Raw genomic sequence first — 72,089 nt, 5'->3', positions numbered from 1 at the left:
ATTCGAAGGCGATGCTTACTGTCCTCTCACCCCTATCGCTCGAAGCTTGACGGTGGAGCCGCCGCACGCTCTCAGAAGTGTTTTATGTTAAAAGTGCGCGTGTTTCATGCGAAAGTACGTTTCATGTTAAATTGTATCTTCTGCCAAACCATTATTAAAGCAATTTATTTATTAAATTATTTTTATTTTTACAAACATTAAATTTTTTTTTAACTAATTTTATATGTTTTATAATAACATTAATTGATAATAAATAGAACTTTCGTTTCTGGAGCGGATACATTAGTAACGAAGTTACAGAGTTGCAGTGCTGTGTGAGGTAGAGTATGAGAGAGAGGAGTGGATAGGTGTGGTGATGTGCGAGGTGAGAAAGAGAGAAGGATAAGAGAGCGCGGCGAATGAGGGGAGGAGAAGGGAAATAGAAGGACGGAAGAGTGCAAGCGGAGATAGCGCGGAGAGGTTAGGCGACAGGCCGGGGTAGAAGGGAAGAGGGGTAAGAGATAGGGTGGAGTCGATTCTGATCATTTCCTAGTCGTGGTATGGATCAAAGGGGAGGAAGGAGGGATCAAAAAGAGAAAGGATGGAGAGGGAATCGGGAGGAGATGAAGTTGGACAGAGGAAGGGAAAGGGATTTTTAGAGAAAGGATGGAGAGGATATAGGGGGAGAAGGGGGAAAAAAAGGAGATGAGTTGGGAGAAATTGAAGAAGGAGATACAAGGGATAATGAGAGAGGGGGAAAGGCTAGAAAAAGGGGGAAAGGAGAAAAGGGGTTGGTGGAATAGGGAGCTTAAGAAAAAGGTGAGGATGGAGCTTAGAAGATGGAAGAAAGGGACGGGGAGAGAGAGAGAGACAGATATAAAGAATGCAGAAGGGAGTAAGGGAGGCTCTGTGAGAGAAAGAGGAAGGAAGAGAGCGAGAGATAATTGGAGGTGGCAAAGCAGACGAGGACAGAGGGACAGGAAGGTGATGAATAGAGAAAGGAGAAAGGGGAGGAGAGTAAATGAAGAGATAGAGCTGGAGGAGTGAGTAGGATATTAAAAGTTTATTAGGGGGGGGGGGTAGAAGGTAGAGTAGTGAGAGGAGAAAGGGGGGATAGGAGGGAAGGGGACAACGAGCAGGACATCACGAGGGGGAGGTGGTGAGGGTGGTGGGAAAGCTAAAAGAACGCAAAAGCTGAAAAAGCGCAAGGCAATAGGAGGGGATGACATTCCGGAAGAGGTATGGAAGTTCGTTGGAGAAAGGCTGATGGATTGGGTATGGGAGCAGTGTAATAAGATACGGGAAGGGTTGGAGGATTGGAGCGATGGGATAGTGATGCCGATAAAGAAAAAAGGGGAAGGGAAGAGAGTGGAGGACTACAGGGGGGGTGACCTTGGTCCCGGTCATGTACAAGATATACGCCGCGATATTAGGGGAGAGGCTGAAGAGGGAGGTCGAAGAGAAGAATCTGGTGCCACAGAATCAAACGAGCTTCAGGAAAGGGATGGAAGCGATAGATAATGTCTATGCACTTAATTACCTGATGAACAGGCAATTGGATAAAGATAAAAGGGAAATGGTAGCGTTTTTCATAGACCTGAAAGCCGCGTTTGATTCTGTGGACAGGGAGATATTAAGTAAGAAGATGAGAAAGAGAGGGGTAAGGAAGGGTTTAGTGAGAAAGTGCAAGGACATCTTCAGGGAGACAAGGAATAGAGTGAGGATGGGAAGGGAAATAAGCGGCGCGTTCTGGACGACAAGAGGGGTGAAGCAGGGTTGCCCACTGAGTTCAGGATTATTTAATTTATTGATCGCGGATGTGGAGAAACATATGAAGAAGGGAGGGTGGGGAGGGGTAAGATTAATGGGAGGGAAGGTGTATACGCTAGCTTATGTGGATGATTTAATGCTGCTGTCGGAGGAGGAGGAGAGGATGAGGTCGATGATGGCGAGGCTGGAAGGGTATCTAAGAGAAAAGGGCTTGTCGATGAATGTGGAAAAATCGAAAATCTTGAGGTTCAGGAAGAGGAAGGAGAAGAAAGAGAGTAAAATGGTACTGGAAAGGAAGGACGGTGGAGGTGGTAAAGACCTTTAGATATTTGGGGTACATGTTCCAGAGAAACGGAGGGCAAGAAGAGCAAATAAAAGATATGATAAAAAAGGGGACTGCGGTGGTGGGACAGGTGTGGGAGATAGAAAAGAGGAGATTCGGAGGGGATTGGGGAAAAGGCTGTGGCTGTTTGATGCGTTGGTGTGGACAGTGGTCAGTGGACAGTATCATATGGGGTAGAGATTTGGAAGGAGTTGAAGAGAGAGGGAAGGGATAGAAAAGTTACAGGAGAGGTTTTTGAGGTGGTTATTGGAGGTGGGGTGGAAGACGCCAGGTTATATGATAAGAGAAGTGTTGCAAAAGGATAAATTAAGAGTGAGGGCAGGAGGACATGGGGATTTGAAGAGAGGTTGGTGGGAGAGAAGGGAAGCGAGGTGGCAAGAAAATGTTGGGAGGAAATGAGGGGAAGGGAAGTAAAGGAGGCGGATCTGACAGAATGGGAAAGGGAGAGAAGAGAATTTTTTCAGGAAAGAGTTGGACGATGGAGTTGGACGAAAAGGAGGGAGCGAAGGAGGAGGGGCTAGATTTTAATAAATTGGAGGAGAGGGATAGGATGCTGCAAAGGGAGGAGAGATGGCGGAAGATCGGGGCCTAATATAATAAATTATATGGGAGGGTTAAGAGAAGCGGCATACCGGGGTACTTAAAAAAGGGGTGGGCGGAAAATCGGTAGAATGGCAAAGTTTAAGCTGGGAGAATGGCAAAGTTTAGGCTGGAAGAGGGAGTGAGAGAGGGAATTTACTGGAAAAAGGAGGAGGACAGGGTATGTAGAGTGTGTGACGTGAAAGAGAAGTCGTGGGAGCATGTTTGGGAGGAGTGTGGCAGGTGGGGAGCTAACAGGATGATGGAGGAAGTTTTAGGGGAGGGGGAGAAGGGAAAGAGAATGGTTTAGAGGAAAGGAGAAGAGGGGAGAGGAAGATAGAGAGGAGAAGAGGGGAGAGGAAGATAGAGAGGAGGGAGAGGGAGGGAGGAGAGAGAGAGAGCACTTGATAAAAGAATGATATAGATAAAAGAGACTTAAGGACGATGAATAGTTGGGAGCTTGCGACGGAAGCGGAGATCCATGGCGAATGCGCGCGCGCGCGCGCGCGTGTGATGTGTGTGTGTGTGTGTGTGTGTGTGTGTGTGTGTGGGTGGGAAAGGCGAGCAGTTACGTTTAGGTTAAGTTAGATTAAGGTTTAGATTAAGAAGATATGTAAGGAAACATGAATAAAACATCATCATCATCATAATGATAATAAATAGGCTTACAATAAAATTATTACATAATAATTAGAATAATTAAAGTTTTAACAATAACAGGTTTTCGCATCACCCGTAAGGTATTATTGACATACTTTTTCCTTAGTAATTTTCTTATTTAATAGTTTTCTATTTTATTTAAAAAAATCAAATATATGACAACAAGAAATGAAAAATAAGAAAGTGAAGGTGTAACTTTTGTTTCTTCAGATATTAGATGAGAAATTAATTTCATTTTCATTGTATGCAGAATTTAAATAATTTTAGTAGAAGTAATTTTAGTAAAGACGATATATCAATAGAAATTTTGGAAGAATTAGTTTGCATCAGCAGAGAGTAATGCATCGTTCAAAAAAGAAGATTTTCTTTTCTTGTAAATTTCATTTTAAAAAAAGAGTATTTGCATAAAAATATATATCCTTTATAGACATAAACAAATTCAAAGCAATTTTTAAGACGTTTAAAATAATTTCTAAAAAGATGCATTCAAAATTTTGAAGAACTTGATGTATTTTCATTATATCTTCTAGCATCTGACATATAATGTGTGACATATTTCGAATATTACTTATTAATATTATTATATAATTATTATAATTCTCTGAAAAATGTTTATATAGAATAATTATTGGATTCGTTCTCAAACGTAATAGCTCTTTATTTTAATTTTTTTCGTCTGACAAAAAGCAACTAATGTACATACACACACAGTTTCGTTCGTTTTCTATATTGACTGCGCCACTGTCCACCTCTTGTGGAACCTTTATGTGCGAAAAGGGGAATTAATCGCGGAAATCATTATCGATGCGTACAATATTTTAAGAAGAAAAAGTTGATAATTACATGGAAGATAAATGAATTTTTTACAAATACATATTTTTTTATACTTTGTTAAAAGATTGCACATATCTTTGTTCACTGTGAATTTTTCAAATAAATCTAATAATAGGATTATAATGATAACAACAAGAAATAATAGAAGAAATAACATTTACAAACATATTATTACATTTTACTCTATTATAATAAGCATTAACATACTTAACACTATTATATGCAGTATTACAAAAGGTAGCACTATCATATGTAACATTATTATTATTATTAACTGCAAATAACATTTTTTGTTTTTATAATATGGATCTTCATTCCTCCTGCGGCTTTATTGTAGACTCCTGCTGCGAGTTGATATGCAATTGTTTTATCATCTTCGTTGTTTCTTAACGATCTGTCTCTGATGTACACATTAAAGATCTTGTGCGTGATTATAGATCCATATTATAAAGACAGAAAGTGCTATATAATAATGATAGTGTTCAATATGATAGTGCTATAAGTGATAGTGTTATGTGATAGTGTTGTGTAATAAAGTTAAAGGTAAATAGTATATTAATAAGTTAAATATATATTAATTTTTATTTGTTTTTATTTAGTTTCAGTTTTATTTGTTGTTCCCATTATTTCTTTGAGCCTTAAATAAAAATGGAACAAAGATATGTTCAATATTTGATAAGGCTTGCGAACAAATTTTTTTTTAAATATTAATAATAAAGCCATCTGTCTTCTATATGATTTTCAATCATCTTCTGTAAAAAAATACATTCTTGAGAGACATTATAATAATAAACATTCAGAATATTCGAAATATGTGGACAAGGAAAAATCTGATTTAATCGAGGGATTAAAGTTAGTTCATTAAGAAGGTTGTAGTTCGATTTCTCATATCGATGACAATGCTACACCTTCAAAAAAAGTTTTAACAATGTCGTATACTATTTCTCATCTTATTGCTAAACAATCCAAGCCGTTTCGTGAAGGTGAATTTATAAAGGAATGCCTCATCGCAGCAGTCGTTTGGAAATTTATTGATTCTTGAAGAAGCTGGTAGCATTCCATTAAGTGATAAAACGATAAAATCAAAGATAGATGATATCGCAAATTCTTTAGAAAATAAATTAAAATCTTTATTAGAATCTTGTTCTTTTTTTTCATTATGTTTGGATGAGAGCACCGACAATTGACATGTGAGTCAATTGAGTATTTTTATTCGAATCGTACAAAACGATTTCTCATATGTTGAGGAGTTCTTAGATTTCGTCTCATTACATAAAACGACAACGAATCTTGATATCTTCAATGCTGTTAATGAAACTCTCAAAAAATTTGATATTAGTTTCTCAAAATGTTCGGCTATGTTCGGCAAAATGTTCGTAACTGATGGCGCAAAAGCAATAATAGGTTCGAAAAATGGATTCTTCGGGCAAATAAAACAGCAAGATTTTAAATTCCCTGTAATTCATTGCATTATTCATCAAGAAGCGTTATGTGGAAAAGTTGTTATGTGTGAAATTATGTACCGCAATGCAAACTGTTACACAAATTATTAACACAATTAAAGGTGGTCACAAATTCCTTTCTTATCGGAAGTTTCAACTCTTTCTCAAAGAGTATAACGCAACTTACACAGATGTACTTTTATATTGTGAGGTTCGATGACTTAAGTGCAGAAAAATGTTTAGAAAAGTTCTTTGGAATAAGAAAAGAAATCTTTCTTTTCTTGCAAGACATATCTCTTACAAAATGTGAAGAATTTAAATTCTTTTTCGAAGATTTAGACTCGCTCTGTGAACTTACTTTGATAACAGACATGACGAATCATTTAAATACTTTAAATTTAAAATTGCAAACAACCAATCAAATTATCTCGTAATTGGTTAATCATGTCGATTCTTTTCGCAGAAAATTAATATTATTCAAAAATCAGTTAGACAATAATATTCTTCATTTTTTTCCTTTCTGCCAGATTCTCTTTGAAGAACATGGGAAAAATTGTAATTTTAAAAAACAAATTGATTCTCTAATAAATCAATTTGATAAGCGTTTCAGCGATTTCAAAACGCTAAGAAAAGATTTGATATTATTTGAAAATCCTCTCACTAAAATCGAGGAACAAAGTTTAAATCTTCGAGAAGAATTTTGCGATTTGCAAAATGTGCTCTTTCTTTGAAAACATGATTAGAAAAGGGAGTTGAATTCTTCAAGATTTTAAATGCATCGTGTTATTCACGTCTTAAAAATTTTGGTCTTCGTATTTTCTTTATGTTTGGGTTCATATATTTATGTGAATGTTCTTTCTCTAAAATGAAATTTATAAAAACTGAAAAATGTTCTTCTTTGAGCAACGCATCATTATTCTCGTTGATGCGAACTAGTTCTTCTAAAATTTCTATGGATATATCATCTCTAGTAGAATCGTGTAAACGATCCAGAAAATCAAATTAGTATTTTTATATGAATTATCCTTTCTTTCGTTTTTCTTATTTTTTATATCATATTTTACAATATAGAATTTTATTTTCCTGCCAAGCCATATATTGATTTCTTATTATTTAGTGGAATAGGCTTACCGGGGAAACCACTTAAAAAAAAAACGCGTCAATAATATCTAATGGGTGATGCAGAAAGCTATTATTAAAACTTTAATTATTCTAATTATTATGTAATAATATATTACTATTATAAACACATTTATTATCATTAAATATTATAAAACACATAAAATATGTTAAAAAAAAATTTAACGTTTGTAAAAATAAAAATAATAAAGAAATTGCTTTAATAATAGTTTGACGGAAGATACAATTCGGGTGCATTTTTAATATAAGACATTCCTGAGGCACAAGGCCACGGCTCGGTCGTCGAATCTCGAGCGGTAGTGGGGAAACAGTAGGCGTTGCCTTCAAAATCCGGCCGAAAAGGGCAACTAATTCCGAATACTGATTTAGATCATTGATTAAAAATAGAACATTATATATATATATATATATATATATATATATATATATTGAAAAAATATCTGATTTACTAATATTACGTATTTTTCTGAAGATATGTGTATGTGTGTGTGTGTGTGTGTGTGTGTGTGTGTATGTGTGTGTGTGTAAGAAAAATATGCAGATGCTTTTAAAAAAAATTGTGCACTTACACGTTGCAAATTATATAATCTTTTTGAAACAATTGTCTTCTTTATAATTTATTTATCTTATTACTCTATGCATAAAAATATTAATACGATACTTATCATGTAAATACTTTAATTATTTTATATTTTATATCAAAATATTGGGTTGTCGGAAAAGTCATGACGCATTTTTATAACAGATGCTAGTTCATTTTTGGAAGTACTAGAGTCATTCGCATCTATGTTATTGCTGTATCATTTGAGTTCTAACTTTATTCTAAAAAAAAATTGAGCGATTTGGTTGAGTCTTGGAGATTTTATAACAAATTGAAGATGGAAGACCAAACTGTGCATTTTCGCTATATATTACTGTTTTACTTTCGTAAAGGGAAAAACGCGCGTCAAGCTTGTGAAAAGTTGCGTAAAGTTTACGATGACAATGCTCTACAAGAACGTCAGTGCCAAAGATGGTTCACGAATTTACGTTCTGGTGATTTTGACCTCAATGACGCTCCTCGATCAAGGAAGCCCACCGAGGTTGATGACGACAAAATAAAGGCATTGATTGAGTCAAATTCACATTACACGACACGAGAGATTGCAGAAACATTGAACATCCATCATTCAAGCGTTCACGACCACCTGAAGAAGCTGGTAATAGCTGGTAGAAGCTGGATACGTAAGCAAACTCGATATTTGGGTTCCTCATGAACTCAAAGAAGTTCATTTGACGGCGCATATAAACATCTGCGATATGCTCATTAAAAGGAAAACGTGAGGAAAACGATCCTTTTTTGAAGCGATTGATAACTGGTGATGAGAAGTGAATTGTTTACAATAATGTGGTGCGCAAACGGTTTTGGTCTCGACGTGATGATTCGCCTCAAACAACATCAAAAGCGAACATTCATTAGAGGAAGGTTATGCTCTCAGTGTGGTGGGATTTTAAAGATATTATGTTTTTCGAGCTCTTACTAAGGAACCAAATAATCAATTTGAAAATATTGTCGGCAATTGGACACAGTTTGAACGAATCATCCAGAAATGTCTAGAGCTAATTAATCGTAAAGGAATTGTATTCCATCACGACAACGCGAGACCATACACAAGTTTGACCACCCGTCAAAAATTATTGGAGCTTGGATGGGATGTGTTGCCACACTCACCATACTCGCCTGACTTTGGGCCGTCAGACTTTCACTTGTTTCGCTCTCTTTAAAACTTCTTGCATGATATAACTATTACGTCCGGGGGATTTCATGAATTCTTCTCTTTCGGAGAAAGATAACAGCTGCTAATCGGGAAATGCCTCGAACGATCTAGAAAGATCCTAAACAAATATACAAAAATTCCTCTCGAGACATGTCTCGCCATCAAAAAAATAATTCTTTGTGAAAGACAGCTTTGTCGGCGCCGAAAGATTTATAACATACTAATAAAATTCAAAATATTAACAAAATCAAATTCTTGACGGATGAGAAACGCGTCGGATCATTCGAAGACGACACTCCCCAAACTGGTGGGGAAACTAAGGAAACGCCAATCAAGAAGAAGCAATTAGCGGCCGTTAGCAAGCACACCAATAAATAATTGAGGGTGTGGAATGGTGGATGAAATTTTCACTAATTAATTCCGTCATTCACTAGGAAATCCGAAAACATAAAAACGACCACAGAACACCGCTCCTCTCCTTCCCCTATACTCGCAATTTTTCTACTTAAACTATCATTCGACAGCCAATGCGAAAATTCATCACGCCCTCAGATATTCCCATCCTTCCGGAAACCCTTTATAAACCGCGATTTGGAGCGGATCGCTCTCTCTTCTCTTCCACACCTTGCTCCCTTCACAGACGGGACCATTCGAAACTGTTGCCGAAATATATTTCCAGTTAGAATCTGTGCGCGAAACTTCATTTCCGTGATTCACGATCCAGCCAAGCTATCATAGCTCTCGTCTATCACCTGCGCCCCGCCACAACAAAAGTAAGTCCGTCTTTATCATTCTTTTCCGCGGTTGACTGGTTGTTTGGTTCGCAATCTTAACTTAATTATTTCCTTAAATCACTCCCCACATTCCAAATTGGCAAGCTGCCGTCTAACTCGGTGAAGCTGCCTCCTCCGACTCCTCAACATTCCAAATTGGCAAGCCGCCGATTGACTCGGTGAAATTGCTCTACCACGATTCCTCAATTCTTTCACTTTTCAAACTCACTCACTCTCTCTAACTCTTACATTTATCATAGTGAACCAAACGAAAATAACGGCCATCCCGAACAAACAAATAAAGCGGGCATTGCGACATCGTCGAGAGAAACAAAACAAGCGGATTCGTTGCGAAACTGAACACGCCGGGGAACTCGCGGAGCGGTGATCAAAATAGAACTAAGACTTACGAATATTTCATTACAAGATTACATCACCGCCCTCCGCTCCGCGGCAGAATTCGAAAATCAGTGCACCCCAGAGAACTTCGACGTGGAGAATTTTACCATCTCGTCCGCCAATTTCCTCGATCTCCCACACATCCACCACCGGGAGTTTTCTATATAAAAAGAAAATTTAAGCCCGACAACCAGTTTTGGGAACAAATCTCGAAACATCAACCTCACGACACCATCTCTATGTATATTGCCCGTAATCCTCTTTTCTATCTTATTCCTGTTAAAGCTTTCCGCAGCGCTCACCTTAATCCTCCGCCACACCTTCAACGATCCCATTGACATGCTTGCTATAACCAACTTTTTGCCCCTATTAAAGCAATTGGGGATTTAGTGACAACCGGATTCTCAACTATATAAAGTTTTTTTTTTTTTATGTAAATGAAAGTTTTGTAAACGAAAGTTTTCCATGTAACGAAAAATATTCAAATGTACACTTTAACATTTGTGTTCGCTTGCTTTCATAGGAACGTAGAGTTAAAATGTTTATATTTCCTTTTCTTTTATTATTAAATCATTAACCCGAATTGCGTTTCAATTTATTTATTTTAAAAAAATCTTGATCCCGAACCATTCTCGACTCCCTGAAGATCGCATGAAGTCCATCTCTGGTTAAAGAGATTCGATTCTTTGACCTAAAAACAGACCACTGACCGCGCTAGCACTGGTAAAGGTTATAGCGTCACCGACGTTGACCCGTTCTCTATACTCTTAGGGTGCGTTCGACTCGCGAATCGACCCCACAACGTCGATCTGGGCAAAAACAGTTCCGTGCGTCCATCCGAGTTCCCCCTCCTGACCAAAAGTACTATCTCTCCTCTCGAACCTCGGACATAACCTCGTAACATAACATTTAATTTAAATGGGACTATAAATCAGCACCTTGTTCAGTTTTTCGCCAATAAAAACAGGTCCTTCTATGAATGAGGAATTATGAAACTCACTGAAAGATAACAAGAGGTTATCGAACGGGCAATATATCATTGATTGATCTTTGTTCTTTATATAAATAAATGACCTTTGAAAAACATAGAAAGAATACGTCATGACTTTTCCGACAACCCAATAACATACAAGAAAAATTGCAACTGTAAAATAAAGTTAATAAAATTTTTAGATTTTAACTTTAAATTAATTTTTAAACTGTTGATATGATTGATTAATTAATTATAATTTCAAAATAATGAAAATTACAATCAATAGTTTTAAATTAATTAAAAATTAAATTAAATATGAAACATTTTTGTAATATGTGGACATGCATATGTATAAACATATATAAATAAAAATATGTAGTTATGTTATACGACACAGAAGCTGGCAGCAACATTGTTGCAATATTGCAATCTTGCATATTACAATGTAATTTTGCAGAAACATTTTTAAAATATAGATATGAAACATAATTTTATTATAATAATGTTGCAGCAATATTTTAAAAACGTAAAAATAAACTATTATAATTACACTTTTGTGTAATTTTTATGTGCGTATATTTTAATCCATTAAATCATTGAATATAAATCTATTTTATATATTATTAATCAATTTTATAGATTATTAATTGAACTTATATTAAAAATTATTTGTTAAATGTAATACAAAGTATAATTTATATAGCTAATAAAATTATCTATATGTGAAACACGTTTTATATATATAAAACACATACAAGTATAATATATATATATATATATATATATATATATATATATATATATATCACATAAAAGTTAATATTAAAACTTAGATGTAAATTAAGTTTTAATATTAACTTTTAATGTGATACAAAGGCACATTAAAAATTACGTTATTTAAATCTCAAATAATCCGTGGAACATGTACGCAAATGGCAGACATTAAAAAAACAATTATATAAATATAAATTCGTAATTGTTCTGTTAATAATTTATATACATTAATTTAATAATACTATAATAACTGGTATTTTTAATTGGAACAATCAGTAAGATATGTGTACAAATGCCAAACATTAAAAAAATTACATAAACAGTTATGTTTCATAAACAGTTATGAAATTTATTATTATATTTGGCTGGTATATTTTATCTTTTCATTTGCATAAAATAAAATCTACAAGCATTAAATAAATCGTGTGTACTAACTTGAAAATTATTGTAAGAGCCGTAATATTAAAATCATACATTTCTTCGGTGCAAGGGAGTCGACGCTTTACAATGTTTATATCAATGTATTACAAATATATGAAATAAAATCACCGGGTCTTATAACGCAACAGATCTATACAAAAAAGTAAAAGTATATTTGGCTTTACGTACATTTGCTCAAAATAAAATTTCCATGCGTCGACCAAATCGTATACTAACTTACAATTATCGCAAGAGTTTTTTACAATATTTATATCAATATAACTAAAATATGAATTAAAATCACAGTATATTATAACGTAACAGAACTATACGAGTGAAGGAGTGAAAATATCACATACATTTGCACATAGTAAAATTTCCGTAAGTTAAATAAATCATTGTGCTAACTTACAATTACTGTAGGAACTGTAATTTCTGTGTTCGTGTTCTTTAGCAAGTTACAAACTTATTTTAAAATATGAGAAATAAGAAGTGAAACACAAATAAATAAAATTGTTATTAATCCTTATGTAACTAAGTAGAATCGCATGAATAAATCGTATAGTATATCATTCTAGCAATATTCAGGTACATTTACATTGATTTGATATCACATTGAAAATAAATTATCTCTGTCTGTGAGAACGTTACCAAATTATATAGTCATTAAATTATCTTTTAAAATAACATTGCATAAACATCTTATTCGCTATCAGAAAGTAATTTTTTTCTGAAGTAACATAAAGTGTTTTCGTATTTATAATTCTTAATAATCTGTTTTTATATAAAGATCTTGTTTCCAAACAAATGAAGGTTTTCTAATTTTTACACTGTTTTCATATATTTCTTTACATATTTTGAATAAAATTTCTAAGAAAAAATGGTGTTTGTAAATATGAAACGTCAATTGAATATTCCAATTGATTCATTAGTATTCAATATGTTAAAAATATTGTATCTCCCTTATCGTTATTCCTTACGTCTATAGCAAGATGTGGACAGTAGGCAAAAAAATATGTCACAGTATGTCACGGTACAATATGTTTGCCGGTACACTTTTTTGCTGTATGCTACCTCCTCAATCGTACTATTATTTGCAATTACAACGCGAGCACTGAAGTTACAACAAGAGCATTATTATGACGAAAACATTAATTACTATGACAAGAGCATTTCATAGTTTTCCAAGCAGATATTATGGTTTTCTGATTCTTACACAGTTTTCATATATTTCTTTATATATGGGACAATTGATTTCGAAGCGTTCGATATATTCAGAACAACAAGCGAGATGACAACAAAATATGAAGGCATGTGTGCGCTTGTTGCTAAGACACAGTGTCTGCGGAAGATGTTTCTTTCTCTTGTGCTCCAAATCCCAGTTTACCTTATGGAACGAAATGTTTTCCGTAGAATTATTGTCATCATTTAAATATGAGTAATTATCTTCGGATATATCATATATATCATATATATTTCGAATATATCGATTCCTCTTCGGTTATTTTATATATCGATTCATCTTCAGGCACTTCATATATGGATTTATCTGTAAGGAAAAAGAGAGAGAGTGTTAATATTGTATCAAAATGTTAAATTTTATTTGAATATCTTTTTTCAAATGAAGCTAAATACCTAATAGCACTTATGTCTAAAATATCTTTAATACTGCTTTTAAATATGGAAAACCTGGCTAATTACCTTGTATCTTATTACAATTATTCTCTGTATCGGCAATATTTGTTTGAATGTTCTATGTTATCGTTTGTGTATTTGGTGAATTGGTTCTGTCATTATCTGGAAACAAATAATTATTCTTAGACCTTTTGTTTACGTAGATAGTACTATGGAAAGTATGAAAAACGTATACAAACATTATATTAAGTGTACAAAAAAGTTCTGAGCTTTTTTTTGTAAAATTCAATCTTTATTCAAAAACAAACAAAAAAATATTAATCAGCGAAATATTCCCCGCTTGCATCAACGACCTTTTGCCATCTTTCGAGTAGCTTGCGGATTCCTTGACGATAGAAGCTCATCGGCTTCGAAACGATAAAGTCATCAATGCATTTTCGTATCTCTTCAAATCTCACGAAATGTGTATCAGCCAAATGATGCTGCAGCGACCGGAATAGGTAATAATCGGCGCCATGTCTGGGCTATACGCCGCGTGCGAGAGAAGTTCCCAGCCTAACGCAAAGATATGGTCCTGAGTCGCTTTCGCAACATGTGGTCGAGCATTGTCATGAAGCACTTTACGACATCCTTGGCCAGTAAATGGCCTCTTTTCTTCTAATGCATCGCTCAAATTAGTCAATTGTTGTTGGTAGCGGTCTGCCGTGATTGTTTCACCTGGTTGTAACAACTCGTAATACTACACATCTTTCCAATCTCACTAGATACAGAGCAAAACCTTCTTAGCATGAATATTGGGCTTTGGCATCGATGTCGAAGATTGACCAGAGTCAATCCATGATTTTTCACATTTAGGGTTATCATAAAGAATCCACTTTTCACCTGTAATGATTTTGTGCAGAAAATCTTTTTTCCGGAACTTTGAAAGCAAAGTGAGTGCAGTGTTACGTCGATGATTTTTGTTGTCTTCGGAGAATCCATCTGCCTTCCTTCTGAACCTTTCCTATCGTATGTAAACGTAACGAAAATGGTTTGCTGCGTAACGCCAAGCTGTTCTGCAAGCTCCTTTTCAGTTTGCGCAGATTTTATATCCAGCAGTGCTTGCAATTCGTCCGTTTCAATCTTTTGAGTGCAGCACGCGGTTCATCTTCAAGACTGAAATCTCCTTGGCGAAATTTTTGATACCATCTTTTACATGTAGTATGACTTACAGCGTTCTCTCCATATCTCTCTCCATGCAGCACAAATCATTACAGTGGCTTCAGCAAAATTTTTCTTCAGATGAAACGCGAAGTGGATGGAAAATCGAATATGCTCTTTTGTTATTGCCATCGTGAACATTATTGATTTTTGAGGTTATGTGCATCAAACGCCAAACCGTATGGCATTTTAGAAGGCCAAATGTCAACGCTTAAAACCGCAAAAGGGCGGGAAGATATATAAAATTTAAATTGTTATTTCGGTTGAAATCTAAAGCTCAGAACTTTTTTGTATACCTAATAATAAAAAGTGAGGGTTTCTATTTAAAGAAACAAAGTTGACCTCTATATAATCTTGGCAATGCAATTCAAAGTGAAGTTGATGAGATCAGTAACAATATCATATCGAAAAACTCGATAATGCCATCGCCAGCTCATGGTACTTTTGGCATTTCATTAAAACTAAAGATTTGCTTCTGGCATTATAAAACTTCCCAACGCACATTTAACGCTTCTGATTACGCGTGATTAATACCAGCCAACACACGATTAACGCTTCTGGCACGATAATAATATCATCCAGTGCACGATTGATGCCTCTGGAATTTTATTAACAATAGGCAGCGCATGAATGCCTCTGATTCGTTATTATTATCCATCAGCACACGCTTAATGCCTCTGGCACGATAATAATATCCAATGCATGATTAATATCTCTGGAATTTTATTAATCTTAACCTTAACCCTTTATAATATCCAATGCATGATGATTAATATCTCTGGAATTTTATTAATCTTAACCTTAACCCTATATAACGGGTGCCTCTGGCACGTTATTAATACTCATCAGCGAACGAATATTTATTGTCCTGTTCTGTAATTTTACAAATTTTAGAATGACAGCAATAGTGTTTCTAGAAATCGCTATATACAGGAAGGTAGCAACGCGAGGCACACACACACACACACACGCACACGCGCACGCGCGCGCGCGCGCACACACACACACACACACACACACACATCACACATACACATCACACACACACACATCACACATCACATACACACAAAAGATAAGGCATGTGTGCTCTCAGCTCCTTGGTTATTTTCAGAAGACGGTAGAAAAGAATAGAAATATTGTCCTACTCTCTCGTGCTCGATGCGTCATCAGAGGAGAATAGGGATGCTTTCCATTTAGTGACAAGTGGATACAAATATCATTTTGTTCTTGTTAATCATTAAAAGCCAAAAAAGATAGAACTATACTTGTGTCGACTTGTGTCACTAAATGGAAAGCAGTATCTAATTGGAGGTTTCGATAACTTTTTAGTTCCTTTAATATTAGGAACACCTGATATAACTTTTCCATGAATAAATAATATAAGATTTTGATTACTTCCATCATCAATCTTTTTATTAATTTTAAGAAATTTATTATTGGGAGAGGTGTTGGTACAGGATGAACAATTTATCCTCCTCTTGCCTCAAATATTTTCCACAGCGGACCTTCAATTGATACATCCATTTTCTTCTTACATTGGTATATCCTCTATCCTAGGTGCTATTAATTTCATTACAACAATTTTAAATATACGTCACATAAATTTCACAATAGATAAAATTCCTCTACTAGTATGATTTATTCTTATTACAGCAGTATTATTATTACTATCCCTCCCAGTCTTTGCTGGAGCTATTACTATATTATTAACTGATCGAAATTTAATACAACATCCTTCAAGGGGTGGAGATCTTATTTTATATCAACACCTGTTCTGATTTTTTGGTCATCCTGAAGTTTATATTCTTATTCTTTCAGGATTTGGATTAATTTCACATATCATCATAAACGAAAGAGGAAAAAAAGCCAAACATTTGGCTCTCTAGGAATAATTTATACCATAATTGCAATTGGATTTCTAGGATTTATTGTCTATTACCATATATTTACAATTGGTTTAGATATAGATACTCAAGCTTATTTTACATCTGCTATAATAATTATTGCTATTCCAACAGGAATTAAAATTTTTAGCTGAATCTCCATTCTTCATGGAATAAAAATCAACTATAATTCTACACTTTGATGATCCATAGGTTTTATTTTCCTCTTTATAATAGGAGGACTCACAGGAATTATATTATCTAATTCATTTATTGATATTATTCTTCAAGACACTTATTATGTAGTCCATTTTCATTATGTTTTCTCTATGGGTGCTGTTTTTGCAATTATTGCTAGATTTATTTATTGATTTCCATTAATTTCTGGATACTCTATAAATACATTTTACTTAAATATTCAATTTTTATCTATATTTATTGGCGTTAACTTACCTTCTTTCTTCAACACTTCTTAGGTCTCAGAGATACCTCGTTATTATTCCGATTATCCTGATAACTTTCTTCAATGAAACATTATCTCTTCTGTAGGTTCGTTTATTTCAATTTTAAGTTTAATCTTATTAATATTTATTATTTAAGAATCATTTTCAGCCAAACAAAAAATCATTAATATATTCTTCCCTAGTTCGCTTAAATGGTTCAATCAATATTCAATCAATCCCCCATTCAACCATAGCTGTAATGAAATTCCCTCTATTTAATTAAAAAAGAATTAATATATATTTGCTAATAATTTATAAATCATTATTATATTATAACAAATTTATCAAATTAATTTTATTTTAATCAACTCAATTAATTAATTACTAATGCTATCAATAATTAAAATTCTCAAATCTTCTATTAAAATACCATTATTCTCATTTAATATAGCAGATTAGTGCACTGGCTTTAAGTGCTAGTTGAAAAAAATTTACTTTCTTTTATTAAAAATTAATACATGAATATTAAGTCTATAAAAATTCAATTCAAATGTCTCAACATACGACATAATAATCTTCTTTCACGATATAACAATAATAATCTTAATTTTTATTACTATAATAATTCTATTTATTATAAGAATAATAATATTTAATAATTTTACAAATCGTTTTCTATTACATGACCATCTTATTGAAATTATTTTAACTATTGCACCCATATTCATCTTAATTTTTATTGCTATTCTCTCAATCAAAATTTTATATTTAACAGATGAAATTCACGATAACAAATTAACATTAAAAACTATTAGCCAATGATATTGAAGATATGAATACTCTGATTTCAGCAACTTAAATTTTGATTTATTCATGATTCCTACTTCACAACTCAATATAAATGAATTTCGACTTCTAGATGTTGACAATCGATGTATTACCTATTAATTATCCATTACGAATTTTAACTACCTCAATAGATGTCATTCATGCATGAACTACTTTCCTTAGGAATTAAAATACATTCAACTCCAGGACATTTAAATCAAACATCAACAATTATTAACCGGCCAGAAATTTTTTATGGTCAATGTTCAGAAATTTGCGGTATAACTCATAGATTTATACCGATGGTAATCGAATCTACAAACTTCCTCAATTTTAAAAATTGATTATTATACATAAGAAAAAACTATTAACATAAATATACAATCTAATCATCAATATATAAAAATTTCACTATTATACCATTATATAATAATATATATTCCTTTTCAATTTACTTATTTCTTTTCCTCTCCTTAAATTTTCTTTAACATCCCTACTCGCTTATCTCTTTTTTCTCCTTATAATTTACTATTATATATTACTACTCAAAGCCATAATCAATCCTATTTATATTTATAACTCATTAAATGATTGATAAAAAGTATTGATTTTTTTAAGTCAAAATATAATACATAATTTTTATTTTTAATGAAAAGGATTAGTTAAAAATATAACGTTAAATTGTCATTTTAAAAATATTAAAAATTAAAAATTTAATATTCTTTTATGCCTCAAATAATACTCATATATTGATTATGCTTATTTTCTTCGAGTTTATTATTATTTATGTTATCAATTTTATTTATTTTAATTCAACAGAATTAATTTGTCAAAAGATCATTACTATTTCTTAATTTAATTCAAATTTTAAAAAAATTAAATGAAATTGAATGTGATAATTAACTGAGTAGTATTCAAAAATTAATTTTTATGTAATATAATAATAAATTTATTTTCAGTATTTCATCCTTCTATATCACTAAATTTATCTTTAAACTGATTAAGAATAATGTTAATTTTTATCTATTTATCTTTCAAATTTTAATTTGACTATTCTCGCTTTACTTTTTTATAATCATCCCTTATTAAATATTTATTCAATGAATTTAAAATATTAATCTCGTACTCCTTCTCAAATTTAATTATCTTTTTAAGTTTAATAACTTTTATTTTTTTTTTTAATTTTTTATGATTATTTCCTTATATTTTTATTGCCACTAGTCATATAAAAATTTGTTTAACTTTCTCCTTTTCAATGTGAATTGATAATCTATAGAATATTTAATTATTTCAATGAATTAATAGATCATTTAACATCTCAAGGAATTCCCACTGTATTAATACCATTTATAATTATTATTGAAAGTATTAGACTAACCATTCGACCTCTCACTCTAGCTGTCCGTCTAACTACTAATATAATCGCAGGTCACATATTACTAGCCTTTTTAGGTTCAACAGATGAAAATTTAACATCCATATTTATTATATTTTTATTGGTAAGCAAAGTGCGATACCTCTTCCAAAGAATTTAAGAGCGGAATCAAAGAGCGAAAAACTGCTCGAATTGGTTCATTCCGATGTTTGTGGTCCTATGAGAGTCAAGTCTCTTGGAGGAGCAGCCTATACTTTGCAACATTCATTGACGACAAATCAAACTGGGTTGAAGTTCATTTTCTGAAAACAAAAGATGAGATAAAAACAGTCTTTAACTTTTAATTCAAGGCACTTGCTGGAAATCGTACCGAGCAAAGAATAAAAACTTTGCGCACGGACAACGGCCTTAAGTATTGTGGCACTGATTTTACAGCTAGCTTAGAACGAAACGGCATCAAATGAGAGCGAACAGTTGCCTATACGCCGCAGCAAAATGGCAAGGCTGAGCAAATGAATCGCACACTCATTGAAATAGCTAGATGTATGCTGTTGGAATCTGGTCTATCAGAAACTTTTTGGGCAGTAGCCACTACAGTCTATCTTCGAAACTAATGTCTCACGAAGACCTTGATAAGTCAGACACCCTTCGAAATCTGGTGTGCCAGAAAACCAGGTATTTTTCATTTGAGAACTTTCGGCTGCAAAGCTTTTGCACTGAACAAGAAGTCTAAAAAAGACAAGTTTGAGCAAAGATCAACATCTTGCATCTTCATTGGTATTCCACTGAGTGCAAAGCATATCGTCTTTGGAATCTAGAAACCAAACAGATAATAGTTAGCCGAGACGTCGCATTCAAGAAAACATTCAACAGAATTAAGGCCACAGAAGAGGAAAGAAAATTTCCAGGTAACACACTAATCATCATTAATTTTGAGAACAACGTTGAGGATGATCACCAAAGTTTGCACGAAGAAAATGATAAAGCTGAGTTCCCAGCTGATAGCGATCTTCCTAATGACCTTCCAAACGATCTTTCCAACGATGCAGGACAAATCGAAGCAGACGTGGATCTACCGCCACCAGCTGAAATTGCAAGAGAAATGCCTGTAATGACTCAGAGGGAGTGAGGACGGCCTAAAATTGTAAAAACAAAAGGGAAAGCCAAGAAAACAATTCCATATAGTTGAGGCAGAAACCGTGGAGAGAGCAACGCTAATGAACGAAGAGCCAGTGAATCCTTCAGTTCGAGAAGCTTTAGCCGGGCCATATGCAAAAGAATGGCAAAAGGCTATGAAAGCTGAATTTGATGCCCTCACCAAGAGCGGAGCCTGGATCTTAACTGATCGATCCTGAAAAAGAAGGTTATTGGTGAAAAGAAGATTATTCCAGATGGGTTTTTTCCAGACGAACAAAATACGACGCAGACGGAAACGTTGAACGTCACAAAGCTCGCTTAGTGGCTAAAGGTTTTAGTCAACGGAATCGATTTTGAAGAAACTTTTGCTCCTGTTGCAAGACAGAGTTCCATTCGAATGGTCATGGCCCTTTCAACTGAACTGAGTCTTATCTTGTACCAACTCGATGTAGTCATGGCGTAAACGACTTAGAAGAAGAAATCTTCATGGAACAAGCCGATGGTTTTGTGAAAAAAGGAAACGAACATCTCGTTTATTCTCTTAAAAAATCAATCTACGGTCTGAAACAGTCAGGAAGGCAGTGATTCAAAAAGCTGGATCAGCGACTGCAAAGTTTTGGCCTAAAACAGTTGAACAGCGATAACTGTGTTTACATGCAAAAGACAGAAGAAACTTTTTTGATTGTAATCGTCTATGTAGAAAATTTAATAGTCGCGGCTGATTCCGTTGAAACATTTACAAAGCTGAAAAAAGCTCTAGCTAAAGAGTTTGAGATGAAGGATTTGGGAAAATTACATTACTGCCTCGGAATAGAATTCCAATAAAATCCAACCTCAAAATCAGTCTTCATGTGCCAGAAGAAAATATATCGACGATGTCCTAAACAAGTTTGGAATGCAAGATTTAAAGTCTATGGTAACACCGATAGATGGAAATTCGAAATTGAACAAAGAAATGGAGTCTACGGAATAAGAATCTGAAGAAATGAAAGGAATTCCTTATCAGTCTTTAATCGGATTCTTGATGTACCTAGCAGCATCAACAAGATCTGACATTGCATATGCAGTGAATGCATTGAGTCAGTACAACCGCAATCCTGGAAAAGTTCATTGGTCTGCGAAGCGCGTTTTCAAGTATTTAAAGGGAACACAATCACGGATTAATGTACCGCAAAACTGGAAAGGATTTAGTTGGCTACGTTGATGCTGATTGGGGTTCCAACGCCGACGATCGGAAATCATACACCGGATTTGTTTTCAAGGCCGTTGGTACTGCTATCAGCTGAAGCCAGAAAAGAACTGTCGCTTTATCTAGCACAGAAGTGAAGTACATTGCTTTATCGGATGCAGCCAAGGAAACGGTCTACCTACGAAGTTTCCTGAGTGAACTCGGATGTTTAAATCCCAATAGAAAGTCAACACTCGTTTATTGTGACAACCAGAGTGACAGAAATTAATGCGTAACCTGGTATATCATCGGCACACACCAAGCATGTTGACATATGTCATTACTACGTGCGCGAGGTCTTTGAATGAAGCGAGCTGAACATCGAATACATTCCAACATACGAGATGATTGCTGATATTCTCACCGAAGGTCTATTTGGGCCGAGTCATCGAAAATGCCTACAAGGATTGGGAGTTTGTGATTTGCAGCAATGAATATAAGTTAGTCTAAGTGAACCCGCGTTGAGAGGGAGTGGTGTGCATACTTAAATAATACAACACGCATTTAGTGTTTATGCAAGAATGCTTGATTAGTTTGAATGATGCTGCCACCTATATATTGTCTTTATACAGACATTTTGAACTATCGGATGTGTGTGATTGCCTATACTCTTGAATGTTATATAGCAAGTGTAGCTATCTGGATTTTTCAAGTTTGTTGTTTCTTCCATGTTTATTTGTTTCATAAACATAAAAACTAACAAATGTCTTAATTGATTGTAATTTAAGTATATCCAGGAATATTGTAACAATATTACGAAAATATTTTACGAAGGAAGTTATGACAATTTACCACCGTAAAGAAGACAAAAGATAAACATATATTTATATATTTATATATTTATCGAGACATATTTTTGCAAGCAATTATTTGGTAAATAATTAATATTAACATAATTAACTTTGCTATTGTCATAATCCCGATATTGTCATAATTATGGTACATTTCAGCATTACAAAATTTTGTGATAATTTTAATTATAATATTTTCTCTATGTACAAATTAATTTCAAATGTATTCAATTCTGTTTATAGATATATTTGTCAATCTCATCGCTAATTTCAACATGACAGAAAGAAATTTTTACAAAGCCTTAGGAAATGTTATTAGCAATGCTAAAGACTGGGATATAAGAAAAAAAGTAATCAAAGGAACTTGATATAGTACAGAACAAAGAGAAAGATACCAAAAATACAAAAGGAAATGATACGAAACATAATTTAATTAAAATGAATAAATGCGTTTATTGACAACAAGACAAAGAAAACGAAAATATAAATATATAGCATAAAAATAAAAACATCTGTCGACAAAGATATCTTAAACATTAAATATAAGCTATATAGATATAATATATCTTATATTATATAGGACAATCACTATTACTGATAAGGGAAGAACGCCAGTTTGCCAGTTGACAATTATAATTAAATAGAAAAATTATTCTCTTATAATTAACATATACGAGGTAGTCTGAAAAGTTTTGAGCCTAACATAGAAACAAGTATTTTTTCGGTCAAATATAGTTTTATTTTTCAACATAATCTCCTTTTAAGTCGATACACTTTTCCCATCGATCTCTAACCTCTCACTCTAACCTCTTTAACCCCTCCAAATAGTAGTCGGCGTCTTGCTCCGCAAAATAGGCGTTTACGTATGCGATGACCTCCTCGTTCGATGAAAATCTCTGTCCTCCAAGCGAAATTTTAAGCTCAGGAAACAGGAAAAAGTCGCTGGGGGCCAGATCTGGTAAATATGGTGGGTGGTCCAACCAATTCGAAGTGCAGTTCGTTTGGCTATGGCGACCGCCGAAGTGTGAGCAAGTGCGTTGTCTTGATGGAACAACATTTTCTTCTTCTTTAAATGCGGTCGTTTTTTTGGCAATTTCTACCTTCAGCTTATCAAGTAATGATGCGTAATACGCTCTCGTTATTGTTTTACCTTTTTCAAGATAGTCGATACACACAATTCTGTGACTATCCCAAAAAACAGTCACCATTACCTTTCTAGTTGATGGAACCGTCTTCATCTTTTTCGGAGCAGGTTCACTCTTTGCAGTCCATTGTTTTGACTGTTCTTTTGTCTCTGGAGTGTAATGGTGGATCCAAGTTTCATCTACAGTTATGAATCGACGCAAAAAATCTGACTCGCTTGAACCGCTCCAACAGGGCCTTGGAAATGTTCATTCGAATTCGTTTTTGGTCCAAAGTGAGCAAGCGCGGCACCCAACGCGCGGATAGCTTGCGCATATCCAATTCTTCAGTCAATATATGACAAACGCGTTCTTTCGATATGCTCATAGCCTCTGCTATCTCTCTAACTTTGATTCGACGATCGTTCAGTACCATTTAGTGAACATTTTCAATGTTATCAGCGGTGGTCGCAGTTTTTGGCCGTTCCGAACGCTCATCATCAGCCAAGCTGGTACAATCACGTTTAAATTCAGCTGCCCATCTTTTTATGGTGGAAAATGATGGGGCAGAGTCTTCGTAAACAGCGTCCAACTCGATTTTAATTTGTACAGGCGTATTGCCTTTCAAATGTAAGAATTTAATCACGGCACGATATTCAATTTTTTCCATTTTTACATAAACGCTGACGTTGACTGATACAAACAACAACTGAGCGTCCAAAATGGCTGAAATTTTCACAAAAGTCTTTCAAAGCATACTATTGTAATACTAGAATGGTTTTGACGTAGTCGAGTAACTCATCTTCATGTTAAGGCTCAAAACGTTTCAGATTACTCTCGTATAACTTTATTTGGTACATGATTTTTCACTAAACTTTGTTGTTCGATTATTATATATATATATATATATATTTTTAATATTTTATATACCGTAAGACAAGGACGAGATAAGGATAAGGACGAGAGTGTTCTAGAGCACGTTAGTACAAATAACAAAAGGATATATACATGGAACAAGAAGAGGAACAGTTATGATAAATTATCAATATAATAAATATAATATAATAAAATAATATAATATAATATAAATATAAATATAATAAAATAATATTATATTAGTTAAAAGGTAAAAATTATAAGCATTAAATTATAATAAAAAGATTATTGCTACTTGTTATCACTTGATTGTTATCACTTGATTGTTATCACTTGTTACTATACTTATGTTTGCGTCGTGACGACTGCATGATTCTTCTCTTTCGGGTATCAGTTATTAGAATTTAATTAAGCGAATAAACGAGTGACATATGTTCAGTTGAGGAACGCTATTATATCGCTGTGGACCTCGAGAGTTTCTGAATTTCGAGGAAGGCCCTGGAAGGTTCATGGTAGCCGAACTATCGGCAAATCTTTCTTTTCTTCTCACTTTCATTTAACTCTATAGACCTCGAGGGTTTCCGAATTTCGAGGAAGATCCTGGAAGATTTATGGTAGCCGAATAATCGACAAATCTTTCTCTCTTAATACTCCTCTCTTCTCTCCTTACTGACTCACTTGTTTTCCTAGTGAAACCCAAGGCATTGACTTCGAGACCGCCACGATCTAAACGCTCCCTGAAACGTTTGAGAAATCGGCGAAGTAGACGAGTTCGACGAGTGGCCATTAACATCACGAGGGACTCGAGCCAGAATTTTCACAAAAACCGCGGTTACACAAATCAACCATTCCAGGTCCAGAATCTCTCCTTGAACTCTCTGCTCGCCCTTTCCCCGATGTCCCCTCCGAACCCCTGAATTGCCCTTTTTCTTCTATAGCGCCCAGTTACTCGCCTGAACCACCATTCCCCACACAATCCCTCCTTCTAGATTTTAGCGATCTATCTCCAAGTCTCTGGGAACAAGAAGAATATTCTTTTCCTCCTGACCTATTAGAAGAACTTTGCCTCTATCATGATTTAGAAACTCCTCCCCCGGAAGAGGATCAGGATTATACCCCTCCATAATTCATCATCAAAAATAACACATCCACACTCACATACACACGAACAAATCCCATTAAATATATCTTAGGTAAATGTACATGAAAACTAGAAGTAATGATCACACAAATCTTTGTAATTTTGTTAAAATTGTATTTGTTTGAAATTATCAATTATATGTAAATTCAATTTACTTGACGTTTAGTTATTTCCTCCCTCTTTCATTCCCCGCTATCCCAAAGTTCGCACATAGTCCTGTCCCTGGCAAAAGAGATTAAATTCTCTTGCCTAAATTACGGACCGACGGACGTACGTCACGCAGTCGGAGTCATAGCATCTTTCTCAAGACGTTGACTCGCACTCGTGGATCTGCCGTGCGTCCGACTCGTAGAAACATCCACCTGCGAGAGAGTATTTGGAGCGTCCTCCCTAGCCCATCCATATTTTCTCTTTAAAATAATTATCTCGGGTTGGACGTAACAAATCACAGAAATTTTGAGGCTCGTCCGGGATGATAAGGGCGATCTTTGGAGACGGGAATGACTACGAGGTCTAAGGCCGAATGCTAAAATAGACGTTCTCTACAACCTTGGTCTAGAGAGTGGCGGTAATCCTAAAAAGATTAAATCAGAAACTATACACATTTCTATCCCAGCAAAAACTCCTGCTCCCAGACCTATTGCTTTTTCTTTAAAAGAAACCTCAATTGTAGAAAAATTAGAAACCATTTGTGAAGTGTCCGAGTCTAATACATTACGCCCCGAAAATTTAGCGTTAACGGGCAAGTTTGACATTACTATGAATAGCCAGACAGAAGATCTAAATAAATTAAGTATGGTGTAAAATAATCCTTTCGCCACATTAAAATATTGAGGCCGTCCCTTTCTTTGATGGTCAGAACATCTCTCTAAGTTATTTTATCGAGGGATGTGAGGAAGTTAAATCTAGGTTGCCAGATGAAGCCGAATCGCAATTCACCAAAGTTATAAGAACGCAAATAGTCGGGAAGTCCTTCGTACCGTCGCAGGTCAGGACTTCGACAATGTTGCTCAACTCACAAATTTTTTAAAAACAAATTTATGGTCATTCCAAAAACGTATATCAATTACAAGGTGAACTAGACTCTATTTATCAAAAAAATAATGAAGACGTTGTAACTTACGCAAATCAGGTAAAGATTTTAGGGAAACAAATATTAGAGGCCAATCGAAACTCCGGAAATTCTTTCCCAAGACGTAGTATCATGGACTCATTAAAAAAGAATATGTGTAAATGTTTTATTAGAGGTCTGAATCGGAAATCGAACAAAGAGTAGCCAGAAATCTCGACGTCAAGGGAACTAAGGCCGATGCATTATGTATAGAAAGAGAATTACGCGCAATATCAGACTTGCGCCGTGGATCAAGTACCATCTCAAAATCAATTAATATTACTGTACCACGAGAAACCTGTCAAATTTGTTATAAAAACGGATATTCAACTAATAATTGTAGGAAGTTTAATAAAAATTATCAAAATTATAGTAGAACTGAGAATTTGGGAAACGAAATACTGATTTGCCAGATTTGCAAGAAACACGACGCGGACACGACGCTAATAATTAATGTTGACTTCGCGATCCACAGTCACGACGAACCATTAACATGATACGTGAAAACACTATCATCTGTCAGTTATGCTCGAAATCGGGACACAATGCCAAGACTTGTCGCACGAATAATAACAGCAATCAAAATAAGACTTTCCTGATCTACCAATGGTGCGACAAACCCGGGCACTCGGCTAGTAATTGCTGGAAGAAACAAAATGACCATCAAACAGGGAAATAAATCGAAAATCTCTTATCAAAATTACAACAACTTCGGTCAACCACTAAAGATTATCGATCTAAGTTAACCCAAAAATCGGATAGTTCTCCGTATTATCGCTACTGCAAAGCACAAGGGTATCTTTTAGAAAACTGCGAATTACGAATTTCAAACAATAATCGCAGAAAAGCAAACAATTCGAAAAATTCCAATGGTCCGCCAAAGTCGGGTGTGCAACGAAGGGCCGAGAAGATTTCATACCCATCGATGTCTTCAACACGATGAAAAACATATCGAACGCTTAATCCGTGACAGTAAACCTCGACAAACATAGTCGCGTGCTTACTGTCCGGATAACCTTAGATAAGATAATTTCTCTTTTAACTTTTATGTTAGATATTTTCGGACTAAATATAATCAAAGAAGATTTTGTACCTAAAAATATTGCTATTGATCACTCTTGCATATTAAAATTAAATGGAATAAATGAATACCCCGTTTATACTTACGGTGAAAGTATCTTAACTCTCTTTAAAATCTTGTTAAATCTCTAAAATTCCACATAGTGTCTAACGATTTCTCTATTTCAAAGTCTGGTATACTCGGTAACGATTTCTTTAAACAAACCTCTTCAACGATAGATTATGCTCAGGGATATTTAAACATATCTGGAATTAATATACCATTCTCTTCTCCAGAAATCATCATCGTACCACCACGCTCAGAGTCATTGTTTTATATGAGAATAGGTAATTCCGAAGTAAAGATCGGATACATATCTAAATTAAAAGTAGCTCATGGGATTTATTCAAGAGATTCCATAATAGAAAACATTGCTGGAAAGGCATACATAAATATTATAAGTACGTTAGACGAAAAAACAGAAATACAAGTAGCAATATTGCGATTAAGACTCTCGACGAAGTACTCAACAATTATGAAAAATATCTCGAGGCGCATAATTCGGAAATTCCAACGTATTCATTATCTCTGGATAGTACTGAAACTGTCAATGATAAGGTTAATGGAAATGATATCGAAAAGATTATCAATCCTAAAAATGAGAACGAACACGTTTACTTACTTGAAGACTACAGATACAAACCAAGAGGGAAATAAGAATCCTATAAACCCTGAAAATGAAAATCAAATTCATGAGAAATTGGAAAATAAAGACAAAAATAAAAATAAAAGCTTCAATCTCAAATCCCTGGAAGGAGAAATTTCCAAACCTCTCCTGAGAATCCTAAAATTGCAGAGGGAAATTACCAAACCTCCGGTTCCCAAAACTTAAATAGTCCCAAAAATCTTGAGAGTGGAGATGACCAAACCACCTCAAAAAGAAAATTCCGGAATTGCAGAGGAAAATTTCCGTACTTCCCTAGCAATTTCCAGCTTCGTCGGTTACGAGGAGGGAAATTACCAAACCTCATTGCGTAATTCAATACAATTCTATCCAAGAGAAATTAAAAATAAGAATTTCCCGCTTCAACTAAAAAATATTAAATTTCGGAGAATTGGGATGCTCTCGAAGGAAAGAAATAAAAGAACAAGAACCTTTCAAAATACCATCAAGGAGTTCCATTAAATAAAAAGGGCAAACTTAATTAATAACTATAAAATAACTATAAAATAACTATAAAATGAAAGATAAAAATCTTCCAAAATTTTTTCATCAAAACAAAATCAGTCTCAAGAAATATTGGATAAATATATACGCAAGCGTAAATCAAAACATAAAGACAAATCCACACAAAGTCACTCATTAATCCCCACGAATGCTTAGTAATATCAAAGGAGAACGAAAAGGATCGGCTTACTGAAATTGTAGAATCTTTGCGGTTGGAACAAGAAACGAACAAGAAAAGGAAAGGGTAATAAGCAAGGTAAGAGAATTGTTAGAAGTCGGAATAGTAAACCCATCTCAATCTCCATATAACACTCCTATATGGATAGTGCCTAAAAAGAAAGATTCCAAGAGGAACAAACGCTGGAGAATGGTTTTGGATTTCCGAACATTGAACGATAAGACATTGGAGATGCCTACCCTTTACCAAATATTGTAGATATCATTGATCAATTAGGAGGAGCCCAATACTTCTCAGTTTGCGATTTAGCCTCTAGATTTCACCAGATCAAAATGGATCCTTCAGATAGTCATAAGACAGCTTTTATAACTCCTTTCGGGCATTATGAATTCGATAGAATGCCATTCAGTTTAAAAAACGCCACTTTCCAACGTCTAACGGATCTAGTGTTAACTGATTACAAGGGAAAGAATTAGTCGTCTATATGGATGATATCGTTATATATGCCTCCTCACTAAAGGAACATGAAAGAAAGTATAATAATTTAATAAACAGATTACGCGAAGCAAACTTAAAATTATAGCCAGATAAATGCGAATTTCTAAAATCCGAAGTATTTACGACACGTGATCGGCAAAAACAGAATTAAACCAGACCCCAAAAAATTGGAAGCAGTGCAACGGTTCCCTAGACCAAAAATGCCTAAAAATATCAAATTATTTCTTGGATTAGCGGGATATTATAGACGATTCATTCCAAACTTCTCGAAACTCGCTAAACCATTAACAAATTTGTTAAAAAATGACACACGATTTGACTGGACATCTGTTCAGGAAGAATTATTTGAAATCTTGAAGCAGAAACTATGCGAAGAATCCATCTTGCAATATCCCGATTTCTCAAAACCCTTTATTAACAACCGATGCCTCAGGAATAGCCGTAGGATGAATTCTATTGCAAGGGGAAATAAATAAAGATCGCCCAATCACGTATGCATCGCGGACCTTAACAGACAATGAATTAAAATACAATAGTAGCAATATAAGATCGGTTCTAACTCGTGAGCTCTGAGAGAGGTAGAGGGACAGAGGGGTTCCATGACGCGGGGCACTCCATAAGCGATGGGTGCAGGATCCACGGGGCAAGGGAGGGAGGAAGTGCGTCACTAGGCGCGGGGTCCGCGGAGCGAGGAGGTGAAATATAGTGCGGGGTTCGCGAAGCGAGCGGTGCTCGGCATGACGTCACACGGTGCGGGGTCCGCCGCCTCCGCCATCGCCGCCGCCCGCCGCCGCCGCTGTCGTCATCATGTTCTCTCTGTTACCATTTTTTCTTCTCTCTTCCTTCCTCTTTTCTTAAGTTCTTTCTCTTTCCATCAAGATCTCGTTTTGTCTTGATATTTTTTTATAATTTTAATTTTTTTAATTAATTATTTTATTTAAAATTAATTATTTATTTAAAATTAATTATTTTTTCAAAGGAGATTTTTTTTAAATATTATTTAGTAATTTAAATTTATTATTACGTGATATTATTATTCGCGACAAGATACGTTATCGCAGTGCAACCTGAAGCCGCTGAATTGAAAGGAAGAATGAAGAATAAACCGAGTAATATTTATCATAATATACATTTATTGGTCATGTAATGCATAGTGTACAATATTATCTATTGCGTACGCTAATAATTCATCTATAATCGAAGTTTTGTCAAAAATGTCGCTCTCGCGCAAAGTTTTTATTGCAATATGTTTATCTGTGATACAATTCTGCCGTAAAAAGTTTATAAATTGTTTAAATTTTTCGCTGACACCATATATATTCTCATAGAACTAGTAATATACATGTTCGACGCAATGTTCAAGTTCAAATAGAAAGAATACGATTGACGACTTCATGTACAAGCATGTATCGCGCAATGTAAACTTTACAATATTTGTATTTCGCTTTTGAACAAGTTCTATAATTAGATCATGAATCGACAATGATGAAGGAGCAATTGATTGCACAAGCTGCTCGATATCCACACGTTTCTCGATGAGAGTTTTCCACATTACATAAGGCAATAATATTTGATTGCTTCGATTATCACCAATACGTAATTCCAAATAAGAAGGGAGAGTGTGCGTCACGGCGGAGCCCGATCACGAATCAGTCGTGAAAACTCGTATTATTTTTGCGAAAAAATCCTCGCAGAATCCCAACAGTAGAGAGGTACGCAAAAGTTAAAATATCCATCCGCGTTGGTACGCGCATCCCAGCCAGCATTTCTCAGAATCACGCTTCTCTCGGATGACGTCGTTACGTAGTATTTGAGCGCGCTAGTTATGCCCACGTTTCTGTTACGATCAATCTCCACGCCATCGAGCTCTCATCGAACATGAACGCCACAAAATTATTTCCCAACATCACATCAGATCCATCGACAACATTTTTCTTCGTTAATTTTCCCTCGATATATAGAAAGCTTTCGGCAATGTGTACAATCCTGTTGCTGTATGGGTATTCTTATCTCATTACTGTACCCAAATGTTGTATTGGCAAACGGGTTATACGTATGAGTTTCAATCTTGACGATGCGATCGATAATTGGCTCGTCTTCGATGTTTAGGATGTCAGTCATCTCACAAGTTGCGCACCGCGAATCCTAAAGCTTGTAAAAATTTAACGTTCGATGCGTTGAGTTTCTTTCTCTTTTTGATGCAACCAGATGAGCGAGTATTGTCGGTTGGTGTTTTCTTTATAAAAGATGCGTTATCAGCGCGTGCTTCGCTTCGTTCAACACGAGCATCCCAAATATCGCGCTCGCGTTATCGCTGTCGCCGTCGTACGTGCAATCTAATAGTGATCTCTTCTCCTCTGAAATCGAGCAATCGTCCGTTCAACAATGCGTATCGTTAGCTCCGTAATGCTCCGTACGATGACTGGCAAGTAAATGATTTGCATCGGCCTTTCCGATATCTTATATCCTGGTGGCACGCTCGGCGAAAATTCATGTATCGTGTGCACACTTTTGTCGTTGCTATACGCGCCCGCGGTCACGTTGTACTCTACACGGATAATGTTTACATTCATTATGTTGATTGACATGTCCGATTTATACCACTTTCGCGGTTGCAATATACGCTTCGACGAGAAACCAAGCAGCGATACAATGTTATTGGGCTTGTTAAAGTTTATTCTGTAATCACATTTAATCTCACACCTCATCGTGTTGTAATTTGCGCGGAGCACTATCGGGTATTCACCAATCTCATCATCGCCGCATCGCGATGTTACCGGCGTTATCATCGGATGTGTCGCGTCGCGGATGTTTTCGTAAAATCTCACGTTTCAAAAATTCATTTATGGCTTGCAGTTCGTACGACCCCTTGGGAATCGTAATTTAATAATTTCTGCGTCGTCTTTGTCAAAATAAAATTTGTTGTTCGAAACGTTTACATTCGGTATCGTGTGATAAGTCTTCAAAATTGTTAGACCAAGCTCGTAGTCATCGTCGTTCAAATCTATGGCTGGAAAGTAGTTTGTCGCGAGAACGCTGCTCTTCCCGCTTAACGTAAGCGTCAGCGACATGATGGAAAAGCGTTCAACGAATACTGAAACGTCGCGGCATTTTGTCAGACTTTATAAATTCATGCGCGTCGACCGTTTTTGGAGAAACCACAAACATAGCTGTCCGCAGACGCTCTGATCGTACGTCTGATAGGACGTTCGATTGTACTCTATCATAATATTGTCTCCGAAATATCGTACCAGTTCCTTCGGCGGTCGAAGATTACCGAAACTGTCGAAATATATAACACGATCGTTTCTCTTTGCGTACGCTACCCAATGAGTGCCGGGACCCATCGTGTCATCCAGATTTACGATACCGCTCTCTTTTCGACGCACGCCGCTAATCGGTAATGCGTCACGCATGAAAACGCCTCTGAAGTATGGTACGCGCATACGCTTCGCCAGCTGGTCCAATTGTACGTTGGTAGTTACACCCGTAGGTATTTTTATTGTCTCTTTGACGTTTTTTTTTCTTTTTTTCTTTTTTTGCTGTTACACCTCGTCCGCCTTTGTACGGAGCGAGATATAGTCCCCGTCCGTATTTGTACGGAGCGAGATACAATCCCTGTCCGCGCGTTTCCATTGTGCGATTATGACGTTGTAGTTCCTCGAGCTGATGTTGTATGGCTTTCTTGTCGTTTACCGCTTTCGCCACGCTGGTCACTCCGCCAATCATGGAACCGAGCGCGCCCAACATTGGCAGAATCGATAATATGCCGCCTCGTTTCGTCGTTGGAAGTATTCGTTTTTTTTGTTGGCTTTTTCCTTGTTTTCGCTTTCATACCCATGCCGATTTTGGTCTTGGCTTTCATCGCTGCCCAAACAATTGTAGCGGTAGCTTTTTCGCCCAAATTCGAATCTCTCACAATGACGTGTCCTAGGGCTTTATTGGCGAGTATCTTATCCGCCGCGTGTCTATCGGTGAGATCGTTGCTCCGAGAATACGCAATGTCGTGTTCACGGCACGCCGCGTCTAGTGGATTTATGCCCGTTTCACCTCTGGCTAATCGCTTTTTCAGCCGAGTACCCGGACCGCAAAACTGATAGCCGGGAATATGTAACTCGAAAGGAAGCGCATTTATCGCTCGATTGAACAATCCTCCAACGCAGCCTTTGTTCGTTGCTGCTGACATATGTTACAATCCTTTATCTTCGGTGCGAGACCGTCTATATGCGTGCGTTGCCACGATTGATTATAATGCTTGAAGCAGCGACGATAGATTTGAACCTCCAAATCCGCCTTTATATGCTCCGGAAGTTTGTCCCACACGTGGTCGATATAGTCGCCACATATGCGTAACAATATGATCTTCGGTATATATTGCAACTGTTCAGCGCGCAAATCCCAAATATCAAATAGATGCGATAGCGCGAGATACATTTTTGCTACTGAGCGAATCGCGGTTTCGCGCGCCTATAAATATGCGTTCAATCAAAGCCTAGATAACGTAGTGTGAACATGAAATTCGTGCGATACCCGCAGACGATACACGTCGTGAACTACGACGAGAAAGCGCAAATGGGAGACATCGCGACGAAGCGCAAACATGATGAAATACCGAGTACTATACGCGCGATTATTTGCGATCCATCGAATTGCATAAAACCAACGTTCTCATAAGTTTGCTCGAGAGTCCGCACGATGTACGTTTCGAGAACGTGTATGTGTATTCGAAGTCATTGCAACAACCAAAATATCGATATCTCGAAACTTTGTTGGCATCGATCGACGAAATCGGTTATTTTACGTTTTCCAACAACAGTGACGTCATTCCACCGAGCGAGGCACGTCCCAATTCGATCTTCGTCTTCGACGACATTGCATGTGATAAGCAAGATGTGATGAGAGAGTATTTCTCGATGGGTCGCCACTCGAACGTCGACTGCTTCTATCTCTGTCAGACGTATGCGAAGATACCTAAACATCTGATACGCGACAATGCGAACTTGCTGATTTTATTTAAACAGAATGGTACCAACTTGAAACATGTTTACAACGATCATGTGAATACTGACATGTCGTATGATGAATTCTGTGCGTTATGCCGCGATTGTTGGCGGCGCGAGTATGGATTCCTAGTGATAGACAAAGACAGTCCGCTTGTCAACGGGCGGTACAGAAAAGAATTTAACACGTTCGCGGTACCATAATATAGTTAGTCGATGTTACGTCAATTAGGCAACATGAATAACATCAAAGATCGCGAGAAAATAGCAAAACAGATTGCGAAAATGAGCGATTCGATTCGCAAAAAATATCGCGCTTTGAAAACTGGTAAAATAGATGAAGATGTAGCGTTGGAAAGACGCTTCAAACCCATCGTCGAACCTCTAAAACAAATTGTCGAGGAAACACATCCAATTAAAAAAGTAGCCAATGTTGCAAAGGATATCAGTATTAAGAAAAAAAAGAAACGTGAAGACAACGATGACGATGACGATGACGATGACGATACTACTACTACTACTACTACTACTACTACTACTACTACTACTACTACTACTACTACTACTACTACTACTACTACTACTACTACTACTACTACTACTACTACTACTACTACTACTACTACTACTACTACTACTACTACTACTACTACTACTACTACTACTACTACTACTACTACTACTACTACTACTACTACTACTACTACTACTACTACTACTACTACTACTACTACTACTACTACTACTACTACTACTACTACTACTACTACTACTACTACTACTACTACTACTACTACTACTACTACTACTACTACTACTACTACTACTACTACTACTACTACTACTACTACTACTACTACTACTACTACTACTACTACTACTACTACTACTACTACTACTACTACTACTACTACTACTACTACTACTACTACTACTACTACTACTACTACTACTACTACTACTACTACTACTACTACTACTACTACTACTACTACTACTACTACTACTACTACTACTACTACTACTACTACTACTACTACTACTACTACTACTACTACTACTACTACTACTACTACTACTACTACTACTACTACTACTACTACTACTACTACTACTACTACTACTACTACTACTACTACTACTACTACTACTACTACTACTACTACTACTACTACTACTACTACTACTACTACTACTACTACTACTACTACTACTACTACTACTACTACTACTACTACTACTACTACTACTACTACTACTACTACTACTACTACTACTACTACTACTACTACTACTACTACTACTACTACTACTACTACTACTACTACTACTACTACTACTACTACTACTACTACTACTACTACTACTACTACTACTACTACTACTACTACTACTACTACTACTACTACTACTACTACTACTAACAGAGATTAGTATTGGACGGATGTTGGATGAAATTATTGCCGCAATCTAAAAAGCGTACAAAACAATTGAATATCGCGTCAGATTCATTCGCGTTCGATTCTATATCGATAGAACCATCAAAAGAACTACCGAAAATACTGCTATTCGTGCGAAATGAAAATATTTTTGAAACAAAAGACGTTAGTGAACCGTCACTCGAAACAATCATCAAACAGAATCTGCAAACGCATGAAAGTCGTGAGACGCTTCATGGTCAGCTAGGACCATTGGGACGAAAGTACGTGGGCCTTCTTTTCGGTGACGACATAGATAAAGCGATCGATAATGTGTACGGTATCTTTTTCGACAAAAGTGGTACAATGCTCGGACAAAAAGTTTGACGTTGACAAAAATGACTCCATAATCATAGATAATGTGAGATACAATGGTACACCAGGATTATACGAATTGATCTTCAAGAGACTTCCCGATGAAGCTATATTTACCGAAGATGACAAACAAACGTATAAAAGTATACTATTAACAACGAATGCTCATAGACGTGGTCACAGCGCCCATAATCCCATCATGGGCAACAAGGGATACAAGTACATTAATATCATCGCTCCGCTCGTATCTACATATAAAAGAAGCAGTAAAAAGGGTGCAGGCATGAATAATATACCATCCACCATGAAGTTAAACGACAACAAGATCGATTACATGCATTGGGACGATCCACGAACTAGTGGATCGACTTCGATTACTCGACGCTTCGCACCGAGCTGGTCATAACGCTCACGACAACGAGATGCTGTCGATCATCGAGGAACTTCGCGAAGCCGGCATTATTATAAATTAAATCGCGTGTCGACGAAACGAGCCAGTCGATTGACGTCAGTGAGGAAAAAAACTTTAATTGTAATATATCTTATTTACACGCATTAATATCAAACATCGTCGAAACATGAGATCGTCAAAATCCGATGGACGTTAAAAAAATATTAACTCCGTAAAGTGACGACTCGTCGAGGAATTGCACGCTCCAGCCAAAAGAAATTTTCCACGAAGACGTGTCATAATTCGGAGATACGACGATCTGTGGCAAGCTGATATCGTCGAGATGCGCCCATATTCGAATTTCAACAGAAGTCATCATTACATACTCATCGTTATCGATGCGTTGAGCAAATATGCCTGGGCCGTACCGCTCAAGAGCAAGATCGGAAGCGAGACGGCTAACGCTATCGCCGAGATAATTCAAGAGAGAAGATGCCCGAGAAATTTGCAAACGGATATGGGGAAGGAGTTTTACAACGCCGATGTGCAGAAACTCTTGAAAAAACATAGCATTAATCATTATTCCACGTATTCGATATTGAAGGCATCGATCGTCGAACGGTTCAATCGCACACTTAAAAACGACATGTGGAAGTGTTTACACTTAATGGTACTTACAAGTGGGTCGACGCGCTGCCGCGTCTCGTGTTAGATTACAACGCGCACAAACATCGTACTATTGGCATGCGACCCATTGACGTAACTCCCGCGATCGCTAAAAAACTCTTGGGCACGGTGCGATAAAGATCGCAAGTCCAGCAAAATTCAAAGTAGGCGAATCGATACGCGTGAGCAAGTACAAGACAGTTTTCGAAAAAAATTACATGCCAAATTGGACCACCGAGGTGTTTAAGATCGTTAAAGTGCAGCGTACTAATCCCGTAACCTATCTACTCGAAGACTATCGCGGAGAATTCGTTGCTGAAGCGTTCTACGAGCACGAGTTGCATCACGCGACTCATCCGGACGTGTATCTCGTGGAGAAAGTACTGCGTAGGAAAAGAGATAAGGTTTACGTCAAGTGGCTAGAATTCGATGGGTCACATAATTCTTGGATACACAAAAATAATGTGATTTAATTCATTTATTGTAAACAAATATAAAAATATTTATATAAAAAATTTTAAATTCATTCATTTTATTGTAAAAACAAATAAAAAAATATTTATATAAAAATATATACAATAAGTCTTATTTTTTCTTCCATTACATTTTCGTAAAGAAACTATACAGATGGACTAACTAGATAGATAACGATGAACTTAAGATAATATATAAAATGTATAAAACTACGGGAAATACGTACATGTGTACATATAAACTACAAGTACATATAAACTATAAGAAATACATACATATGTATATGCATACGTACATATGTGCATAAACTACAAATATGTATATACGTAGACACGTACATAAATACATACGTGCATACATACATATATACGTACGTACATTACATGCTGTATATATGTACATACGTACATATGTACATATATATGTATAAAACTATATAAAAAAAATACATGTATATTACAAAGGTATTCGCCAATGTCCCCATGGTAACGTTTCCGTCGAGTCCGGTATGATGTATCGTTTGTCATCGTATGGACTTAGAGCAATTTTTGACTCGGATACCGTATATACTTGGTGTAACTTGGATCTTATACATGACTGGCGACGAGTCATTTCGATCTCTTCATTCAAACACCGTGTATAATCATCGAACGTTATTGTTCGCGCTACGACGTTATTCTTATACTTTTCGCCTTTTTGGTATCCTTTTTATCATCCACTTTCATCGCATACATTTTCGCTCTGAGTTCGACAAATTCCGTCATAATCGCACAGTTATTTTCGTCCTTCATTAGGCCGGGTACTTTTTTATTTACGAGAGACATATCATATGCGTTGTCCGTCGGATAATCGCTCGTATCGAATCTAGCGATATCGCGTTTCATCGTCTCGTACACATCATCGCACTCAATGTGATATACAAGACTGTCTGTGTCGGTGTACATGATTTTACATTTGTCGCGATACAACGGTAACATATATTCGTGGTGAAATTCGTACAAACAGATTTTTGATATATCGAGTATATACATACCCACATAAATCGGCTTGTTGAATTTTACCTCGAGTTTATGCAGTTCGACGGCGATTAAATTTTCCGCAAAGACGCTGCGGCTGTGGAAATTTGGTTTCGCGATCATTGTCTCCGCACCGTATCGTCCGTTCCATTTCGTTATCAATTTTACATCCACGTGATTCCGGACATTTTTCATCGTTTTTACCGAATACCGCGTTGTTCATTAATTTGTATAAATTTTTTTCGAAATCGTTTTTCGCGCACATTCTAAGCTGTGTATTAAGTTCGATGTAATCGCGGAGCCAGGTGAATTGAGCGAATTGTAGTACGTGGTGTATCTTTGCGATACGAAGACCGTGGCGCGTACATTGCTGCAGGTTACGATAGTGGATGACATATCGCTTTTTGTCATATAGCGTCGCGAGAAGTTTATTCTGCCGCGTGCCGGGTGGTTTATCGTGCGTCGGACAGAAAGGTAAGTCAGTGTGTCGGTCGTGCAAATGATGCGGATACTCGAGATCGACCTCGAGAATATAACCCGTAGGCGAATCCAGAACGATCGCGCTCGCGTCAAAGTTCGCGATGTCTTCAACCCATCGAAATTTGGCATAGGGCAGCGGTTGACACATCGCCCATCCGTATAAATTGTTCACGTCGTAGTACATCAACGGTTTCGACGGGTCGTACGAACGCATGTACTTGCGTTCCTATTGGCCTGCGTGTATCTGTTGGAACATTGACTGAGGCCGCCGCGTATACCGCGTTCGATAAACATAACCATATCGATGTCGGTGAGCAACTCAAATTTTACACGCGTATGTTTCAGCAGGGCGTCCCACGTGAAACCTGGCAATGTGTAGGAATGAGCGAGATCGAGACTGTAACTTTTGATATAACTTTCACGGAAATTTTCAAAAACGTCGGCCAATAATAAGACATCAGTCTTCAAATATAAATCGTTATATTCGCCTAAGGTTTCAATAGAGAACCGCTGCCAGATGTTCACGGCGTGCGCGTAATCATTCTCCGATACTGTGTTACCGGTCAACGAGCTATAAAATGATTCGCGCCATGATAGGCGCGTGTCCTGCAGCTTGTCCGCGCGATCCACGTATTCATAAGGAAAGACACCTTTACGCGTCAACAAATCAAAATCCTCGTTCGATAATGTGGAAAATTCGGAAAAAAGATCTACTTAAAAAAGATGTCAATTTATCGAGACTGGTACTCAAAAATTTATACGAATCGATGAATCGTAATTGTACACAATTTTGCGAATCTGATCTATCTTTGACATATTTAGTGAATGAAATGTATTTTTCCTTTGTTATCGGCAGCACATCAATTTTGCCTTCGTACGCCGTAGTTATTTCTGTGATAACAAAGTGCGCGTTATAACCGGATAAATTGTGAAAGACTACAGGAATGCAATATGATTTTTTATAGTTTAGATTGCAATTCGAATGTGCGGGTCCGCGGTAACGACCGGTAAGATGGCAATGATCACGTACCCGCGTGTCGTCCGACGCAAATGATTTCTCACAAATGTGACAACGCGTCGCGCTACGGTATGTCTCTCACTGATCTCTCGATAATGTTTCCATAGAGACATTCGGGGATAACAAAATTTTTATTTGATGCGCCAAATTTTCGAGTTGCCGAACGAATCATGCAACGCAGTCTTCGCCGCGACGAAATTGAAACGCCGATAACGCATCGTCGTACGAGCATCGCACATAATATCCTACGCTAAATACCTTGTGCTGCTGTTGATATGTGTACGACGTGTTTTCTCTTTTCGGCTCCATCTTTCGCAGTATGCACTCAAGATCTGCATAGACGATGAACGGAAGTCGTTCTTTGTTGCAGTAGTTCTTGTAGTCGAGCCACTTGTCGTCCTCATTCGGCAGTCGGATGGCGCAATCGTTCATCCGTTCGCAATCCACCGTATGCGATTCCAATTTCTCGGATGAATTAAAATAATGTAAACATCTGCAAACGGAAAACATGATTTTTTAGTATTTTTAGCATTTAAATTAACAATTATAAAATATTTTACATATTTTACATATTTTGTTAAAAAATGTGCATACGTACCGATCACAAAAGTATTTCTTGTGTTCTTTTTTACTTAGTTGCGAGCTCACAAGACGGGATAAGTTTTTGATGTACGCGAAGTGTCCATTATCGTCGCGCGGATCCTGCATACAACAAATTTGCATGTTTCTCCATCTTCTTTGTTGTCAGATGTATTGGGAGAATCTCCTTTTTCTTGATACTGTAGACATTGATAGAGATTTCGTTGAGATGTTCGAACTTTTTAATTTGATTCAACGTCATCGGAAACGTAATGTCTTGGAGATTTAACACCGTTGTATAATGTGGGTACGATGATTCCCGATTTGTATGCCTTTCGACCGGATGCAAGGTCGCGACCACTGACCATGCGAAACATGCATTGTCCGTTGACTGCACGTTAATTACCGCTCTCTTTAACATAATTTCCCGCGGTAACTCAATGTAACACCCCGCGTGCATGGGATTATATTTATTAACATTAATTGTTAAATTTAATATACGTGATAGCGCCCATTCACTGTCGCGTTCTTGAAATTCTTCGAGCGATGCCAACGTAGGTTCGGTGACGTGCTGCTCGTACCTCTCATCCACATTTGACACTCGAAAGAGTTCACTATTTTTAGTGTTTACTTTTATTGGCGCGTTTATCGCCCGTCACAAACTCGCCGTTGAACGCGGTGTTCACTTTTACATTATCGTGTCTTTCTATAATGTCTCGCACTCGTTCGAGCACTACCGGCATCTTCCAAAAATCGTCGCGGCTCGATATAGTTCACGTTGATCACCGTACCAGTCAATATACGGCTTTCAAACGCCGTATCAATCTCGCGCCAAACGAGAGATCCATTGTCTCTACTGGTGCTCGCGTACTCGCCACTAACGTGCACGAAACGTCTTTCTAATTGTACCTTTGCACTCGCGAGTCGTGCGATCCTCGCCACCACAAATTGTCTATTTGCAATGGTGAGTCGAGGACGCTTAACACGACTAAGTTTTTCGAGTTGTTCGATACACTCGTCGCATTGTTGCAGCCACGGGAAACACTCCACCAAAGTAGCGACCTGGCTGCATTGTTCTAGCAGCTCGCGTTCCACTCGCTCGAGATGTTCCATTTTTTTATACTGCGTCCCACGAAGCACTTGCACTTGCATTTGCACGTGATTTGTCCACAATATCGTCTTTTTTTTACGCGGTGCGAATTGGGCATATATTGCATGGCATTATCACACAGACGGACTGTTGGCAATTGGAGCAAAATCGACCGTTTAACACATCAAGAGTATTTATCTCATGCTTCCTAACGGCATACAATACTCCAATGTCAGTGTCCGCCAGACGAACCATGCATTCGGCACATATAATTAGAGCACCACCTGTCGAATAATAAAATTGTATTGAACAATACTTTTTATTATTATTCAACGCAAGGAGTTCCGAACGCGTAACAATTTTTTCTGAATAATCCATAAGTTCATCACTCATATCACTTATGCACTGTTGTCAGACAACGCATGTTCATCTTCGTCTTCAATGTCAATGTTAATATTGTCAATATTGTTAACCTCCATTTCTAGTTCATCTCCAAACTCTTCGTCCACTATATTCCTGAGGTTCTCCATGTTTATATTAAACACATTTTCTATATTTAACACATTATTCATCGTCAACTATTTTTCTTACACACAGTATCGCAGTCGATATTCACTTCGAGACTTCCGAAAATCTACTGTGATCTCGCATACCCAATGATCTACTGTATATCGTCTGTAATTTCGCTGTCCCTTTGTCAAACTCGAAGCATGGTCATAGATTTTCCGAGTCACAATTTGGATTTTTATAGCAGCCCAAATTTTCCCGTTTTTTTTTACCCTCAATTTTTCTCCGATAAGAAGATTCGATAGAAAAGATTTGATGACTTTTTTTTAAAGACAGCATAATTTGAAAGTAAACAGTAAACAGTAAAGTAAACAGTAACAGTTGGAATAATATCAATCGATATCCGGAAATAGTTTTTTTCAACATAAAAAGAAAAAAACTTGATATTTATGATGGAATATTATTTATCGGTGTAACATCGATAAAAAATCGTATTCAGTTTTATAGTTTCCGTTCCGTGTCACTGTCAAAATTTATTTGGCTCTTACGTGAAAACTTGGACTTGACCAAACAGGAACGAGCATGTTTCAATATTTATTATTAGGAAAAAATTAAGAGAGAAGAAGTTTACCGACTTATTTTTATTGAATAATGAATTTTTCGAGATTGTTCGAAATTAACTCGTTACAACATGTACATTTGTTTAGCAGCCGAATTATTGGCGCTTCTCTTACCATGCTGTGACACATACAATTGTCAATGCTATTTTTTCTAAATCGGGACATCATTATAAATCTTTCGAATTTGTTTAGGTACATTATTTTCATTAAATAATGGATTTTTTGAGATTGTTCGAAACTAACACGTTGTGATACGTACATTTGTTTATTGCAGCCGGAGTATCGGCATTTTTCTTATCATGCTATGACACATACAGTCGTCAATATTTTTTCTAAATCGGGACATCATTATAAATCTTCCAAATAGCAATTTGTTTAGATACATAGCAGCTGGAATATCGGCGCTTCTTTTTCCTTTTTTTTTTCCTACGTCAATTTCTACAAAAATATCTTTTCTAGCAGCTCTTCCTAGACAAAAAAAGACCCTCTCTCCCCTTCCCCCTCAAAAGTACATTCCAAAAGATCATCGACAAAGCATTCTCCCTTCCCCGTGCCTACCAGTTACCCCCTCTCCTTTACCCCCGCGTCCCCGAGTTATCCCGCACATCCGCACTCCGCTCGGAGCTCCTGGGTTAGAACCGGCCTAGTATCACTACTGTCAACAATACAATAATACACATATATACATATATTACAATATACATATATACATGTATTCTCTCGAATCCCTACAACCGGTACTCCAGACAGATGATGGTCCTATTCTCTCGATGGATGCAAGATACATATAGAATATAGATCCTATGTTGATTCTAATATCCAAATATTTATAAGCTGTGGATGTTAAGGCAAATCTTCTTCCTAAGATATGAGATGTACAAGGTTCCGAAGATGATGGATTGAGAAGATATACTGTAAGAAGAAGAATATATATAAGTAAGCTATTAATAAGTAAGCTATTAAAATATATATAAAATAGATATATATATATATATATATATATATATATATATATATATATAAAATAGAGTATAAGAAAGATTTGTGGTAATGAAACTGTTTTTTGTACGCCTCATTCTGTTGAAGCGAAGTGTAATAATTCACAAAGCTTTCCTTGTACATTTTTTCAAGAGTTGTTTCTTTTTACAGAGGTATAGACTGTTCGTCTTTCATAGAGCGATTAATGCAATAATGATTGTTGAAGTTCTTTTTAATTTGTATACTCCTCTATTCTTTTTTCAACGGTCTACTACGCGAGATGTGAAATATAACTCTCATTAAAATTGCAATTTTGCATTTTTGCATAAGCGTCGACAAATGACAGCTGCGATGAGATTATACAGAATAAATCTACTTTAGACACATTTTCATACATCATTCGATATATGATGTATAATAATTGTAGACACTGCAACATTTGCAGTAATATTAGCGCCAATATATGGCTGCTGCGATGAATTTCGATAAATATCTTTATCATGTCCCAATGAATATTAAAATTGCAAATTTGCAAATCCATATAGATCACCGGTACGAAATATATATTTTTTTAAGAACGATTGATGTTTTTCGCGATGAGATCGCGACACATGTTAACATTACAAACTTGCAATTTCACGTAGGTTAATGATATGAAATATGATATTAAGAACAATGTGCACGTCACAATGTGTCCTGAGATGAGATCATTGTTAAAAACGCAATTATTGCATTTTCACAGTCAAGAATAAAATCTTTATACATCATTTGATAAACTCTGAAATTAAATGCTACATGCGAAAATATTCTAAACGCAATACAACCATTGGATAAGATATAATGAAAAGACTGTGACACGTTCTGTCATTAGTCGAATTGTAAGTTGAAAGTACATCAAAGAAGATAATTAATATGGAGCAAACCGAACGTGTTCTTTTGGAACAATCTATCCGATTCGAGAGAAGAGTACATCACGTGGGAGCAACGATGCGAGTATATCGAGTCACCAGAAGAGTATGGTCGAATTAAACACCCGCGATTATCAATTAATATTAGACAATCATTGGTCGTATGGATAGCGCGACTCGAAAGTTTGAAAGATTCGATACGCCAACGATTCGTGACTGTGCTGGATACAGCGCAGGCTTCAGATGGCGCGAGATTAATACGGCATTTGAAAGCCGTGTTTTGACTGGTGCGGTCATTAATATGAAGCACATCGAACTTCGCCAATTTCTCGAGGATGCGAAGAACATTTGTTTGAGCGTGTGAAAATTATCATGCAGAAACATAACAATATCAAGGTGAATACAGTATTTAACGGTGAAACGGTTGTTGCGAATGACAAATGTATAAATAAAAGGGTCAACAGAAACTGTGAACTCTTTCGTTCGTCCAATTTACACAAGTGGTATGGAGTTGCGCGTTATTGAGCCTACCTTGGCATCCCTGGAAGAATTTCAGGAAGGCGATAGCGGGTGGGCATTGTCGCGTATACTCAATTTAACTGTTAATAAACAAACACAATCCTCTGCACGCGGGATATTACATTCAGTTACCGCAGGAAATTATGATGAAGAGAGCGGTGATCAACGTACAGTCTACGGACAATGCATGTTTTGCATGGTCAGTGGTCGCGACTCTGCATCCAATTGAAACACAGAACGAGAATCCTCGTATCCACATTATACGTTGGTACTCAAAAATTGGTACTCAATTTTCAAAACATTGAGTTTCCGATTGAACCAAATTAAAAAGTTTGAATTTCTCAACAACATATCCATAAATGTATACTGCATCGAAAAGAAGAAAGAATTTTCGATCCTTCCGATACGGAATCCTTCTTACCAATACGAAGAAAGAAAAGCATGTCAATCTGCTGTACGTGCAGGATCCGCGGGACGATAACGCGGGACATTTCGTATGGATCAAGAATCTGTCCCGCCTCACAACTCAACAAAAAAAAAACACAGGAAATTTTTTTGTAACCGGTAAGTATACATATTTTAATAAGTTGAGAAATATTTTATACTCGTTTTAAAAAAAGAACTAAAATAATTATATTTCTTGCAGATGCTTACACTATTTTAGCATGAGTGAAAAATTGGCTCACATCATGGACTGTATAGAGATGAACGACTATGCCATCAGATTACTGAGTGAGGACAACAAATGACTTAGTTTCAACAATTATAACAGGAAAGAACGAGTTCCATTTGTCGTGTACGTAAATTTGGACATCCGAAAACATCAAGCTACGCGTACCAGCACCATCGGATATTTAGCATAGAATATTATGCTGCTCGTATGATAACTCACTATCCACATATCGGTTTTGTCGCGATAAGGATTGCGTCGTGTGGTTTGTCGAGGAACTCAGAAGTTTAGCATATCGTATAAAGACTATTTTGTCCGCTAATGTCCCTACGGGAATTTTACGCGAGAAGATTGGGAAAAATTTAATAACGCTACGTACTGTTACGTGTGCGAAAAACCATTTGCTCCAGATGACACGCGGATACGCGATCATTGCCATCTAACCGGTCGATTTAAAGATCCCGCGCATTCAAATTGTAATTTAAATTACAAAGACTCGCATTGTATTCCCGTAGTTTTTCACAATTTATCCGGTTATGACGCGCATTTTATCATTACGGAAATAGCTACGGCATATGAAGGGCGAGTAGAATTACTTCCGATAATAAAAGAAAATTACATTTCGTTTACAAAAAATGTCAAAGATACGGAAGACAAAAATGATCAGAAAAATTGTGTTAAATTACGATTTATTAATTCATTCAAATTTCTCAATATCAGTCTCAACAAACTGGCATCCTTCTTGAGTAAAGATAAACTATGAATATTGCAATGCGAGTTTCAAAATTTATCAACACAAGATTTTAATTTACTGATGCGAAAAGGCATCTTTCCGTACATTGACTGCATCGAAAAGTTGGAGGAGTTATGTTTACTATCACGCGAATCATTTTACAATTCATTGACAGGTGACACCGTGTCCGAGAGCGATTACGCGCACGCCGGCAACGTATGGCAGCGGTTCTCTATCCGAACGCTCGGTGAATACAGCGATTTATATCTCAAGACTGATGTCTTGTTGTTGGCTGATATCTTTGAAAATTTTCGTGATAGTTGCATCGCGAGTTATGGACTCGATCTTGCGTACTATTATACTCTACCAGGTTTTACGTGGGACGCAATGTTGAAGCATACTCGCGTCAATTTCGAACTGTTCATCGACATCGACATGGTCATTTCATCGAACGCGGTATACGCGGTGGTCTAAGTCAATGTTCCAACCGATACGCGCGAGCCAATAACAAATACACGCAGTCATACGATCCATCGAAACCATCATCGTACCTTGTACCTATGTACTTTAACAACTTGTACAGTTGGGAAATGTGTCAACCATTGCCTTACGCAAATTTTCGATGGATCATCGACGTATCCAATTTTAACATAAACGCAACACCACTGGATTCGCCTATCGGTTACGTTCTCGAGATAGATTTGGAGTACCCGGAACATCTTCACGCGCACATTAACCGTTTTGTCCAACGCGTGATAAACTATCCGATAAGCGACAGGACAAACTCCTCGCAACCTTGTACGATAAGAAACGTTACATTGTTTACGTAACGTTTCTTATCATACAAGGTTTACTTTATGTAACGTTTCTTATCGTACAAGGTTTCTTATCGTACAAGGTTTACTACCTACAGCAATGTATTCGTCATGATCTTCGCGTTACAAAAATACATCGCGTATTGCAATTTTTGCAATCTCCATGGCTCCGGGAATATATCGAACTCAATTTAAATATCGAACGAAATTTAGAACACTCGCTAAAAATGATTTCAAGAAAAATTTATATAAATTGATGAACAACGCGGTCTTTAGCAAAACCAGAGAGAATGTGCGCAATCACGTCGATGTTAAACTTTTAACAAAATGGAAGGGAAGATATGGCGCGGAGGCAATGATCGCGAAACCAAATTTCCATAATCGAAGCGTTTTTCAGAGAACTTGATCGCAATCAAATTGCGTAAACTCGAGGTGAAGTTCGACAAATCAATCTATGTAGATATGTACATCCTCGACATATCAAAGACATGTTTGTATGAATTTCATTACGATTACATGTCACTATTGTATGGCGAGAAATGTAAAGTAATGTACACGGATACCGACAGTTTAATTTATCACATCGAGTGCGATGACGTATACGATATCATGAAACGTGATATTAAAAGATTCGACACGAGTGATTATGCGGTTGATAATGTATGTAATCCACTTGCTAATAAAAAGATACTAGGTTTGATGAAGGACGAAACCAATGATGCAATTATGACTGAATTCGTAGGGCTTAGAGCAAAAATATATGCCTTGCGTGTTGATGAAAAAAGTTAAAGGCATCAAGAGTAACAAAATCGTAGTAACAAAATCGGTGACATTTGATGATTACACACAGTGTTTGCGAGACGAGACTGAAATGACGCGACAGCAGTCTTGTATAAGATCAAAATTGCATAAAGTATATACGAAACAAAAATTGCTCTAAGTACGATGATAAACGTACATTGTATCCGACTCTACCGACACACTGCCATGGGGACATTATAAAATACCAATATAATACATATCTTGTAAATAAAAAACTCATTTGTTTTGTGTAATATATATTTATATATTGTAAATAAAAATTCATTTACTTCTATAATAAATTGTAATGTCATTTATTTCTATAATAAATTATAACATGTATAAAGAAACTTGTATTAAATTTATTTTACAACATGTTACTTTTGTATATCCATGAATTGTACGAATTATCAAATCCCAATCATTTAACATAAACCTCGTTCCCCCTTTTGCCTAATACTTTTTCAACGAGATACACATCGGGGTTTACAACGCGATGCAATTCGTATTCGTAGAATCCTCCAGCGATTGATTTTCCACATAAATCTTGCAATAGATATGTCACGGGATTAGTTTTCTGAACTTTGATGATCTTAAACACCTCCGTGATCCAATTTGGCGTATAACATTTTCCAAATATTGTCTTGAATTTACACGTACCGAATCGCCTACTTTGAATCGTGCGGATGCAGCAATTTTTATGTGATTATACACTGTGGTCAAGAGTTTGTCTGCGATTGCGGAGGTAACATCGATGGGTCGCATTCGATGCTTTCGCGTATTACGCCATACGTGGAGACGTGGTAACAAATCGAGCCATCTATAATTGCCATTATGAGTAAACATCTTCCATCGTCTCGAATTATCTTTTCGATCGCTCTTCGCAACTTCGTTTCCACTCTTGGTCTTGACCCATGCGTGCTTGCTCAGCACATCGATAACAGTGAGGATATAGTAATAATCTTTGTTAAATCGTGTATAAGATCGCATCTCGACTGCCTGCCTAGGTCATCGTACCCGCGTACTATGACACATCTTCGTGAAAAATTTCTTCTCGCCGGAGCGTGCAGTTCCTCCACTAGCCGCTGCTTCTCAGAAGTTTTCTTCTTCTCGAACATGCAATTAACACAAAATTTGGTGTATATTCTTATCTACGTATTCTCGGCGCGATGAATAATCATCATTTGTCGAAGCTCGTTTAATATTCTGCACGTCCTTTTGAAACGCAATCAATTTCTTCTCGATTTCGTTCTGTCGATCCTTCAAAATTTGTACACTATGTTCTACGTACCGTTTGTTTACAACGTCGCCATCATCTACCAATAACGCTACACATCGAATTTTGCGTGACTTTGCATCAAAGTCGGCTGCGACCACGCAAAGAGTGTTATCGCGCACATAATTTCTGACTAATTCATTCCATTGGTAGTACGGTTCTGCTCCGCTTCTTCCGAGTGATGTCTCAAACTTGTTGATTGACATTTCGACACTTGTTAAATGACTCATTTCCTTGACACGCGATTCAATTTATAATGAGACTAGCTTCAACAAATTTTCTCGATAATTGACTGTATCTCGTTGTCGTGAGCGTTGTGACCAGCTTGACGCGAAGCCTTGAATAATCGGAGACGATCTACAAGTTCATTTAGATCATCTCAATGCACGTAATTGATGGCATTATCGTTTAGTGCTATGACACGTGGTATATCTCTTCCGACTTTTTGGGGGTGCGATTACATACTTATATTTGTATCTTTTATTACCCATAACTGAATTAAGCATATTATGATTACGTCTATGCGCGTTTATCAGTAGCAAAATATCTTTGTATTTCTGTTTATCTTCTTCAGTATACAATTCATCGTCAGGTACCTTTTTAAAAATTAACTCGTAAAGACCTTCCGTTCTCAAATATCTTATTCCGTTTATAAATATATTGTCATCTTTGTTTACATCGAAACGCTTATCACAAAGCATCATGCCATCGTTGATGAAATAAACACCATAAACATTATCTATATCCTTGTTTCCGGTTAAGTTCCCATGTACTTTTATCCTAGTGGACCGAAATAATTTTGCAACGTTTCTAGACCTTCCGAGGTTTGTAACTGACGTCAAACAGACATCACCAATGATCTCGTTGATAGTTTCGAAAACATCTTCGACAGGTAAAATATTGTTCGAAGGCTGTTCATATAGTGTTGCATGATGTGTGACATTAATCGGAACAGAGATCATCATTGATACGTCCGATAAAGCGTTTGATCGTGGAGTAAAAGTTATCAGTGAATCATCTATTATAAATTTTGCCACCGTTTTCGTTTTGTCTCCCTTATTATGTTAGGTTCCTCTTATAGTTAAATTCTTCACCGCCAGTATTTTCAACAATTTGAATCAAAGGTTCGACAATCGGTTTGAACTGTCTTTCCAAAGCAATATCCTCCTCCATCTTACCCGTTTTTAAGGCGCAATACGAGGATAGTCTGAAAAGTTTTGAGCCTTAACATGAAGATGACGTTACTCGTCAAAACCTTCTAGTATTACATTCTAGTATTACAATAGTATATGCTTTGAAAGACTTTTGTGAAAATTTCAGCCATTTTGGACGCTCAGTTGTTGTTTGACAGTCGTTTGTGTCAGTCAATGTCAGCGTTTATGTAAAAATGGAAAAAATTGAATATCGTGCCGTGATTAAATTCTTACATTTGAAAGGCAATACGCCTGCGCAAATTAAAATCGAGTTGGACGCTGTTTACGGGGACTCTGCCCCATCATTTGCCACCGTAAAAAGATGGGCAGCTGAATTTAAACGTGATCGTACCAGCTTGGGTAATGATGAGCGTTCGGGACGGCCAAAAACTGCGACGACCGCTGATAACATCGAAAATGTTCACCAAATATTATTGGATGACCGTCGAAGGTTAGAGAGATAGCAGAGGCTATATCGAAAGAATGCGTTTGTCATATATTGACTGAAGAATTGGATATGCGCAAGCTATCCGCGCGTTGGGTGCCGCGCTTGCTCACTTTGGAGCAAAAACGAATTCGAATGAACATTTCCAAGGCCCTGTTGGAGCGGTTCAAGCGAAACGAGTCAGATTTTTTGCGTCGATTCATAACTGTAGATGAAACTTGGATCTACCACTACACTCCAGAGACAAAAAAACAGTCAAAACAGTGGACTGCAAAGAGTGAACCTGCTTCGAAAAAGGTGAAGACGGTTCCATCAGCTGGGAAGGTAATGGCGACTGTTTTTTGGGATAGTCACGGAATTGTGTGTATCGACTATCTTGAAAAAGGTAAAACAATAACGGGAGCGTATTACGCATCATTACTTGATAAGCTGAAGGCAGAAATTGCAAAAAAAACGGCCGCATTTAAAGAAGAAGAAAATGCTGTTCCATCAAGACAACGCATCTGCTCACACTTGGCAGTCGCCATGGCCAAAATTCACGAACTGCACTTCGAATTGGTTGGACCACCGTATTCACCAGATCTGACCCCCAGCGACTTTTTCCTGTTTCCTAAGTTTAAAGTTTTGCTTAAAAGACAGAGATTTTCATCGAACTAGGAAGTCATCGCATACGTAAACGCCTATTTTGCGGAGCAAGACGCTAACTACTATTTAGAAGGGTTAAAGAGGTTAGAGTATCGATGGGAAAAGTGTATCAACTTAAAAGGAGATTATGTTGAAAAATAAAACTATATTTGACCGAAAAAATACTTGTTTCTATGTTAGGCTCAAAACTTTTCAGACTACCCTCGTACTTCTTGCGAATTGAATCGCTCGTTTTCGCAATCTGCTTTACTATTTTCTTGCAATCTCTAATCTCCTCATTATTATCCATGTTCGTAAACGTTGTTTAGTCGATGTATCAACAACAACTAACAACATTATAGTATAGCAAAATCGTTAAATTCTTTTCTATATCGTCCATTAGCAAGCGTGCTGTCTTTGTCTATCACTACGAAACCATATTTTTGTTGTCAACAACTGCGACATAATTCACAGAAATCCTCGTAGGACATGTCAGTGTTTACGTGATCGTTGTATACATGTTTTAGATAGGTATCATCTTGTTTAAATAGAATCAACAGATTTGCATTGTCGCGTATAAGATGCTTGGGTATCTTTGCATACGTCTAACAGAGATAGAAGCAATCGACGTCAGCGTGACGGCCCATTGCAAAATACTCTCTTACTGTATCTTGCTTGTCGCACGCCACGTCATCAAAGATAAAGATGGAATTCGGAAGCGCTTCGTTCAGTGGAATGACGTCGCTATTATTGGAGAATATAAAATAACTAATTTCTTCTATCGATGTTAGTAAATTTTCCAAGTATCGATATTTCGGTTGCTGCAGCGATTTAGAATATATGTACACGTTTTCAAAGCGCACACTGTGCGAACTCTCCAGCAAACTTATCAACACGTTTGTTTTGTCACAATTTGACGGACCATATATGATACCACATATAGAAGTGGGTAGCATGTTTCTATATTTGCGTGTTTTTCTTTCAAGTTGTACTTTGTCATCTAAATTAATCACTCTGATCGTCTGCGATTGTCGCACGAATTGCATTTTGTCTCCCACAACTACAATAACTGAAAACGATATAGAAAAAGTGGATCTATTTATAAAGAAGTACGAAGCGAAACCGCTCAATAATCAAAACGTTTCTTATCGTGTCAGATAGCTGCGATATTTACAATATAACATCCAAACAGTTACAATATATACCGAAAGTTATTTTGCTACAAGAATTTCAAAACTGCATAGATCTCTTGTGGGATAAGCTGTCCGAGCATATAAAGACGGTTTTGGAGGTTCGAACCTATCGTTGCTGCGTCGAACATTATAACCAATCGTAGCTACGCACACACATCGACGGTCCGACACCGTTGATAAAGAATTGTGACGAATGTCAGCGAGAGGCAGAGGTCTATTAAATCGAGCGATAAATTCCGATAAAAAAGCGCTTCCTTTCGAATTGCATATCCCCGGATATCAATTTTGCGATCCTGGAACGCATTTAGAAAAGCGGTTGGGGAATAGAAACGATCGAAGAATTAATCTATTGGATGCTGCGTGCCGCGAACACGATATAGCTTACTCACAAAGCAACAATCCCACTAAATGACACGTAGCCGACAATATACTCGCCGCGAAAGCGCATCACCGCGAGAGATTCGATTCTGGGTGAAAGAGCTGTCGCCGCAACCGTCTGGGTGGCCATGAAGGCTAAGACAAAAATCGACATGGGTTTGAAAACGAAGAAGAAGCCGATGAAGAAAGCAATGAATAAAAGAATACTTTCGGTAGCGAAACGCGGTGGTATCCTACCTATCCTGCCATTGTTGGGAGTTCTCGGTTCATTGGTTGGTGGAGCAGCGGGAGTCGCCAAGGCAGTGAACGATAACAAAGCTGCGCGTCAACTAGAAGAATTGAAACGTCATAATCGTGCTATGGAAGATCATGGACTTTATCTCGCTTCGTACAAGCGTAGACGAGGTGCCTCTTCAAGAAAAAAAAACGTTCAAAGAGACGTTAAAAATTCCTAAAGATATAACTACCAACGTACAACTACAACAATTGGCAACGCGTATGCGCATTCCGTATTTTAGAGGTATTTTTATATGTACTACCTTACGTACAGGAATACATCGAAACGAGAGCAGTATCTTGAATTTGGATAATGCTGAGAGAGCAGGTACTCATTGGATAGCGTATGCAAAAAGGGAGATCGAGCTATTTATTTTGATAGTTTTGGCAATCTTCGAAGGAAATCTTCGAAGGAATTGATACGATATCTAGAAAAGATATACATCGAGTATAATCGCACATATCAATGGTATGATCAAAGCAATTGTGGACAACTATGCCTGCAATTTCTGAAGAGAGTTGACAATCAATTTAAGAACCGACATTGCGTTGTATAAAGTCAGTATTCGATCAAACATGTCACTAACGTTTACGTTGACTGGTAAGAGTAGTCTGCTCTCGGTAAGCTACTTTCCAGCCATAGATTTAAGCGATGGTGATTACGAACTCGATCTGGCAGATTTTGAAACGTACCACGTGATACCGAATGTAACATTGTCTAATAACAAATTTTACTTTGACAAAGACGACAAAAAAATTGTCATTCCCGAAGGATCATATGAACTGCATGACATATATATAATATATATAAGCAGATATTTAAAACGTGCAATATTATAACAATATATATAAGCAGATATTTAAAACGTGCAATATTATAACAATATCCTCGTCTCAACGATGTTGTGAAAAAGAAGATGCTCGAAAGAGAAAATGGGAAACGAGTATCCACTGATTATTCGAGCTAATAACAATTCGATAAAGAGCGAGATCAAATACGCTTATCGAATAAATTTCGTCAAACCTGACAACATTGGACTGATGCTTGGATTTTTGTCGAATCGCATGCTGGAGCCGCAACAATGGCACGAATCAGACATACCGATAAATATCATCAACGTAAATATTATTCGCATAAAATGCAATATGACCGCTAATACGTACAGCAACAAGTGCGTATATACGATACATGAGTTTTCACCGAGCATGCCGCCAAGATATAAAATATCGGAAACGCCGACGCAAATCGTTTACCTTCCGATCATTGCACGAAGCATTACAGCATTTTTAATGATACGCATTGTGGATCAAGATGGCTCGATTTTCGCGGAGAGGAAATCATCGTTAGATTGCATGTACGTAGACGACAGCGATAACAAGAGTGTTGAATGAAATGCTAATGTTGAACGAATAAGTGAAACAAATAAAGGACATAATTTTTGAGGCGACGATCAAGAATACTAAATCACAGAGTGGAAAGAAACTCAACATCCAACGTTAAATTTTTAAGATCATTAGGATTCATCATTCGAATGATTGATATCTTAAATATTGAAAGTGAGCCGATCTTTGACGATTGCGTCATCAAGATTGAGACTCACATGTATAATCCGTACACAAACATGACGTTTGGACATAACGAAGAAATAAGAATATCTATACAATAGCAAGATTTATACACCTTCGTCGAAAGCTTTTTCTATGTCGAAAGAAAATTGACGACAAAGAAGAAAAATAATGAATCAGTGACAACTCTTGGAAACAATTGCGTTTATGTTTGATGAAATTCGATACAAACTCAATGGTGTGGAGATTGATCACAACAGAAACCGAAATAACCAGTACAATCAAGAATTATGTATCGCTGACGTATGACAAGGCGCTAATTTTGCAAAACGCAGGATGGAACATTTCATCGATCATATCAGAAGGATATTTTAATTTTTGCGTACCGCTCAATTTGTTGTTTGACTTTTGCGAAGATTACAAACGTATGATTGTTAACGCTCGTCACGAATTGATACTGATACGAGCGCGCAGCGACAACAACTGTATGATGGGAGTTTCGACGATGGAATCGGAAATAAAATTATTCAAAGTACAGTGATGAATGCCTCATGTAATGTTGAATGAAATCAAATAAACTATCTTTGTTGCGAGTTTTGGAAAGTGGGCGATGTCTGAGCATGAGTTTTCGCTCGTGGGATTTATACGAATATCCTTTATTATAAAGTACAATCAAATTCGTGGACTGTAAAAACGTCGAGCTAGAGAAACCGCGGAAGTTATCTTTACTCTGCAAACAGGTCGAAAGAATAACGTATCTAAAGATGTTACGATATTCGATGACTATAAATTGTCCAATGTGAAACTTTATTTAAATTCCGAATTTTATCCGTACGACGACTTAAATCTAGATTTTAACAAAAGTAGATATCATCCTCTTTATCATGCACGTTTTTGTAAATCATATTACGGATACGATTGTTACGAAACGCTTTTCACCGTAGGAATATTTTTGACAAAAGGACCTATTGTGATCATTGACTGCTCGCGATAAAACGAGTCCATCAAAAGCGCTATTGTAGATGTACGAATAGAATTTGATTGTAAAGAAAATGTACCGCTGAATACTACCGCTTATTGTCTCATCTTGCACGATCGCGTTATCGAGTATTGCCTATTATCCAATGTAGTGCGCAAGATTATGTAAACTGCAACGTTTACAAATATCCCCTCTTTTTTAATATAAGAAAGGAATAAAAATTCGACATATTTATCGATGGAGCGTAGTCTCAAAGGAATTGTTTTTTCGTCGTGATCGTTCCAACGTTTGCGGATCTGCAAGGATTCGTCATCGAAAGGAGACTTGTCGTGAAGGAAGTGACTGTGTTGAGAAAGAGGATAATTCTCTCTCATTATATTTTTGCAAATCCTATAGCATCTCCTTACAAAATCCGACAAATCTTGCATTTCCTGATTGATTGCAAATCATCATGGATTGCGATGGGAAGACGGAATGATTCCGTATAGAATGGCGAAACGTTTGATTACAACAGCTGTGATTGACATAGAAGAAGCTCTCGTATATGTTAAAGGATGTCAGAAGAAAGAATGGTTGACAAATATGCTCGATAGTGATGCGAGGGATGATGTCATCATCGAAACCTTGGATATTGATTATAAAGATTTAGAATCGTTGAATAATCTAAATGTTAGCAATACTTTTCGATGTGTAAAATATTCGAAATATTGCGCGTTACAAAATGTATTTAAAATATTTAACTGGTGATTACAACGCCAGAAAGAAAAATTTTTTAAATAAAAAATATTTAAACATTAATATTAGGTGTACAAAAAAGTTCAGAGCTTTTTTTTGTAAAATTCAATCTTTATTCAAAAACAAACAAAAAAATATTAATCAGCGAAATATTCACCGTTTACATCAACGACCTTTTGCCATCTTTCGGGTAGCTTGCGAATTCCTTGACGATAGAAGCTCACCGGCTTCGAAGCGATAAAGTCATCAATGCATTTTCGTATCTCCTCAAATCTCACGAAATGTGTATCAACCAAATGATGCTGCAGCGACCGGAATAGGTAGCAATCGGAAGGCGCCATGTCTAGGCTATACGCCGCGTGCGGGAGAAGTTCCCAGCCTAACGCAAAGATATGGTCCTGAGTCGTTTTCGCATGTAGTCGAACATTGTCATAAAGCAAGATCATTTTACGATGTTCTTGGCCAGTAAATGGCCTCTTTTCTTCTAATGCATTGCTCAAATTGGTCAATTGTTGTTGATAGCGGTCTGCCGTGATTGTTTCACCTGGTTGTAACAACTTGTAATACAACACACCTTTCCAATCCCACCAGATACAGAGTAAAACCTTCTTGGCGTGGATATTGGGCTTTGGCGTCGATGTCGAAGGTTGACCAGGATCAATCCATGATTTTCTACGTTTAGGGTTATCATAAAGAATCCACTTTTCATCGCCTGTAATGATTTTGTGCAGAAAATCTTTTTTCCGGAACTTTGAAAGCAAAATGAGTGCAGTGTCACGCCGACGATTTTTGTTGTCTTCGGACAATTCATGCGGAACCCATCTGCCTTCCTTTTGAACCTTTCCCATCGTATATAAACGTATGGAAATGGTTTGCTGCGTAACGCCAAACTGTTCTGTAAGCTCCTTTTCAGTTTGCGCAGAGTTTATATCCAGCAGTGCTTGCAATTCGTCCGTTTCAATCTTTTGAGGGCGTCCAGCATGCGATTCATCTTCAAGACTGAAATCTCCTTGGTGAAATTTTTGATACCATCCTTTACATGTAGTATGACTTACAGCGTTCTCTCCATATACAGTACAAATCATTGCAGTGGTTTCAACAGCATTTTTCTTCAGATGAAACACGAAGTGGATGGAAAATCGAATATGCTCTTTTGTTATTGCCATCGTGAACACTACTGATTTTTGAGGTTATGTGCATCAAACGCCAAACCGTATGGCATTTTAGAAGGCCAAATGTCAACGCTTTAAAACCGCAAAAGGGTGGGAAGATATATAAAATTTAAATTGTTATTTCGGTTGTATGAAATCTAAAGCTCAGAATTTTTTTGTACACTAATATGTTGTATTCCTTTATCCTATCCATGTATATATTGTAGTTTAGATGCTAAATATAAGATGCTAAATATAAGTATAAATGCAAAAACTGCTAGCTTGTCACAAATGTGATAGTACATACACATATATAACATATGAAATTGAGATATATAAACGAAAAAGACCGAGACTTTGTCAGTAATTGAGATATATAAACGGAAGAGAGAACGAGACTTCTGAATCTACTGTTAGAATCCTCCCTTCTTATTCGGGGGCTCGAGCCATGTTTGATGCAATCTCTCCTGTCGTGCTCCAGGAGGATTATTTGTATATTTGCCAATGGCGTTGGAGAGTGTCGCCGTTGCAGTCCGACCTGCATCCATCGAGAGAATAGGACCATCATCTCTCTGGAGGTCGTGGGGATTCAAAAGAATACATGTATATATATATATATATATATATATTGTAATATACGTATATATATATATATATATATATATATCTAAAGTAAAACATAAAGTTATATGTTGACTGTTTTTATTGAAAATACTGGGATTATCGACACATTACAGCCGGTATGAATCTTCGATTTTCGGGGAAAGGAACGCACTCCTAGATATGACAATTGGTCATAATACGCATGCGCGAGAAAGCGTCCCTAATAGCAATACTGGTGCGAGTGAGAGACCGCGGTATCTCTACACATCGCGTTTTTCCTACGTCCGTGTCTTCGCAGAGCGTGAAGGAGACGTGGAGCGGAGGAATAAAATAGTAGAGACAATTCGATATTGCATCCTTAACGCAAGACGCACGATCGAGAGAGAAAGAAAATCGGACGTGATACCATGGTGAAAGGAATACATGGTGTATGCATTTTGGCCAAACCACGCCCACTTTCGCTCTGAGCCGTCTATAATAGGAAAATACTACCAACTGTGAAAAGTAAAAGTAGTTATCAAATAGCGTTATCAAATTGGTATGCTGGATCTATTGTCCTTGTTTTACGCATTTTCTTCGAGCGATTTCTTTTTCTACTGTTTCTGTGTGTACACACTACTCCGTTTTGTACGTGGACAAATGTTACTTTCGTTCGCGAGACATTCGGAAAATTTGTGTAAGGCTGATGGCAAAGAATGAGACATAAGCGCTTATGTCTCATTCAAACGTATACATAAGAGGTTACACGTATACGTGAAAAATTATTGGATATATATATATATATATATATATATATGTTTTTCTCTGCTTTAACTTACGTCTACGTTTAAAATAATCTACGTTTACGATAAACGTAAACGCTTACGTCTCGTTCTCTGCCATCAGCCTAATACTATAAAATGATGCATTGTATTGTGTAGTGAGTGATTGTAACAGCAGTTCTGATAAATGTAGTGGTAAAAACTCGCATATATAAAAGTTCGAGAGATAAACAGACAGTTGATAAATGATGCAAAGAAAAAAATGAAAAAAATCATTTCCAGCACAATTAAACAAAAATTATAGAAACGCTATATATATTTTATAATAAATCTTATTTGTTTTTTTATATTCTTGTACTTTGTATTTTATACTTTTATCTCTGGATGGTATGCGGTAGTTTGAATTTTCGTTATTTTCAAGAGGGTCATTAACCTTAAACATTCTTAAACATCTTACTGATGAAGTTCGTCCTTGATTCGTTAATTTTCTCTGGTATTCCGAATTCGCATATTATCTTTGTGGTAAATTCTTTGGCGATTGTTTTTGCTTCCTAGTCCGGTAACAGTATTGCTTTGCTGAATTTTGTTAGAACATTCTGAAATGTTAACAGGTACTTATTTCCTTGCATGGTGACCGTGAGTGATCCCATGATGTCCAGGGCGCATTTTTCGACTGATTTCTCTGCCGTTTCTGTTAGTACTAGAGGCATCTTAGTTTTTCTACTTAACTTATTCTTCTGGCAATACTCGCATTTTGCGATGTAATCTTCCACGTCTCTTATTAATCCGTGTCAGTTGTATATTAATTTTATTCTGTTTATTGTGCGTATAGCACTTTGATGTCCCCCGAGGGGAGCATTATGATATTCGTATATTATCTGCTTTTTCTCCTTCTTGCTATATTCGCGCTCTTCCTTGTCACGCTCGATGCTTTATCTATATGTTGCGCGCGATCAGATTTCTGTTAAGCGCGTCAGCGTTTGTATTGCTTTTGCCGGCCTTATGCATTACTTCGTAGTCATATTCCTCCAATTTGAGTTTCCATCTAATTAATCACGAGTCTGGATTTGTTATGCCAAATAATCAGATCAATGGCTTGTGATCCGTAACTATTTGGAATTTTGTTTCGTATAGATATGATCGAAAATGTTTGGCTGCCCATACTATTGGTTAGCAATTCTTTTTCCGTCGTATTGTAATTCTGTTCCGCTTTGTTTAGAATTCTGCTCGCGTAAGCAATTGGTCGGTCTTGGCCCACTGACCCTTGCGATAATACCGCTCCGATAGCATAACCGGATGCGTCTGTTGTTAATATAAATTGTTTCGTAAAGTAGTCAGGGTAATTAAGAACTGGCGCGGTCGTCAGCCTCTCTTTTAATATTTCAAATGCGTTTTGTTGTTCTGTCGCCCAATTAAATTTTTTATCTTTTCTGGTTAATTTCGTTAGTGGTTTTGCGATCTTCGAAAAATTTTCGAAGAAAAATCTCCTATAATACCCAGCTAATCCTATGACTGTACATCCCTCACTTTCTTGGGTACTGGAAAGTTTGTTACAACCGTTATTTTTTATGGATCCGGGATTATACCGTTTTCCGAAATAATGTGACCTAAATATGTCACCTCTTTTCTTAAAAATTCACATTTGTTCGGCTGTAGTTTGAGATTATAGTTTCTCAATTTTTGGAACACTTCGATTAGTCGCTTATTATGCTCCTTTAAGTTTGGTCCGTAAACGATGATGTCGTCTAAATATACAAGGCATCTTATGCTCTGTACTCCCACTAACATTGAATACATTAATCACTGAAACGTGGCGGGCGCATTTTTTAACCTGAAAGGCATTCGATTAAATTCGTAATGCCCATACGGCGTGGAGAAAGCCGTTTTGTTTTTATCTTTGTCGTGCATTTGATGGTAGCCCGACGCGAGGTCTAGCGTCGAGAAGTATTTCGCATTTCCGAGCTGGTCGAAAATGTCCGTGATATTACGGAAATGACGGTAACGAATCTTCTATTGTTAAATTATTTAGTTTCTGAAAATCTACGACAATGCGTAGTTTAGGTATTCCGGACGCGTCGGTCTTCTTCGGAACGACCAATATTGGTGCGTTCCACTGACTTGTGCTTAGTCGGATAATTTTTTCCTCGAGCATTTTCGTTATCTGCTTATTCACCTCTGCCTTATGCTTCTCGGACAGGCGGTACGGTCGGACATTGACCGGTACGCTATCCATGCGCGTGGTGATCTCATGTTGCACCGCGGTTGTGTGCGAGAGTGAGTCACCTTCCAAATGAAATATATCACCGTAATCATTACATATTTGCTCCAACGTTTCTTTCTCTTCAATGTTAAGGTGATTTGTGCGTAATTGTTCTCGCACTCGTTTTCTTCTTTCGCCTATAGTCTCGGTGTCCTTTTTCAAGTATTGAGCATTTCAGCGCTCTGTGTCTTTATCTCTTCTAAGTTTATCATTGGTGTGCTTATTTCAACGGATTCTTCTGTCTGTGTATTTATTATACTTACCAGACAGGTGAATTTCTTGGGGTCCACCAGACAACATCCGATAAATACTCCTGGCCTCGGTTGCTCTTGTCTTATTATACTCACTTGATTTCTATTGATAAACGCTTCGATTATTGTTTCACTACGTGGTTTCAGCAGTACCTTTTGGTATGGTTGCAATTTTAGATTTGCCTACTTAGACTGCCTAAAAAGATACTTAGTATCTTTTTTCCGTGATCGCATCTTGTCTTTTGTTTGGCTAGGAAATCAATTCCGAGTATTCCTTTGTAATCCATAGAAATCATCTCTCATCACGTATACTAAGTGATGAATTTCTTCCTTTCCTAATTTTATTGTCAGTTTTACCTTTTCTAGCGTGTAGATCTTATGTCCCATCACGCCGATAAACGCAATGCGTTTCTCACGCATCGGAGTTTCGCTTTTCAAATTTCCGATTTTCATTAAGGATAGCATCGGTGTCTAGCAGAAAAGTTGCCTTACCCTTTTTTACTTCTTTTATTGGTAGTGTTACTTTTATTAGTATTGCTAGTGTTATTCTAATCCGTTGCGCGCTTTTCCTTACTTGTGCAACTTGATACTTTCGGTCGTGCGCGTAATCCTGGCCTTCGGTCTTTCGCTTTCATCACCGCTACTGCTGCTTGACGTTGAGTCAGCTCTCTCTTCGCGGTTTATCTCGCTTCGTCTTTATCATAGTTTATTCGCGTTTTATTCGCATTATTATTTGCATTATTATTTATTGCATTATTATTATTTTTGAATTGGCGGGTGTCTTTTTCGGTTTTATCATGAAGTATCCAGCATTTTGCATGATTATGTGCTACTTTCTTGCAATGCGTGCAGTATTTACTCATTGTATTTATACGCAGCTGTCTGTCTGGTTGTGGTAGAGAGAATCGATTCATATATTTGCTTGTTCGGCAATCTCGGCCATAGTGCCCCGTTTTTTCACATTTGTGACATTGCGGCAGTCTATTCTCGCGGATGGATGGATGAAATATATTGCTTTCGAACGTGCGAAATTCCCCGTTGATCCCTTGAATTTTTCCTCCGCGTTCGCGCCGACTATGGCGTCTTGCAATATTGTATAGTGTTGCGCACGCACTAACAACTTTATATCATCTTGCAATCCTAGCTGAAAATTATATAAGGCTTGTTGTTGTATAGTTTCTAAGATCGCTCTCTTCGATTCTATTTTGTCTTGTCGCCCTTCAATCATGGATTCATATAAAATTCCATGGCTAATTTATTTGTGCGTAATCCGAACGCTCTTGCCGATTCTCCCGACTTTTGTTTCAATGTAGTAAATTCTAGCTGCAAATGTGTGGTGCTCTTTTTGCTGAGATAGCACACTTCCAGCTCTCGCTTTAATTGTGCAAAGTCACGTATATCTTGCGTTTGCAAATCGATCATAATTCTTCCTTTCAATTTTATGCATAATATTGCTTTTAATAGCGTGCTTTCCTCTCTCGGATTTATGTTTTTCATGGCATATATTACCGCGCTTAAAAATTCTGGCAGTTTGTGCTCCGTCGAATTCCGGAAATCGCGAGCTTCTTTTAATTGCATGTATATGTTCACGGGATCTCTTTCTAGACGTCGTTTATCGTACGTCCGTATATAGTTTTTCTTGGTTTATTAATTCCCGCGTCTGTATCCCGATTGTAATTTGTCATCTCTAGCTAGCTCATACGATTCTGTAACGCTCGCATTCCTTCCAGTATTTCTGTTAGCATCATGTCTCGCGAATCGCATGAAGTTTCTGGATCGGTTTTCCAGTGTGACTGATTTAAAGTGACTCTCATTTGTTTTGCTTCGTTCACTAATTCTATATCGGTTACACATCACTCTTCTGCGATCGGTCGTAACGGCGTGTCTGACGGCTGATTTGTCATTTCTATTTGGCTTGCGTCTCGCGAAACGGTATGGAATTCGGTCGGATCGAATACGCTGCTGTCATAGAATGTCAGCGAAAATTCTCCGCGGTTGCTTGCGTTCGTATCGTCACTTATGTCGGATCTTGCGTCTGTCGGGCGTAGTAAGTCGTCGTCGCGTCTCTCGTTATTCGGCAATAAACTGTTATCAATATCGTTGAGCGAGAACACGTTTTCAATTACAATATTCGGATGTAACTCCGTCTGGCTTTCTATCGTCGGAATAATAGTCATTTAAATTACGACGTACGTTATTGCATGGATCTCTCGTATTTTCCGCCTGTGCGGGGATCGGAGGGCTCGGATTAATAATAAACGCACGGCGGCCTAAATCGCTATGTAACCACGACGCATTTCTCTCGACGGTTATTCGATTGATGTCTTCGTTCGACATCTATTTTACCGCTTTGCTTAATAACTATTGCGCTCGCTTTTAATGTTCTATGACTTACATTACGGTTGCAATTTGTATGTTGTAACGTTCGCTCGCCTGTTGCGGTAAGTCGGCGCCTTCTTCGGTGTCGCTGATATGTTCGCTGGCTGCTCTACCGAGTGTCCTTGCTGGATGGCGCAACTGGCTCTCAATTTGTGTCCTCTTTTCCTTTCAGATTCCAGGATGTCTCGAGAGGGTGGTGATGGCTGCTTCCTCTTCCAGTTCCGGCAATCAGGATTCCACCGCTGCTAATCTGTTGTGCCGCTCCGGGCGCAACACGGGAGTGCGTGTCGGAAGAGGGAAGGGGGAATCACCACTCACTAGTTTTCAATAAGGCACTTTATTTTAACCGACTTGGATGTTCGCTGATTTCGAGTCACTCACTACTATCGTTTCACACTTCCTCACGATCCTACGCATCGGTACTCGTGCGTCCGTGCCTCTGATTCTAAGCCCACGCTTGATACTCTCGTCATTCTTTTATCGGTCCGCTATTACGCGGTCTCGGCATGTCGAAACGTTGTTTGGTGCGTCAGCGTTTCGACACGTGTTGTCGGAGTCAGCGTCCTTGCCGGATTGCACATCGGTTGCAATCGGCGCGTTCGCGCATTATTCTTTATTATTTTTAATTCGTATTTTAATTACATATTTTAATTCTCGGGTTAATCCTTGGGATTCTGACTAGTCGGCGATGTCGCGAGGTCGGATTACATTATTCAGGTTGCCTCGCAACAATATAATATAATTATTATAGATAAAATAGAAATGAGAAGATAAAATAATAATAATTTATGTAGCTTTAAGACTTTCTATTAATATGTGAACTTTCGAAAATATGTATATACACATATATATATATATATATACACATATACATATACATATACACATATACATATACATATACACATACATATATGTGTTATGTCCGGCGGACTTCACGATTCTTCTCTCTTTTCGGAGCGAACGGGCGAGCTCCGATACAGCATAAAAAATATCATTCTGTAAACTAAGATAATTTTTACTTTAACTCCGTGGCCAGTTTGCCGAACACGTGAACCTCAGACCGTTGAGGGCTCGCTTTTTGAACTAACAAATAAACTATAAAACTCGATTGAATTGCAACTAAGCTAAGATAAAACTTGAGCTATATGCCGAACGCAAAGAAACGCAAAGAAACCCTTAGTGCACTGGCGACGACGGAAAATCGCCGAGTAAGTATTTGTTTTTCCTCATGGGAGACTGCGAATAGCCGCCTTCGTGACGTCGGTTATTTAATCCGTTGACCATCCATCCGGCCACAAATATTTAGATAATGCCATATGTTGATAAGGGCTCAGGCCCACTATTTAACTATCATCCCTAAAAATTCTCCCCGTACCAATCACACTCTTTTTCCAAAATTCTGAACTATGATAGGCTAACTCCCCCCACATCCCTAATGATTCACTAATTCCTATTCGTTAAAGACTCGCGAGATATTCTTAATTGCCGAACCGAAGCTCCATTCCGCGACAGCTTTTTACCAGGATCCTCCCCGGAGGAAACGCACTTCTAAAACGCACTTCGAAAACTTTGCACTTGTTCTTTGACCGAGTTTTCATGCACTCTGATCCGTTAGTTTTTTTTTTACGAGCAATCTTAAATCTTTTTTTGGGGGCATTCATGTACCTGTCAGTTCGCATTCGCTTTTAACTCTCGGTTTAGTTTGTCGATTCTCTTCGAAGTAACCGCAGATTTAGTTAATAAATTTTAATATCGGGACGGGATATATAATATATTTTAAATACTCACCATTTAAATACTGATTGTTCTCCTTCCTTCCCTCCCTCTTACTTACCTCTCTGAGCCTCGCCTATCGTCCTTAAGGTTTAACACTTTTACACTTACATAATTGTTTTGTTTAAAATATTCATTTTTTTGTTCAATTCTTTATACTGTAAAAACCGGGCATGGCTCTAAATATTTTAACGTAGAGTCTTACCCCGAACTGCCATGCCCGACGACCTCCGCATTTTTGTAACATTCGCGTGCTACACTTACATGTAATTTTACTCCACTCTCACGCGCCCATTCGTAATGATATTAATCGTTATCATTATCTATCGAGTAATCACTATGCGTATCATTTCTCCTATATGTTAAGTATTTATGTTTTAATTCTGTACTTTCTTCGTTTCATTTTAATTAATTAAATGATTACTTTAACGATAAATCAATTTATTCATTAATAATTTAACCCTCTCGTCATGCTCGTTCCCGCCCGCTCTCGGGAATCGCATATGGTTCTATCCCAGGCAAAAGAGATTAAATTCTCTTGCCTAAATTAACGGACCGACGGACGTACGTTACGCAGTCGGAGTCATAGTGTCTTTTTCAAGACGTTGACTCGTATCTGACCTGTATAACTGACCTGTATGGTGCGTTCGACTCGCAGGTACGCTCCAGAGCGGCCACCTGCGAGAGGATATTCGGTCCGTCTTTCCTTGCCCCTTCGACTTTTAACTAATAATTTCGGACGTAACATATGTATATATATGTATATGTGTATAAAATATAAAATATACTACTCAATTATATTATTCATTAATTCAATGAATAACTTCAATGAATGTTTTTTAATTAACCTATAGAAAAAATTTATTATTTTAATAAAGTTTTTTAATAAATCTATGAAAAAATTTATTAACACAATGTAGTTGTCTATCATATCATTTTATAATATTAATAAACGTGATTATAAAGTATATATACATAATGAAAACATGTATTAAATTAATGATTACATACATTAATAATATAAAATTCAATAAATAATTCAATTACATTATTTATTATATTAAGTCAATAAAATATTTTATTATTATAATAAACTCATAAATTTTTTCAATATACATATTCATTGTTACAATGAATTCTAGTAATAGTTTAATAACTTCAATTATAATAACTTTTATAAAACCTAAATCATTATGATAATAAAATAATTCATTGGCCCAATTTTAATGAATTTTTCGTTAATACAGTGAATATTTTTATTGCATTTATATACAGTTTTAATTCTGTGTACCTAATAAATAATGCTCTCATCAAACACTATTAAATTTGTACTTATATTAACATTTTATCATCACCACAATAATTATAATAACTTCTTTCTTAACTAATTAAAATACATTTTCCAAATATTATAAAAAATTACACAATCAATAAATTATTATATATTTCACAAATAATTCAAATTTTGTAAATATTTTTTCAATTAAATAATCAATACGACAATTTTAATTCAATTTATAGTTCAATTTATAGCTTTAATTCAATTTATCCCATAAATTATAAATCTAGTAACAAATTTATTTATCTTTAAATAAAATAATTCTAAAAAAAAATAATAATAAAAACTATATAAGCTAATCACTTACATCTATTTATCTCTACTTTTCAGCTAAATAAAAATTAAATTTATTCAGAAAAAACTAGATATCTTTAAAATTGACTAAAATCTCTTCTCTGAAAAGTTATTCATAATAATTATTTCACATTAACTATTATACTTTTTTTAGTTCTTCTAAATTCGAGAATATTTCTATAAATAAAAAAAATATAAATTATTAATCCCTGATACAAAAATAAAATAAATAAAATTATCTTCTTTACATTAAACTTTAATTCACTTACGTTATTTAACTTTATAATCATCAAAAAATTAATTCTTTATTACTTACTACAACAAGTATTAGACTCATTATATAATTTTATTTACCAAATAAACAATATTATCACATAAAAAAAATTAATTTTTAAATTTAAAACTAAACTTATATATCAATTTCCAAGTTTAATTTCACTAAACAAAACTTCCAAAGAAATTTAAGTCCAAAAAATTTTCCACTATGTTACGATATATACTTATGTATATTCACTATGTTACGATTTCTCTCACTTATTAATTCATGAGAATTAACTCATGAGACGGGCAATTCGTACACATTATAAATCAATTATCAACTAATAAAATTCTATTAAATTTACAATTAAATCCTTCTTCAATTAATTATTAAAAATTAACATTCGACAAACTGTAACTCATTTTAAGCCCTGTATAAACTACATTTTGATTTGAATTCAAATTAAACACTAAATTTTTCAATTATTAATCTAATAATATAATTTTAAAACAACATATACAATACATAAAACAATACATAAATTTTCTAAACATTTCAATTCCTTCTATCGTGGATTATCAATTTATATAACAAGTTCCTCTAATTAGTATAGTACTGCCAAATTTAATAATTTTAATGATTATACATTTAATCTCCAAATCCTAATTACTTATTTGTTCTAATTTATTTATTTTTTTTATTTATTTATTTTTTTATAATTTATTTATTTTTTTATTTATTTATTTTGAATAATAGAGTATCTAATCCTAGTTTTTCAACAAATCTTTTATTAAATAAATCATAATTATAATAAATTTACTTCGTTACCTTAAATTAATTATTTCACCAAATAATTTAAAATAAAAAATTAATTCAATTTCACAATTTAACAAAAATACTAATTTACTCCTTATTTAACAAAACTAAAATAATTTATCCAAAATAATAGTATAACCGCAATTGCTGCACTACATTTATTACTTTTAAATATAAAAATTACTAAAATTAACTTCCTAATAAATCTTCAAATTAAATATAAACACTCATAATTCAAAATAATTATTTAAATTATTTTAAACATTAAAAACTTAAAACTTCATATATATTTTTATTCTTAAAATAAATTTATTAAACATAAATTAAATCTTATTAAAATTTTTTTCATTTTTATATAATTAATTTTTAACACTTTTAACATTAAACACTAAATAAATCAGCAATTAATAGTCCCTCCCTCATATATAAACTTATTATTACTTTTTTCTTATAATATCTAATTTTACTTCTCTTCTAATTTTAAAGACCAATCTCAATCATTATCTTAATATAAATTATCATATTTTATACTATTATTATTTATCTATTATATAAAAATCATACTATAATATAATATATAAAAAACCATACCCATTGTTGCAACTCTATTTATAATCTATAAATTATTAATTTTAAATAAATTTTATAACATCTTAAAAATCCTTTTATTGTAAATAAAATATTTTAATTTAAATTAAATCAATAATTACTGGAATTCTATAAGCCTACTAATAAAATTCTTTATTAAATTAATTCATTATAACATTTATAACAAACCAACACCTTTCTTTTAAACAAAAAATCAGAAAAAAATTCATGAAAAATACAACCACAATACTCAATATAATTACTTTCTTCAAAAACTTATTAAACCAATGAATCAATACAACCCATAATTTTTTCAATAATATATTTTAATATATTTATAAATACATATATGAATATAAATATTTTATATATTAGATAAAAATTATATTAAATATCTAAATCTTTCTATAAAATCTTTTCATAGAAAATGAAGTTATCTTTCAGTTAATTAAATACTTATATATAAATATATATATAATGAAATTGTTCTTATTTGGGTAAAATTGTTCTTATTAGACTTTGAGTCTTTAAGAGAATTTTGAAAGATATATTGTAAAATAATTTTATATATATTCTCATTGTATTATTTAAAATTTTTATACATAAAATTATATAACAGCTTATTATAATAAATATTATATGTAAAGTACAATGATCATATGTAACGATTTCCGTTTTCGTTCACATTATCAATATCTGTTTATTTTTTTCAATTCATACATTACATGTCAATAATAGTCAGCAACTAAGAATGTAGAGACGCTCGAACGTCGTACAGCGCATCAAGGACGAGAGAGTACAATAGTATCTTTATCTTCTTTTCGTAGCGCGTCGAGCGCGAGAGAGTGCAATTGTATCTCTATCCTCTTCTTGCAGAGAATGAAAATGAATTCGATCATTCGTCCTGTTTAATTTTACAAATTTTATAATCATGACAGCAGTGCATTCAGAAATCGGCGCTGTACACGCACCGGCAGGAATGATGTCCTGCGCTCGGCCGCTACACATACACACGAAGCGCGTACGTCCATGTTTCCGCGGAGCGCGAAGGAGGGAAAAAATAATGGCGGCAATTCGATATTGCATCCTTAACGCAAGACGCAGATCGAGAGAGAAAACATCTTCCTTATTTTTTTAATACAATTTTGCGAATTCATTATTTTTTAAAATAATTTTTAATGTCGGCTGCTTCAGATAGTTGTAAGACATTCAATGTCAAACCCGCAATGATAGTTATAATTTTACACATAACTTGTTTTAAAATATATAGTAAAAGAATTATTACGCGATAATTAAACAATTAATAATCATATTAAAACAATCAATTAAATAAATTAATAATTATTAAATAATCAATAATTAAGCAGAACAAAAGGGAAAAAAAGAAAAGCATGACGTATACGATACCGCAATCTGTCACTCGCATTAGCGTCGAGTGTGTGAGACAGCGAAGGGACACCGAAATCGGTATCACGCATGGTGGAAGGAATACATAGTGTGCGCAATTTGACAGTGTCTCTTTCTAAATATCTGTACTCTCCGTCTATTGATTGCTTGTAGTAGGCAAAAGCTACCAACTATGAATATATTTCGCGCCGAGAAGTTGGTATGCTGAATCTCTCCTTGTTTCACACACTTTATAATGCATCGTAGTTTCTCTTTCTTCATGATTTCTTAAATTAAATATTGAATAAAAAAAACAATTAAATAAATAATGACAGTATTGATAATCAATATAGAATAATTTATAATCTCTACTGGGAGAATTTTCAGCCGAATGATCATTCTTTCGAACTTCAAATCTTTATAATATGCATGAGAAAAATGACTACAGAGTACATAAATATTTTGATACTTTGCGTGTAAATAATAATAATAAATCTTAAAATACTATATGTAATAATTATAAAAATTATAATAACTTTTTTTTATGATATTTTAAACAGTTTTTTTTCTAAAACAGCATGACTCCAATGACTATCTAAAGTATTCTAGAGTTCACATGTATTCTTTGGTCATTTTGCTGCAATGAAGAATAAAGGAAATTTGCATTAAAAAATAAAAATAGCAAACATTTATGCAATATTTATAAAAGTATTAATACTAACTTGAAACTTGAAATCCAGAAAGTTACGGAGTTCTAGAGAGATCACATAGAACTCTAGCCGAATATTTGAGACATTACATAGATGAAGACCAAACTAACTTGGGATGAATGGATTCCATACGCGATATTTACTTACAACACGACATCGTATACTGCGACGCTGTTCGAACTACTGTACGGACACCAAGCAAGCCTACCTACGG

General features: G+C 36.0%; 6 pseudogenes; 2 read left to right on the top strand and 4 right to left on the bottom strand.

Annotated features, from left to right (window-relative positions):
* Positions 1 to 3,923: 3,923 nt before the first annotated feature.
* LOC148936317 (general transcription factor II-I repeat domain-containing protein 2B-like) lies at positions 3,924 to 6,997 on the top strand (annotated as a pseudogene).
* A 23,697-nt stretch (positions 6,998 to 30,694) lies between these two features.
* LOC148936316 (uncharacterized) lies at positions 30,695 to 31,185 on the bottom strand (annotated as a pseudogene).
* Positions 31,186 to 38,359: 7,174 nt separating this feature from the next.
* On the bottom strand, positions 38,360 to 39,197 carry LOC148936315 (uncharacterized; annotated as a pseudogene).
* A 462-nt stretch (positions 39,198 to 39,659) lies between these two features.
* Positions 39,660 to 40,927, bottom strand: LOC148936314 (uncharacterized; annotated as a pseudogene).
* A 175-nt stretch (positions 40,928 to 41,102) lies between these two features.
* On the bottom strand, positions 41,103 to 42,993 carry LOC148936313 (uncharacterized; annotated as a pseudogene).
* An 11,962-nt stretch (positions 42,994 to 54,955) lies between these two features.
* Positions 54,956 to 57,347, top strand: LOC148936312 (uncharacterized; annotated as a pseudogene).
* The last annotated feature ends 14,742 nt before the right edge of the window (positions 57,348 to 72,089 follow it).

Source organism: Pogonomyrmex barbatus, unplaced genomic scaffold (genome assembly GCF_055798465.1).
Source record: "Pogonomyrmex barbatus isolate J1 unplaced genomic scaffold, ASM5579846v1 scaffold24, whole genome shotgun sequence".
Taxonomy (NCBI): domain Eukaryota; kingdom Metazoa; phylum Arthropoda; class Insecta; order Hymenoptera; family Formicidae; genus Pogonomyrmex; species Pogonomyrmex barbatus.
This window is presented reverse-complemented; position numbering and strand designations above follow the sequence as displayed.